Source organism: Catharus ustulatus, chromosome 2 (genome assembly GCF_009819885.2).
Source record: "Catharus ustulatus isolate bCatUst1 chromosome 2, bCatUst1.pri.v2, whole genome shotgun sequence".
Lineage (NCBI taxonomy): Eukaryota > Metazoa > Chordata > Aves > Passeriformes > Turdidae > Catharus > Catharus ustulatus.
This window is the reverse complement of record NC_046222.1, coordinates 31,138,203-31,207,556: the sequence shown is the minus strand read 5'-3', so window position 1 is coordinate 31,207,556 and position 69,354 is coordinate 31,138,203. Positions and strand designations below refer to the sequence as shown.

The 69,354-nt window shown below is 43.3% G+C and overlaps 3 protein-coding genes across 5 annotated transcripts; 2 read left to right on the top strand and 1 right to left on the bottom strand.

Moving 5' to 3' along the window:
- Positions 1–14,381: 14,381 nt before the first annotated feature.
- FOXM1 (forkhead box M1) lies at positions 14,382–24,952 on the bottom strand. Its single transcript, XM_033052467.1, has 9 exons — positions 24,886–24,952; positions 23,516–24,112; positions 20,749–20,897; positions 20,333–20,533; positions 19,793–19,921; positions 18,556–18,600; positions 17,568–17,634; positions 16,958–17,139; positions 14,382–15,806 (listed from the first exon to the last, which is right to left on the bottom strand). Exons 2-9 carry the CDS (start codon positions 24,063–24,065, stop codon positions 14,754–14,756), a joined length of 2,376 nt encoding a protein of 791 aa, XP_032908358.1. The 5' UTR covers positions 24,066–24,112; positions 24,886–24,952; the 3' UTR covers positions 14,382–14,753.
- Positions 24,953–26,977: 2,025 nt separating this feature from the next.
- RHNO1 (RAD9-HUS1-RAD1 interacting nuclear orphan 1) lies at positions 26,978–30,573 on the top strand. Its single transcript, XM_033084359.1, has 2 exons — positions 26,978–27,516; positions 29,660–30,573. Exons 1-2 carry the CDS (start codon positions 27,349–27,351, stop codon positions 30,293–30,295), a joined length of 804 nt encoding a protein of 267 aa, XP_032940250.1. The 5' UTR covers positions 26,978–27,348; the 3' UTR covers positions 30,296–30,573.
- A 120-nt stretch (positions 30,574–30,693) lies between these two features.
- On the top strand, positions 30,694–69,104 carry TULP3 (TUB like protein 3). Of its 3 annotated transcripts, none has more exons than XM_033052711.1 (11): positions 30,694–30,770; positions 44,853–44,904; positions 50,306–50,468; positions 52,357–52,533; positions 54,548–54,678; positions 56,407–56,604; positions 57,103–57,215; positions 57,598–57,712; positions 64,288–64,386; positions 66,201–66,372; positions 66,920–69,104. In XM_033052711.1, exons 1-11 carry the CDS (start codon positions 30,730–30,732, stop codon positions 67,051–67,053), a joined length of 1,395 nt encoding a protein of 464 aa, XP_032908602.1. In that variant the 5' UTR covers positions 30,694–30,729; the 3' UTR covers positions 67,054–69,104. The 3 variants fall into 3 exon arrangements, with proteins under 3 accessions (XP_032908602.1, XP_032908605.1, XP_032908604.1); XM_033052714.2 differs by lacking the exon at positions 30,694–30,770 and adding an exon at positions 30,956–31,143; XM_033052713.2 differs by lacking the exon at positions 30,694–30,770 and adding an exon at positions 42,076–42,163.
- The last annotated feature ends 250 nt before the right edge of the window (positions 69,105–69,354 follow it).

Sequence of the window (69,354 nt, the reverse complement as noted above, 5' to 3'; positions counted from 1 at the left end):
AAGATGTCCCTAAAGTCCCTAAAGATGAATACTTGAACAGTAAAAGCCAGCACAATTAGAGTTGCCTGGTAAAGCCTAATTTGGTATGCACATGTGTGGGCTTATTACTAAAACCACCTACAGAGTCTTGGCAAGGTGCTTTGAGTAGCTGTTTATGGACTTCTATAAAAGCTTTTTTTTTTTTTTTTTTTTTTTTTGGTCATGTAAAAGAACAAGAGGAAAGGAAAAAAGACAATCACCTATACACTTTTTGCCTGTACCCAGCTAACAGTAGAATCACAGTAGACCTCATCTTGCCCAAAATGAAGCCTAGATACAGTCCTTGGAAGGTAAGAATCTCTCTGATGGCTGTTTCTGCCTCCAGTGTTATTTCCTTTGGGGACAGGTTTTACTTTCAGAGTCTCCCATCAAGATGCTCTGGAAAACTTCCCTATCAGCAGTTGCCAGGTGTACTGTGATGTTTTCTGTTTTATTTGTTTGTAAAGGGCTTCTTTTGCACCTTAAAACAGTTGAGATCTGTCAAGTTTTTTATCAGTCAGCAATATAGCTTGCTGAAATTACAGTAATTTCACAATTACAAGCCGCACTAACTATAAGCCACATCTCCGGGTGTCAGCAACGTTTCGTTCTTTGTCCATAAATAAGCCGCACCTGATTATAAGCCACTCTGTCGTTCGCAGCAAGGACCCGCATGCAACAAAGTTGCCAAATAGTAACAGAATCGTGGCAGGGTGGGGTTTACTGGCTCAGCTCGGGCTGTGCAGGCTAGGCCCGCTCGAGGCTGCCAATGGGGCTGGGCGGCCCAGCTCAGCGGGGCCGCTTGGCGGGGCTGCTCAGGGCTGGTCACTGCTGTCACTGGGCTCACTCGCCCTGGCCCAGCACTGCCCCGCGGTGGCAGGCAGGGACAGAGCCCGCCAGCACCCACGGTGGTGGCGGTAGGAGGGGAAGGAGCCTGCCTGCTCCTGCAGCAGCAGGCAGGGGCGGGAGCCCCCCGCTTCCCCCCCGGGCCACGGGGATGGCAGCACGGAGCCCCCCACCTCCTTTCCCCCCCCCACTGCCAGCACGGAGCCCACCTGCACCCGCTGCGCAACAGAGTAACCAATTTGTAACAATTGCACAATGCCGGTTTTACTGGCAGGTGCTCGCCTCGGCACCCTGGCTGGCACTTCCAGGTTTGGAAATGTCAGAAAATTATTCACATATTAGCCGCTCCTGAGTGTAAGCCGCATTTCCGGCATGGGAGCAAAATTTTAGTCAAAATGGTGTGGCTTATAATTGTGAAATTACTGTAACTTAACCAGTGGGGGAGTCAGCCACTCTAAAGGGTGTTGCAGCCCACCTCCTGTTCTCTTGTTCAGGCAGACTTTTATTTAGAAATGCAGTAATTCAAGCATCAGCGTTCACAGAGTAAATCTTTAAAGTCATGCTGCTGTTGTAGATGGCTTTTCAGACACAATTACCTCAGTCCTGCTTGATGAATTGGCATCTTTTCCCCATTGTATTTTCTACTTGCTGCTACGTGCAAGGCACTGGGCCCATCCCTTGTAAAAGAGTCAATCCCAAGACCAGAAATAAGTATTTTGCATCTCTAATGCTTTTCTGTGGTACCTGATCATTTTGCCCCAGTCTTACACCTGAGGATTGTTGAATCTGTGGTCCTTATCCAGCCTTTGACTCTTTCTTTATGCTCTCAAACAACCTCAAGTTGTACCAGTGGAGGTTTGAAATTAATATTAGGAAAAATTTGTTCATTGAAAGGTTTCTCAAGCATTGGAAAAAGGTTTTCTGGGGAAGAAGCTGAGTCACCATCTTTGGAGGTATTTGTGACACTTAGGGACATGGTTTCGTTGTAGGCTTGTTTGCGTCAGGTGGGCTTGATGATTTTCCAACCTAGATGATTCTATGATTCTTTGTCTTCTGAACCCTGTCTCCATTTGACTCTTTGTGACATCTTCATCTTACTAAAATCTTTCTTTGTGTCACCCACTCCCTATGGCCAGCAGAAGTCCCTTGGACACAAGAGACTTCATGTTGCCAGGCTCAGCTGCTGAAAGTTGCAAAGAAGAAATCTCCATACACCCCAGCAAGTCTATAGTGGGGCACACTCTGTACTGAATAAATCTCTTAGCAGATTTTAATTGCCAGCTGACTCTGCTAAGGATGTGAAATAAATTTTTTAGAAGAATGTTTATAACAATCAAAAACTGGAAAATTTTCACTCAGCTCATAAAAAGGGAAATATCAAAGCCAAGAAGGACCCCTGACAAAAGCCCTTACAAAGCAGGAAGGCACTAGGTTTCTGCAAGAAAAGGTTTGCTACAAAAGGTTTTAAATCTGAGAAAAATACTCTTGTGCTCTCATTTGTAGAAGAAATTGGGCTGCTTGAACTGCATTCCCTGTGTTCCCTGCCCTTTCTTTCACCAATAGAATAACTCTACCCAAGGCTGATATTCAGTACGGCTATTTTCTCTCAGACAATTCAGGATTTTATCACGGAATCACCAGCACAGTAGTACTTGTAGTGCAGAAGCACCTTTGTGTACACAACGCCTATACAGTGGCAGAGGGATGTGTTATCATCCCAGGGATTTGATGAATAACAATTCTGCCGTAACAATGTAGTTTTATTTTTAATTTTAAATACTGGACTTATTGGACTACTTTGGTTTCCTAGCCTTTAGGCTGCTGTTGTGGGTTGGCGAGGTTTAGAAATTTTTCCCATTATTATGTTAAGCTAGCCAAGATGGCTCTCCTATTAGCTGTTAAGAGCTGGAGACAAAGGACTAGCTGAAGCAACCTGATGGCTCCATTAGGGAAAGGTGGAGTCCTGCTTTTGTTTTCGGCAAGTAAGAGGACACTGGGAGTAGGAGAACTCTTACAGCTCGCCGGCTGAACTCGAGGAGAGAGGTTCCTTTTCTCCTGTTGGGATCAGGCTTCTTGGATTTGGACTGCTAAAGCTTCCTGCTTCCTCTGAACAACTGGGAACTGGGACGCCCATGGTGAGCAGAGTTCCTTCCTCACCCTTTCTTCCACCTGGGGCGGTAAGGCCACCTGGCCCCCTCCCCTGCCCCTGCAGCAGCCGCGACTGAGAGACCGCCTGCCCTGCTCCATCGGAGAGCCATCGGTGACTGAAAAAGGGACTGGGACTGAATTCCGTTCTGTTCTGTCGCTGTTTTTTTTCTTTCATATAGCTGATGCTGTTTTTGTTTGTCTTATAAATATATCAGTAAAGAACTGTTATTCCCAACCTATACCTTTTTTGTGCCTGAGAGTTCCTGAATTTCCTTTTCCTGGTAATACTGTCCCTTTAAACCGGGACAGATCTTGGCGCCCGGAACGTGTGGCACGAGGTTAAGGAATAACAGTTCTTCAGTTGCCTGAGATTGTTTTTTTTTGTGTGCTAGCAACATGTGGTCCAGTTTAATCTGGTTTGGGCTGCACGTGTTCATACATGTATATCTCCCATTTGCAAACCCTTACATAAACATGGGCCCTGTAACTAAGGCTACTGTGACTGTTATCAAACTTGCTTTATGGGTTGATAAGGTGAGAAATTCATGGATTTTTAACTTCCTTTGGACGGCGGGTACATGGATTCAGGAATACCACACACTAAATGCATGTTTTTGGGATTACTTTAATAATGGCACCTACTGTGAGGGAATAACACCAGGGGAAATTTTCTCCCAACCCCTCACCCAAATTTTTGGGTCTACCCCACCAGTTTTTGAAGGGTTCAGATTTCCTCTGAATGCTAATGATATCATACAGTGGCTGGTGTTGCTGATAGTCTTGTCCTATTTAACATTAAGAGATAACGGGGGATTGAGCTGGATAACAACTCTGATACCTACTCCAGGAAATAGGGATGGTGCTACAGACATTGACCCTGCCCCAGAGACTAGGGATGCGGCCACAGAGACTGACCCTGCCCCAGAGACTAGGGATGCTGCCACAGAGCCTGACCCTGCCCCACAGCCCACCTCAGAAAGAAACCACCCGGAGTGGTTGGGGCTTCTAGTGAAGCAGATGAGTGAGATGGGCCAGATGATGAAGGAGTACCTCTCCCCAGCTGGTGAGAAGCCCTGCCATAAAGGGGGAGAATCCAGTGATGCTGTAGTGGAACCCATAGGTGTTACATTTGTCCAGGGTCCAGCTGAATTGCAAGGGCACTCACAGCCAGCAGCAGTCGCCCCTGTAGAAACTAGGAAGTCTAAAATGAAAGCAAGGCACCTAGACAAAGAGGACCAGAGAGGAGGGCCCTCACAACCAGCAGGGGAGCCAGAGGTTGAAATCATCACTGAGTCCCTGTCTTATGAAAATCTCTGCAATCTGTGGAAAGATATTGCACGACGGGGCCGGGAGGCTTTGACAACTTGGTTACTTCGGGTCTGGGACCTTATGGGTACAGGTGTGCACTTGGATGGTACAGAGGCAAGGAATTTGGGATCCTTGTCCCAGGACTCAGGTGTGGACCAAATATTCGTAAGGGAGCCAGGCCCACTTCCCCTCTGGGAGCGGCTTTTAATGAGTGTAAGAGAGAGGTTTGTCAACAAAGAAAGAATGCAGGAGTGCCATAATAGAATGCATTGGAAAACCATTGAGGAAGGGATCCAACAGCTGAGAGAGGTGGCGGTACTGGAGGTACTCTTTGGGAGGGATGGACAGCATGACAATGACCCTGACAAGGTCAGGTGCACAGGTCACATGCTGTGGATCCTGGCAAACCGAGGGCCATCTCAATATACCACCTCCATTGCAATGATTAATGCTGATGAGCACCGAGAAACAGTGAGCTCTGTTGCTAACAAGCTTAGGGATTTTCACAGTATGATGAATGGCGTAGTGCAGGCCCAGGTTTCTTCCGTGGTCCAGGAGATGAGGGGGATGAGGGAGGAGATGAAGGAGGTGAGGGGGATGAGAGGTGACATAAGTGAGATGAGGGAGGAGATCAGGAAGATCAAGGTAGCACCAGTGCGAGCCTCATACCCCAAGGTTACAGCCCCACGCCCCTCAGCTAGTGGAAGAGGGTACACCCCACGAGCTGACCTATGGTTTTTCCTGCGTGACCATGGGGAAGACATGGGAAAATGGGATGGGAAACCCACTTCTGTCTTGGCAGCACGGGTGTGTCAACTCAGGGAGGGAAATGCTAACCGAGGGAGCTACACTAAAGTGAAGGTAGCCTCAACCTCCCATGACCAAGGTGCTGGGCATTACAGAAGGGAGGATGATCTGTCAGACCCACTTGAAGGAACCTCCACTATGTATGTTCAGGAAAGGAATAATAGCCAGGGCTAGAGGGGCCCTGCCTCTAGCCAGGGAGAGGCACGGGATAACAGAGTCTATTGGATGGTGTGGGTCCAATGGCCTGGCACATCAGAACCACAAGAATACAGGGTATTAGTTGATACTGGTTCACAATGCACTCTAATACCATCAGAACATTTGGGGGAAGAGCGTGTTTCCATTGTTGGGGTGACGGGGGGATCACAGGAATTGTCTTTGCTGGAAGCTGAGGTGAGCCTGACAGGAGAGGGGTGGCAGAAACATCCGATTGTAACTGGCCCAGAGGCACCGCCCATTTCTAGGCATAGATTTTCTCAGGAGTGGCTATTACAAAGACCCAAAGGGATACAGATGGGCTTTTGGAATAGCTGCTGTAGTGGCAGAGGGCATTAAGCAGTTGAACACCTTGCCTGGACTGTCAGAAAGCCCATCTGCAGTGGGACTCCTGAAGGTGGAAGAGCAACAAGTGCCAATTGCCACCTCAACAGTGCACCGCCGGCAGTACCGGACGAATCGAGATGCTGTGATCCCCATCCACAAGATGATCCGTGAGCTGGAGAGCCAAGGGGTGGTCAGCAAAACTCACTCACCCTTCAACAGCCCCATCTGGCCCGTGCGCAAGTCTGATGGAGAATGGAGATTGACTGTGGACTATTGTGCGTTGAACGAAGTGACTCCACCACTGAGCGCTGCCGTGCCGGACATGCTGGAACTCCAGTACGAGCTGGAGTCCAAGGCAGCAAGGTGGTATGCCACCATTGACATTGCCAACGCATTTTTCTCCATTCCCCTGGCAGCAGAGTGCAGGCCTCAGTTTGCCTTTACATGGAGGGGCGTGCAGTACACCTGGAATCGTCTGCCCCAGGGGTGGAAACACAGCCCCACCATCTGTCATGGATTGATCCAGGCTGCACTGGAAAAGGGTGAGGCTCCAGAACACCTGCAATACATAGATGACATCATTGTGTGGGGGAACACGGCATTGGAGGTATTTGAGAAAGGAGAGAAGATCATACAGATTCTACTGAGAGCCGGCTTTGCCATTAAAAAGAGCAAAGTCAAAGGACCTGCCCGAGAGATCCAGTTCCTGGGAGTAAAGTGGCAAGATGGACGGCGCCAGATCCCCACTGAGGTCATCAATAAGATCACCGCAATGTCTCCACCAACCAGCAAGAAGGAAACACAAGCTTTCCTAGGTGCCATAGGATTTTGGAGAATGCACATTCCTGACTACAGCCAGATTGTGAGCCCTCTCTACCTGGTCACCCGTAAGAAGAACGATTTCCACTGGGGTGCTGAGCAGCAGCAAGCCTTCGCTCAGATCAAACAGGAGATCGCTCATGCAGTGGCCCTTGGCCCAGTCAGGACGGGACCAGAGGTGAAGATTGTGCTTTATTCTGCAGCCGGGAACCATGGCTTGTCCTGGAGCCTTTGGCAGAAGGTGCCTGGGGAGACTCGAGGCCAACCTCTGGGATTCTGGAGCCGGAGCTACACAGGGTCTGAAGCCAAGCACACTCCCACAGAGAAGGAGATCTTGGCTGCCTATGAAGGAGTCCAAGCTGCCTCAGAGGTGATTGGGACGGAAGCACAACTCCTCCTGGCACCCCGACTACCAGTGCTGGGGTGGATGTTCAAAGGAAAGGTTCCCTCTACCCACCACGCCACCGACGCCACATGGAGTAAGTGGATTGCCCTCATCACGCAACGCGCCCGCATCGGAAACCCAAATCGCCCTGGGATTTTGGAGATAATTACGAACTGGCCAGAAGGTGAAAATTTTGGTCTCGCCGATGATGAGGAGCAAGAACAAGTGAGCCGTGCTGAGGAAGCCCCACCGTATAACCAACTGCCAGCAGATGAAACATGCTACGCTCTTTTCACCGACGGCTCCTGCCGCATCGTGGGGATGAACCGGAAGTGGAAAGCAGCCGTATGGAGCCCCACTCGACAGGTTGCACAAGCTACTGAAGGAGAAGGTGGATCAAGTCAATTTGCTGAACTCAAAGCTGTTCAGCTGGCCCTGGACATTGCTGAAAGAGAGAAGTGGCCAAAGCTCTACCTTTATACTGACTCATGGATGGTAGCCAATGCTCTGTGGGGTTGGCTGGAAAGATGGAAAAAGGCAAACTGATAACGTAGGGGAAAACCAATCTGGGCTGCCGACGAGTGGAAAGACATTGCCACCAGGGTAGAGAAGCTACCTGTGAAAGTTCGTCATGTGGATGCCCATGTCCCCAAGAGTCGGGCTAATGAGGAGCACCGACACAACGAGCAGGTTGATCAGGCCTCAAAGATAGAGGTGTCACAAATAGACCTGGATTGGCAACACAAGGGAGAACTGTTCCTGGCTCGATGGGCCCATGACGCCTCAGGTCATCAGGGCAGAGATGCCACGTATAAGTGGGCACGAGACCGAGGGGTGGATCTAACCATGGACAGTATCTCTCAAGTCATCCATGACTGTGATACGTGCGCTGCCATCAAACAGGCCAAGCGAGTGAAGCCCCTCTGGTATGGTGGGCGTTGGTCCAAATATAAGTATGGGGAGGCCTGGCAGATTGACTACATCACACTGCCTCAGACCCGCCAAGGCAAGCGCTACGTGCTGACCATGGTGGAAGCCACCACCGGATGGTTGGAGACCTACCCTGTGCCTCATGCCACTGCTCGGAACACCATCCTGGGCCTTGAGAAACAGGTCCTTTGGAGACATGGCACCCCTGAGAGAATTGAGTCAGACAACGGGACTCATTTCAAGAACAGCCTCATAAACAGCTGGGCTAGGGAACACGGCATTGAGTGGGTGTACCATATCCCCTACCATGCACCAGCAGCTGGGAAGGTCGAACGGTGCAATGGTCTGCTTAAAACCACCTTGAAGGCACTTGGTGGGGGGACTTTCAAGAACTGGGAAAATAATCTACCAAAGGTCACATGGTTAGTGAATACCCGAGGTTCCACTAACCAAGCAGGCCCTGCCCAATCTGAGCTCTTGGGAACACCAGGTGGGGATAAGGTTCCAGTGGTACACATGAGAGGTATGCTAGGGAAAACTGTTTGGGTGAACTCTGCCTCCAGCAAAGACAATCCTGTCCGTGGGGTGGTTTTTGCTCAAGGACCAGGTTGTACCTGGTGGGTGATGCAAAAGGATGGAGAAACCCGATGCATACCCCAAGGAGACCTTGTTCTAGGGTGAACTACCTATGATACTGTGTCTGTAACTGCATGTATGTATGTAATTTAAAGGTTCTAATTTAATGTAGTATGTTAGCATGGAAAAAATTTGGGGTGGATAATGTTGTGGGTTGGCGAGGTTTAGAAATTTTTCCCATTATTATGTTAAGCTAGCCGGGATGGCTCTCCTATTAGCTGTTAAGAGCTGGAGACAAAGGACTAGCTGAAGCAACCTGATGGCTCCATTAGGGAAAGGTGGAGTCCTGCTTTTGTTTTCGGCAAGTAAGAGGACACTGGGGGTAGGAGAACTCTTACAGCTCGCCGGCTGAACTCGAGGAGAGAGGTTCCTTTTCTCCTGTTGGGATCAGGCTTCTTGGATTTGGACTGCTAAAGCTTCCTGCTTCCTCTGAACAACTGGGAACTGGGACGCCCACGGTGAGCAGAGTTCCTTCCTCACCCTTTCTTCCACCTGGGGCGGTAAGGCCACCTGGTCCCCTCCCCTGCCCCTGCAGCAGCCGCGACTGAGAGGCCGCCTGCCCTGCTCCATCGGAGAGCCATCGGCGACTGAAAAAGGGACTGGGACTGAATTCCGTTCTGTTCTGTCGCTGTTTTTTTTCTTTCATATAGCTGATGCTGTTTTTGTTTGTCTTATAAATATATCAGTAAAGAACTGTTATTCCCAACCTATACCTTTTTTGTGCCTGAGAGCTCCTGAATTTCCTTTTCCTGGTAATACTGTCCCTTTAAACCGGGACAGCTGCATTTGTATATGCACCAGCTGTTTGTTACATTCTTGATGGCTAGGCCTTGGCATGATTTAAATGGCAACTGAGATTATCTCATGGTCTCCTGACTTCAAGATTTTAATAAAAACAGCAAATAAATAAAACCTGAGAGTCAGCCATGGGAAACAGCAAAACAGCTCTTATCACTGTAGCATGCCAGTCCCATGGGTATGCAGAGCAAAGTGCAGACTGTCGGGAACTAATTAGCTGCAGCATGGAGCTCCTCAGATCAGATTATTCTGTCATTGACATCATTACTTGCAAATACTAGGAAAACCAGATTGATGCTGAAGGCGTCTTCAGTGATCCCACAAGTTCCAAGGGATGTGCTTTATGGTGTTAGCTCTGCTGCATTCCTGACCTTTCTTCCCCTCAGGGAGGGCTTGGCTTGGATACTAAATATATCAAATTGTCCAAAACTTGAAAGCTACCACAAGAGCAGGCAAAACTACTTCAAACAGAAGCTTTCCTAAAGTGAAGCCTGACATAGAAAATACATTTTGGTAACTCAAAATTAGATTAGACCAGCAGGCTCATATAAACACTCCTAAATCAAGTATTTAAGGGCTTTGCAATATACAAGCATTATCCACAATAGAAATATCAGCTGAAACACAATCCAAAATGGCTTTGTGCGTAGACAAACATGCAATCTCAGAATTCAGAAAAAAGGCAACTCAAAATATATAAGTAATCTAAACATGTTGCTTTGTGAGAAAAGTATAAAGTTGAGAGGGAATGGTCTGGCCTGTTGCATAATGATATTACCTAAAATTTTGTCTTTATTAAAATTTACAGAAAAATACATCAAATGTGAAAGAATACAAGAAAAGATACCAAGAAAAGATAGCATACATTAGTAGTGAATGGTAGTGAAAAACATTATTCTACAGAAAATATCAACAATATTTTCAATATTGATCAATTATTTCAACAATAAGAGATTCTTCTAAAGTCCAGTGAATATGAAGAGTTTTTTTTGTCCTGTTAGAAAATTGGTCCATCCATTAAAAGTCAGAGTTCTAATAAGCCAGTCTATTGTTTATAACCACAGATAAGTGCAGAAAACCTACCTTCTAGAATTCCACAGCTAAATAAACAGAGGCCATATTGGCAGCAACCTCCTATACATCCATGAGAAGGTAATAGAGACCAGCAGGAGGCATTGGAGCATAAATCCATGCCTGACTGTAGTCCAGTAATATTTTGTACCAGCTGCTTTCCTTGACTTTCTAAAATAACATTATTAGATTGTTCTGGTTTTAAATTTGGTGGGAAAAAAACAAAAAACAAAACAAACAAAAAAAACCCCAACAAAAAAAAAAACAACATAAAAAAATCCAGATGTGGAGGATAAATAATTCTGATTGTATATTTGTATGCAAACAGTTCATCAGTGTGCTCTATATAACGACTTCCCACAGATTTTGAGACGTGGAAGAGAATCTGCTTTGCATAATCTTTTGCCTGCAGTGCCTGTAAACTGTATCTGGTATTTATTATATTTATTTTTCCAAGAAATGTTGTAACTGAAACACAAGGACAAATGTGTCATTTGACCTGCATCAGCAGTTCAGATTCATGGTCTTGACATTCTAAAACTCTTTCAAAGCAAGAAGCCAATCTGAGATGAATTGTGAAGCAGGACATTTTCTTCTTAATCACAGGCAGCTAATACTTTGTTATGCCCTGAATATCTTTTTATCCAGTTGTAGTTCACCTTTTCTGGAAAAAGGGGAGGGGCAAGGGAAGCTATCTATTTCTAAGAACCAGCTCACATTTTTCAAGCCTGTCATTTCTCGCTAAGCCTATAGTGCATTTTAAAAAGAAAATCAGATATTTTAATAAAAAAGGAATTTTCACCTTTTTTAAGAGTTAGACTACCCTCTGGGAGAAATGAAGGCCTGACATCCTCATAAAAAGATTTCTGCAATGTAAAATAGGGTCTCTTTTCTTCCACATGGGGAAGTGATCAAGTTCTTCCTCTACCAGCAAAGTTGCAGAAGTTAAAAGGTGGCAATCATCCTTGCTTACCTCATCTTAGGGGGTATCCAGTCCTTTTCAGCTAACAAAACACAGTGGGAGGAACCCCACTCAACCAATGAAAGCGAATGATCTTTTCCTTTGCATCTGACAAATCCAGGTATCGAGCAGAGTTTTCAGAGGAGCAGAGCATCCACAGCACTTGCTGCCTCCCTGTAGATTTGCATGTCCCAGATCCCTTAAAATTTTTATCTTAAATTAAAGTTTGCTTTTACAGGCTAGAAGGTGTTAAACAGCTTTGGCTATTATCAGAACTCAAGGACAGTCCTGGGATGCTCATTACTCACAGAAGCCCTGGGAGTGCTATGCAAAGGATGTGAAGAACTCTGCCTTCCTGCTCTTGGGCTCATGAGAAGACATGAAGTAGGGCTCTGCTCTTACTGCAGGAGAGAGGCATCCACTGTCTGACAAGATCACAGCTCTACACTATAGCCCTAATACTGAGCCTGCGGAAGGACAGGTGGTAACTGCCTTTCCTTAAGGTAAGAATCCCAGCAGAATAACAGGCAAACATAAATGGAGAGAAATAGTCATATTTTGTGATTAAGTCCTTACCAGCTGGTGAACTAGTTTAGCCAAAACACTGGGACATCTCTTCTGGAAGCAAGAGGTAGAATTGCTTAATGGAATTTTTTCTGTTGTTCCCACCTTTTTTGGTATAATTGCCCTTGAGCAGTGCTTTCACTGGAATAGGTAACAAGAAGGGGAACAAAACTTTGGCACGACTACATTCAAAGTAAAATGTGAGGTGGCCATCAAAGCACCTCAGCTGACAGGGATAGCAGAGGAGCACCTGCCTGGACTTGACACCAAGGACAAGAAAATTTCAGTATTTGCTGGAGACATGATCTTAGACAGGTGGTTCCCAGGTACCAGTAGGGTGCACACATCCTCTCAGGAGCAAGAAGTGAGAGTAAAGGGAGAGAGGATGCTTGAAAATGCCAAGTAGTGGTAGCAGCTGTGTTAGAAGTACTAGCAGAAAGTGTGCAAAACCAGGCACTTTCTGCAGCCTTGTAACCCCAAAAAAACCCAAATAACCATTAAACCAAAGTTCAGCAACATTTTATAAAGGCAAATAACCTCTAAAAAATACACAGGAAAACTGCAGTTCTGAAAACCACACGCATCTAAAACTGGTTTTCTGTTTATAGGGGAAGGTAGAAATAGTTTCAAGCAAACATTTGTTTTGCATTTAGAAGATGCTGGCAGTCTTGTCATGTTCATATGCTTCTGACTTGTATAGTCAGGATTTACCCATAAGCAGCAGGAAAAGGCTATATGAAGCAGTGGGTTGAGTAACTACAGTAATTTTACGATTAGAAGCCGCATTATTTTGACTAAAATTTTGGTCCGAACCCAAAGAGCGGCTTATAATCAGATGCGGCTTATATATGTGCAAAGAATGAAAAGTTGCTGTTTTAGTTTGGAGGACAGGTGTCTGCTGAGAAAGGCAGGAACTTCTCTTTGAAATAGAGAATGTAAACCCCCTCCCTCCAAATTATTAGAATTTTGAAATCAAGGGGCTTTCAGGCAAAGATACAGGAATTAGGAATAACAGTTCTTTTCTAGGGAAATTAAAATAGAAATACAGTATTACAAAGAAACAAACTCCAAACCCTGACAAAGTCAGAGTACAACCTGACACCCTGTCAGGCAGGGTGTTGGTAGCAGTCCCATTAAATGGTGGTTGCAGTCCTCTTGCAGTTACAGATGTGGTTTAGTTGAAGCAGTGGTCTTGTAAAAGGTGCAGTTTCCCTCCGGAGGTCCAGTGGTGATGTGGAGAAATCCAGTTTTCCTCTGGAGTCCAGTGGAGAAAGGGGCTACCTCAGTGTCCCAAAACCTCTGCTTTTATCTTGGTAAGAAATGTTGGGCTCTTCCCCTTGGCTGGAGCAACTTCCAATGGGATGCAGTAATTTTATCAGTCACACAGTGGGACTCAATGGGCCATTAGCAGAAAATGACTCGCTGGAGGACAGATGGGTTGTGAAAAGATAAAGAACAATGCCCCGCCTGGTTTCAATGGATGGCCCATTGGCAGAATATCTGCCGCGGAGATAAGGATCACCGCCCCCACCCTCAACAGATGGTGATAGAATAGATACCTTTTATCACACTCTGTATTGTAACGTGCAGCTTATAAGCAGGTGCAGCTTATAATAATGAAATTGCTGTAAATCTAATGTGGTTTGGCCAACAAGGCCTGAAAAATGTCCTAATGGTCACTCACTCGGTGATCACAAAGCACGCACACTAGGTCAGGAGAAGGGGCTGCTCGCGCTATGGGCCAGCCCCCACAGGCTGCTAGGGGTGGTACAGGTAACACTCAGCTGTGTTCCCACAGAAGCTTTATTGAGTATTTCAGTACAGGAGCCACCAGCTGTCTGCAAGCAGAAGGATCAGATCTTTGCCATGGCAATTTCTTCTATGACGTAAGTTCTAGAGAATTGGGAAGAGTTGTTCTATTGCACCAAGAGATACATACCTTGTATTTCCAGAGGTCAATTTTCAGTGGAAATATCAACATTCCCTTTATAGGTTCTTTTTTTCATTTTCAGCTGCTGTCCGTAAAGAGGGCAGCTTTAACCATTCAATAGAGGTCCATCTTACTGCAACAGTGTCTCTACCTAGTCCTCCAGGTACATAATAGACCTCTGGAATCAGAAGAGCTATATGGCTTGATCCAAGCTCTTCTCCAGCCTTCTTTCCTGCGAAAAGCAAGCCAAACCAAGATTTCATGCTGCAATCCAGATAACCTGTTTCAATTTGACTTGGGTCACATATACACCATTTTCAGATCTTTGCCCCAGCAATCTTTAGAACAACCTAGACCAATGCGTTTTTGAAGTAAAAAAAAATAAAATTGGGCTTTCAGCTAGGGTAGAAGAATACAAGAGATGTGAACATACAGACAACACACTCTAGGTAAAACCCTTACCAGGCCAAATATTCTCAAAACCCTACAATAATAAAATTATTATTATAATTAAGGGCTAATTTAAGGAATGTACAGTATTTACAGCCATTAAAACTAGGCAGAAGATACTAAGTAATAGGGGAACAAAGTAAAAGGAGATTAGGACACAGCTAGGAGGTGGTTCCCAGGCTCTTTCCTATTGTACTGAGGAGTGTGTTCATTTCCTCTGATACCTTGAATAGCAAATGCTATTCAGGGCCTACCTAGATAATCTCATGATAAAAATCCCTGGAGAGAGGCTATCTCTAGCACAGGGCTAGAGAAGTTCTATTGTCTTGTTCCACTCAAAGTCTACAGCATCTTGTAAAGGAAGCCCATAGCAGCTGATGGGCTTGTCTCCCATCTTAGCAGGAGTCAATAATGATCTGTGTTCCCATGGATATGGGAATTAGTCAAAAGCAGTTGTCTTAGATTACAGGAATGAATCTTAGAAGAGTGGAGTGCTTTCTGTAACATCAGAACAAGTCAAATTCAGTCCCCAGGCCAGTTCATTTCAGTTCAGGTATGAGCTGAGACCAACTAATGTCTGTTCCTAAATTTTCATCCTCAAGACCAGGAAAGCTGATATCTAGAAGGATTTTGCTGAGACTGTCATTCATGGTATCCAGGATAAGGCCCTCCATGAGTGACCGGTTTTCAGTAAAGCCAGAGGCTGTCAGTTCAACAGAGGATTGCCTGGAAGCATCACGAATAAATGCTGGCGAGCTTGTGAGGGGCACGGGAACCATGTCACTGGATTCTGTATTGAGCAGTTCACGAGGAGAATCAAAGAGAGGATTTTTAAGCGGTGTGCTGTTAAAACCCAGCAAGTCCTGGTTGTCCCGGAGGGGTGTGAATGGCAACTGAAGTGTTTTCACTGGACTGAAGTCCAGCTCATGACTTCCCTTGGCTAAGGAAGCAGACTTCCAGGGGTCAAGGACCTCTAGTGAAGGGGTAGTAGTGGCTGAGACTTTGCTGGGAGTGGAAGAAACGGGCAATTTGCTGAAGATGTCCTTGACTGGTGTTTTAAAGGCCCCCTCTTCTCCCCGTGAGCAGCTGAGCTGTGATATGTTCTCAAGGGGCTGGTTTTCCTGGGGGAAGGGATGGTCTGCCCCTAACCGGAAAGAGTCAAAGCTGCTGCTTTCTGGCAAAACAAGGACAGGCTCTTCTGAACAAGGCAGAGCTAGGCGTTGTTTCCTTCTGGATCTGCCCACTTCCCGCCTTTCCCTCCTCTTTATAACTAAAGAGTCGGAAACTGCCTTAGATGGGGACTTCAGTGTGGCGAACTGCTTCCTTTCCTTTGGGGATGAGTCTGGGAGGAACAAGCTTGGCTCTTCTTTGACTGTTACAGTTGAGGCAAATGGGGACAGCCAGTGATCCAGCTGAGATCTTTCTTCCTCCTTTATACAGGCACCCTCAGAGAAAGAAGACAATTCCTCACCAGGCTGGGAGCTGTTCTCCTGTACGGAATGGGTTGGGGGAAATAAACCTTCATCACATTGACCCTCCTCCTTGACAGCAGGTGTCGGTAAACAGGATGACTCTTCTGCAGACAGTGACATCTACAATGAAACACAAGTGACATGCAGATCTAAGCCACCCAAAAATCCAAATAACAGTGGAAGGAAAAGAAAGACTGGCATTTAAGGTCAGCAGAAAGGGTAAGAGAAAGATATTCAGGAAGCAGTAATTATAACAGACTGAGATTGATCTCTGTGAAATTGATAGAAAGAAGCCTAAGGATCACATGGGAAGGATTCTAGCTAAGTGACTGAAAGTCATACCCTTCAGAGCACTCCTGATCTGAGGAACTCCTGGGAGTACAGGCAGAAGGACAGCTGAATATTGCTGGGAAAAATATAACTCCTTTGATTTTTTTCTTACATTATCTAAATGGGAGTAACAAAATGAATGAGGACAGCTTTCCCAGAAACCAAGGAAAAGGAAGAGAAAAAAAATGAGGTTATCAAAAGAGAAAGAGCACAGGAGAAAGATAAATCATAGCTGGAGAGAACATAAAGCGTCAGGCATACAAAGGAAAATAGGATTATGGTTAGACAGGATGGAAGAAGCTAAAGCTTCACAATGCCTAAGCATACAAGAGCAGTCAGTGAGATGCCAAGTAAAAGATCGGTTTAATAGGTGTTTTGCTTGAGCCCAGGATAAGTGTGAACTTCACAGAATTAGCAAACAGCAGATATGGAAATCCTCTGGGAAAAGACTACATAAAACACATTCTCTTCCAGAAGTTTCTTATCTTTGTCTATAGAGCTATCAAAAATATTAATGTTTTAAGATCAGAACAAAGCCATTCCAAACCCATTCGTCTTTCTTCACATCCCAGCAGTAAAGAAAAATTGTCTTGACCAAGCCATACAGCCCCTTCCTCTAGTGAATTACAGAAACATCCTTAGAGCAAATAAACTGGCAGGTAGTAGTCAGTCTAGGGACAGTAAGGGATTATAACTGGTTAGTTCCTTGACAGCAGCTTGCAGTTTTAGAGCACCTAGTAAAGATGCGCAAAGGAGCCATATGAAGAAAAGATTCATTGAAGGCAAGAGATACGAAAAAAAAGTAAACAAAAAATCCAAACAAACACATCCCTCCCAAAAAAAAATCCCCACATCCTCCCCAGCCCACTCCTTGCCCCCCTTAAACAATAAATAAAAAAAAAGTAACCCCAAAAAAACTCCTCAGAAAACAAGAAACCAACCTTTGTAGCAATGTGCATATGCTTATTGCTCTGCAAAGTCTCCGAGCTGTTAAGGGATGCTCCCTGTGCCATGGACAGAGGAATCTTCACAGAAGGCTGCAAGACAAGAGGCTGACTCAAAGGAAACTGGATTGGAACCAGGTAGGAGTTGACACGAGGAAGCAAAGGCTTCATCTTTCGGCCTGGAAGGGAAAAGAAGGGACTCACTTTTGCCTGTTCTCCACTGTGCTACCTCTTGAAACCCAGGCACCTTACAGAAAGTCCTCCTAGACACCCCAAAAGAAACATTTGATCAGATTACTTGCCGCCTTCTGCTAAGGATCAAGCTAACTAGACAGAAGGCTCATGAACAAGAAAATAATCTTTCATGCAGATCCTACTCCTCAAGTTGGGGCTCTCACTTCATTTGAATGCCCAATACCCACCCATCTCACCATCACATCCTCTCCGACACAGCAATACTGCTTTCCATTTCAAACCTGGCAATAAGGAGCATAAAAGCTGGCAAACTGGGATAACACACTGCACTTGTATTCCTAAAGAGATCTGGGAGAGTGCCCCAGATTTATTGGATTGATTCTCTTTGGTCTAGACTGATGTAGACACTTACGTGAATTCTGGGGTTCAGTTTTGCTTGCCATGTTCTTCAGAGGATCTGGAAGACGACTCTTCTGTTGCTGCAGTCATTGTGAAATAAGTAAGAGGAGAAGAAGAGAGATTAAAAGAAAAGAATCCACATTTATTCTGCTGCCTCAATGAGAACTGTGAAACCAAAGGTCTGTGCTTACTAATGCAGACAGAGCACCTGTTAGTACCCAGCACTCAGGCTGGCTCTAGGTCTGTGCCACTTGCTGGTTTGCAGCCATGCCATTGCATACCAGCTGCCCACCAAAAGCTGTGTAGGAAAAGAGACAACTTGACAGAGCTGCTCCATCTGCAGACTCTACAGCAGAAGTGAGCTGGTTTCAGCACCGTCAGTGCCTGAGGAACAATGAATAGGATGGCTTTATTGAGTATTGGATATCTATACAAACCACAGACCAGATAGGTGTTCAAATGGAATAATAGAGGCAATGGGATCAGAATTCTGAGCAGATGGAAAGATGGCCAAGGTTGTAGCTGTGACAGAAAAGTGTTTGACCGGATGCTTGCAAATCCATCAAAGTTAAAACTGCTGAATGCAAGAGCAACAGCAAACAGGTTCATTCTTCCAAGAGTCACAATGCAGAAGGTTCAAAAATGAAAAAGGAGTACAGAAATCCTTTCTGTCTGGATGTGAGCCCCAGAACATATTGGAACTGTTGCCATGGAGATTACATCTATTTGGGTTTGTTCTCTGAAGTCCATTGCAGCCTACTTCAGCAGTAGACTTCCAAGTTGCTCAAAGCTATCCAGCTTCAGCAGCTAGAGAGCGACTGTACCATCTGAAGGCAGTCAACCTTTGGGTAGACCCCGTCCCCCACAAGAGGTGCACGTGGAGCTGTATGAGTAGATGCAGCAGTGACCCAGTATCCCTCCCCAAGCCTGTTGTCCTTTCCTTCAGTGACTAGCAAGAAGAGAATAGAAGATCGAGCCCCAAGCCAGATGTCAATTCTTACTGATTCAGAGTACTCAGGCGATGTTGGTGACCCCGAGTCCAGCGGCTGGTGGTAGAAGGCATTGGGCAGGAAAAAAATGAAGATAAAGTTATCAGCCAAAGAGGGAGACAGATGGGATATTTTAAAATTCTACAATCTGAACAAACAAAAGTTACAGTAATTTCACGATTATAAGCCGCACCATTTTGACTAAAATTTTGATCCCACCAAAGAAATGCAGCTTACACTCAGGAGCAGCTAATATGTGAAAAAATTTCTGAAATTTCCAACCTAGGAAGTGCATCCGAGGTGCCGAGCCGAGAACCTGCCAGTAAAACCTGGGATTGCTCGATTGTTACAAATTGGTTACTCTGTTGCGTGGCAAGTCGAGGCGGGCTCCGTGCAGGCAGCGCAGGGTGGGGAGGCGGAGGGCTCCCTCCGGCCCCGTGACCTGGGAGGGAGGTGGGGGGGCTCCATGCCCACCTCCCACCGGTGCCACGGGAGTGGGCGGGGGGCTCCGTGCCCGCCTGCCGCCATATGGCGGCGCTGGGCTGGGGTGAGCGAGCCCAGCGGCAGCGACGGCTGGCCCCAAGTGGCCCCGCTGAGTGGCAGCACCAAGCTGGGCCACCTGGCCCCATTGGCAGCCCAGAGCGGGCTGAGCCCACACGGCCCAAGCCAAGCCAGTAAACCCCACAATTCTTTGTTACTTGGCAACTTCATTGCACGTGGGTCCTCACTGCCAACGACAGAGCGGCTTATAATCAGGTGTAGCTTCTAATCGTGAAATTACTGTAAATCTACCCACCCACTGCAGAAAACACACCTATACCAGACTCCCAAGCTCTATTTTCCTTGACAAAATCTTCCAAAAATACCTAGTCGAGCTAGGACAATTCCATTCTATGACTGACTTATCAAACAGCATAGGAACACCTGGTTGGCCTCAGTGGAAAGCTACTCATTAGGAATTTGAATCAGGCCTATGGAAAGAAGTTGAACAACCTGACTACTATATTTGGCACAACACATGAAGAATAAACACATCCCACATAAGCTTCAGGTCAGAAGCAAGGCCACAGCACCTTTTCTTTCAAATGCAGAGCTATTCTATTTGTCAAGTGAAGTGACTGAATCCAGCTTCTACAAAAAGGCTGATGTCAAAGCAGCTTGACCTTACAGTTAAAATAAGGTGCATCAGGCTAGTGTGGCATTTGGAAACTAGACATCCTGTCCTACTTTTCTGCACAAGGCAACTCACCTTAAATACCTGGTCCAATGTTAGGCAACGGTTTGCATCAGGGTGAATAGTCCAGAAGGAGATTTTACCATTGGCAGATGTCTCACGGACAAACATATCATGAAGGGACAAGTTATGCCGAATGGAGTTCTAGGGAGAAAGGAGCAAGGGGGAGGTTGAAAAGCAGTAGTTTTGTTATCAGCAAAGTAAGGCCTACCTCAAACATGGCTGTCCTAGCAGAGGGATTGCATTCCAAAGTGTAGACAACACCAAACTTTCATATTCACAGCATACCCAGCCAACCCTGTCATCAGTCTCTTATTCTGTGTATGCTTGAGATCCCTATTCTCACTCCAGTGATCAAACATCCCATTATCTTGTTTAACTAGATGAGGCAAGAGATACAAGAAGTGGTACAGTGAACATTTGGAGTGAGAGTGTATTTGGGGTGGAATGTTTAAATGAGCTTCCATCTTGCTTTGCAGGCTGGGGAACAACTTTTCATTTTGATCCAGAAGGCATGTAACATCACCCACAGCAACTTGAGGGCCTGCTTGTTACCTTCCAGCCTGGCTTAGCTACATGTTTAAAATAAGGGAAATGATCCTCAATCCAGGTATAGATGTCCTTCAGGGTCATGCGCTTCTTCTCTGTGCTGTTGATGGCAAACTGGATCATGGCCATGTAGGAGTAAGGAGGTCGTTCTGACACTGAATCCTGCCATGAGGAGGACACAGCAGCAGCAGCACCTTCCTCTTCAGTCTGAAAGACAGAAGGGGTGATACATGAATGTTTATGAAGCTGACAAGAAGGCATGGAACATCCCTGGATCCTCTGGGTTCTGCTATTCATATCAGTAAATGTCAAACTCAAGTTACCTAGAGATAGTGATGCCTAATTATTCCAAGTCTTCTGATCCATGTAGATTACTTCCACATCAAAAGTTTCAACACACACTCTTCTATTCTCCTACTTACCTTGACTCTTTCCCGCAGAGGCACCTGATTCTCTTTCTCTGTGTCTTCCTTCACAGAAGAGGGATTTAGCCCATCAGATCTCATCTTCCCCAGCCACTGGATGTTGGTGAGGCTGTTGTCCAACACAGAGTTCATTGTCTCGCCACTGCCTGTTGGGATAACAAGCCCACATAATAATCACAGAATCATTTAGGTTAAAGCAGTCCTCCAAGACCATCGAGTCAAACCTGTGACCAAACACCACCTTATCAATGACACCATGGCACTGACTGCAGCATCCAGTCATTTCTTGAACACTTCTAGGGATGGTGATTCCAAACCTCCCTTAGCAGTCTGTTCCAATGCTTGACAACCTTTTTCAGGAAAAAATTCTTCATGATGTCCAATCTGAACTTTCTCTAGAACAGCTTGAGGCTCTGCCCTTTTGTCCTGTCATTTGTTGCGTAGGAGAAGGCAACTCTCCCACTGCTCTACAGCCTCCTTTCAGGCAGTTGTAGGGAGTGATAAGGTCCCCCTGAGCTTCCTTTTCTCCAGGCTCAACACTCCCAGCTCCCTCAGCTCTTCCTCATCAGACCTGTGCTCCAGACCCTTCAGCAACTCTGTTGTTCTTCTCTGGACTCACTCCAGCACCTCAATGTCTTTCCTGTCATGAGTGACCCAAAACTGAAAACAGAACTCAAGGTGTTGCCTCACCAGTGCTGAGTACAGGTGGACAATCTCTGCCCTGGTCCTGCTGGCCACACTATTGCTGATAAGGGCCAGGATGCCACTGGCCTTTCTTGGCCACCTGGGCACAACTAGCTCATGTTCAGCTGCTGTTGACCAGCATCCCCAGGTCCTTTTCCTCTGGGCAGCTTTCCAGCCATTCTACCCCCAGCCTGTGGTGCTGCCTGGGGTTGTTGCAATGCAACTGCAGAACCTGGTACCTGGTCTTATTGAATTCACGCAATTGGCCTTGACTCATGGATCCAGCTGGTCCAGATTCCTCTGTAGAGCCCTCCTGCCCTCCAGCAGATCCACACTACCACCCAACTTGATGTCATCTGTGAACTTACTGAGGATGACCTCAACCCCTTCATCCAGATCATTGATATATCTGTATCTATATATCTATAGATATCTATATATCCATAGATATCTATATCTATGATATACTGGCCCCAACTCTGAGCCCTGGGAAACCCCACCAATGACTGGTCTCCAGCTGCATGCAGCGCTGTTCAGCACCACTCTCTGGGCCCGACCATCCAGCCAGTTTTAACCCAGTGAAGAGTGAACCTGGCCAACCATGCATTGCCAACTTCACCAGAAAAATGTTGGGGGAGACAGTGTTAAAGGTTTTACTGAAGCCCAGGTAGGCTACAGACAGATTTCCCCTTGTCAAAACTCTGCTTTCTCACAAGTAACCCTGCTGCCACTTCATCTCAGCTGTCAAAAGGAAGGCAGCAGTCACACTTCTAAAAGATGGTACTGCAACACTAATATTGTGGAAGGAATTCACCTTGAATTCCTGATTTCATGTGTAGTTGCCCAATTTCTGAAAAGAGCTGCAGCCTTAAAAACACTCAGACCAGACTATTGCTGTCAACCAAAACATGACAATGTTGATCTAGTACAGTAAATTCACGAATACAATCCGCACTAAGTATAAGCCGCATCTCTGGGTGTTGGCAAATATTTCGTTTTTTGTCCATAAATAAGCCGCACCCGAGTATAAGCTGCTCTGTCGTTCGCAGTGAGGACCTGCGTGCAACAAAGTTGCCAAATAGTAACAGAACGGTGACAGGGTGGGGTTTACTGGCTCGGCTCGGGCTGTGCAGGCTCGGCCCGCTCGGGGTTGCCGACGGGGCCAGGTAGCCCAGCCCGGAGCTGCCGCTTGGCGGGGCCACTGGGGGCCAGCCGCCGCTGCCACTGGGCTCGGTCACCACGGTCCGGTGCTGCCCTGCGGTGGCAGGCAGGGACGGAGCCCCCCGCCGCCTCCCCGAGCCGCGGCAGTGGCGGCCCGTGTCCCCCGCCGCCTCCCCGAGCCGCGGCAGTGGCGGCCCGGGTCTCCCCCCTTCCTCCCCGAGCCGCGGCGGCCCGGGTCCCCCGCCGCCTCCCCGGGCCGTGGCAATGGCGGCGCGGGTCCCCCGCCGCCTCCCAGAGCCGTGGCAATGGCGGCACGGGGCCCCCCCATCTCTCCCCCGGGCTGCGGCAGAGGAGGGAAGGAGAGAGCTCTCCCGCCTCTCTCCCCACCCCCCGTGCTGCCTGCAGGGAGCCAGGCTCCACCCATGGCGTAACAGAGTAACAGTTTGTAACAATCGCAAAATGCCGACTTTGCAGCTGCTCGACTCGGCACTCTGGCTGGCACTTCTGAGGTTGTAAATGTCAGAAAATTATTCACATATTAGCCGCTCCTGAGTATTAGCCGCATTTCCAGTTTAGGAGCAAAATCTTAGTCAAATTGGTGCGGCTTGTATTCGTGAAATTACTGTACTTCAAGAAATAGAAAGGCTTGGCATAAAATTTAAGTCAAGCTCAGATGTCTTCCATCACAAAATACGTCCACTATAATCCTTCAGATTTTATTACATATGCAAAGCTATGTAGATTATTAGAACCAAATCCATCATCAAATCCATTGATTTAGTAATTTTGTATTTTGTAATTGTAAAATATTAATAATTACTGCATACCAAGATGCAGGTGCTGCACTCCTTGGCCCACTTCACATCTCTTTGTCTGTCAGGACAAAAAAATCCAACAAAAAACCATAAAGGCTACATACTGTTGGTCTCCTGCTCCTGTCCAACCACAGGATCAGCTCCTGAATGCCAGAGGGCTGTACTGCCTGCAAGACCAGGTGTCTGTGCAACATTCTTCTCTCTTTCTTGACTATCTGCAGCCTTGATGGCTGCACTGGCTTTCTTCTCTGATGGGAGATGCTGTGATGGTGCTGGACCTGCTGAACGGGATGTGCCCCCACTGCTAATGAGAATGAACTTGTTGGGTCCATTGTTGCCACACTCTTTTCCTTTTGCTGTCAATGCCTCTATGATGCTCTGGATATCAGCATTTGTAGGGATGGCCACCACCTGTGTGTTGGGCATTGTAGGATGGTCAATTATCTTTATTCCCGCTGGGAATTTCTGCAGGCCACAGTCCCTTTTGTCTCTGGGTTGTCTGTTGTGTTGGTCTTCCTGCCTATGCTCCTGCTTAGGAGCCTTTTCATCCTGACCTCTGTTCTCATCTCTTGCTGCAGTACTGGATTCATCATTCTGTGGGAGGGTCAGTTTCCGTCTTTTGAGAATTAAGGGCCTGCGAGGGCTGGTCCTCATTATTGATCTATACTGTCACTCTCCATTGAAAGGGAGAGGAACAAATCCTGCAAAACAAAAGGTACAACATAAAGGGTGCAGCAAATCATCGCAAGACCTCCCACAGAATACACATTCTCAGCAGTTGCTACAAAGCAAGAAACACAAAAAGAAAATAAAATTGAAAGCATTTAATAAGGCTGACAAAGCTACTGAAAAATCATTCTGTACCTCCTTAACCCACACCTTGTGTAAGCAGGATGGGAAAGAGATTTGCAGAGTAGATAATTTGCATCATAAAGTACATAATAACGAGCTAAGTGTGTATGTGCTTTACAGAAAGACTTAACTATAATGTGACTTGACCAGCATCAGTCAGCAAGCTGGAGGGGAGGGAAGGTAGCATATAGAAATAGCAGTGCTGATTCTTATAGCCTATTGCTCTAAGCAGTAGATTACACAATCTGCATGAGAAGGGCATTTACAGGTGGTTTAACGTCTGGGAAGCAGAGATTATCCTGAACACTACAAAGGCACACAATAAATGCAGCAGAAGTAAGGTGCTATAAGGACACCAAGTAAATATGCTGCTAATTCCTTTTGAAAATTTGTCAAGAACCAGGTGAATTCATCATTGGGTAGCATACAATTTAGATGTCAAACTTTTGGACAACAGGTGGTTTAGACTATAAAGCTGTAAGCAGAGGAAATAAAATTCAGATATACTAACTGCTTCCAGGGTAAGATGCTGTGAGAATACTAGTAATAAAGCCATCAGAAATTCGGTGGAGCCTGTGCCTTTCTGCAAACTATACCAGAGCAATATACAAATTATACTTACTGTTTTTCATTAGAGATGGTAAGCAGAAAATAAACAAATACCAAAAAAGAGGCCTTTTCCATTGGTAGATTCGACGAGGTCAGCAAGCAAATGAAAAAACTCTCAGTAAGAACCCCCTGAATTGATAAAAAGCAGCGTCCAGCAGATAACAAGCTGAGCTGATGCTCTAAGTACAGGGAGCAGACAGCCCTGCGATCATTCCACGCGGGTTCTGGCAGCCGGCATGGCAAGCATGGCACTTGGCGCTCTGCTCCACCCCCTGAAGGGCAGATCCCGATAAGACAGCGCCACAAGCAGAACCCTGAGCCAGCCTCCCGCAGCCAGCCTTCCTTGCAGGAGCGCGTCACTTCCCACGGAGGCCCCGATCTGCTGCCCCCCGTACAGGGCCGGGGCACTGCCGTCTACGCGCAGTCCCGAGGGGCCAAGGAGGGCAGCGGCAAAGCGCTCCCAGCTCCTCCTTCACCCGCTCCAGCCCTGCACTGCCGCCCTCGCCAGAAGGTTCACCTGCTCCCGCGGGACCCTCCACCCTCGGCCGGGCCTAGGCGCTGCCCTCTCCCGGCCGCCCGGTGGCCTCAGCACAACCCTCCGAGGGGTGCCGACTTTGCTTGGGGCCCTGGAGGGCTGCGGTGGGCGCAGGTCGCGACTCACCAGCTGCCCGGCCGGGCAGGGCCGATGCAGGGCGGCGGCGGCAGCCCCGGAGCTCCCGGTTTGAATTTGGCGCCCGGCGCGGCGCTGGCCCAGTCACGTGCCGGCCTCCGCCAGTGAGCGGGGGCGGGGGCGGGGCCGGCCCGGCCGGGCCAGTGGGAGCGCAGGGGGCGGGGCCGCGGCGGGCCGGGCCAATCGGCGGCGGCCGCGGGAGATACGGATGTGCGGGCGGAGCAGAGCCCGGGCTAGAGCTTGGCCTGCTGCTGGGATTGTGTTGTTCCGCCCGTCTGTCTCTGTTTTGGGATAGCCGCTCCCGCCCTGACTGGGGCAGTGCCTGCAGCTTCCTTCAACCATGCTGCTCGCGGTTGGGAATCCTGCCGTGCACCCGGGCCGGCGGCATTGCGCTGACTCCTGGTGAAGGGCTACGGAGTTTTGCCGTTTAACGTGTGTGCTGCGGCTGCACCGGGCTAGGGGGGCCCGCAGGACTCCACTGACACTTAGGTAAGCAGTCAGGCTGTTTCAGTCTCAAGCATTTCTCATGGAATATTATCAAATTTCCTTGTCTGTGCTGATCTACGACAAGTCAGGTTGGAAGAACATGAGCCAGTTGTGCCCAGGTGGCCAAGAAGGCCAGTGATACCTGGCCTGTATCAGTATCAGTGCGTCCAGCAGGACCAGGGCAGGGATTGTCCCCCTGTACTCCTCACTGGTGAGGCCACACCTCGAGTGTTGTGTCCAGTTCTGAGACCCTCACTTCAGGAAGGACATGGAGTTGCTGGAGTGGGTCCAGAGAAGGGCAGCAGAGCTGGTCTGGAGCACAAGTCTTATGAGGAGTGGCTGAGGGAGTCGGGGATGTTCAGCCTGGAGAAAAGGATGCTCAGGGGAGACCTTACTGCTCTCTACAACTGCTTGAAATGAGGGTAGAACCAGGTGGGGCTTGGCCTTTTCTCTCAGGTACCTAGTCATGGAACAAGGGGATGTTGTCTTAAGCTGCACTAGGGGAGGTTTAGGTTGGGCATTAGGAAGAATTTCTTCACAGGAAGGGTGGTTAGACATTGGAATGGGCCACCCAGGGAGGTGGAGTAACTGTTCCTGAAAGTATTTAACAAAACATTGGATGTGCCATGGTCTAGCTGCTATGGTGGTGTTTGGCCATAGGTTGGATTTGATGACCTCAGAGGTCTTTCAACCTAATTGATTCTGTGAGCTGTTTTCCAACAGAAAAGTAAATACAATGTTACTTCAGTTCAAACTTATTAATTAGCTAAAACCATGCAAGATCTGTAGAATACAGGCGGGAGATGTCAACTCTGTTCTGTAAAAAATAACAAACTTTAAATCTCTTGAAATTAAAATATACAGGTAGTTAGCAACTACAAAGGGAAAGAGTTCTGATTATCTTGGCCCTATAATATCATCTTGGCATTACAAATCAGATTAAATTGAAGAAAAAGAAAATTATTTTTTTTATTTTTGTTTTTCCCTTTTGATAGCTGTCTTGATAAAGCTGGATCAGTAGGTGAACAGCTCCGATTCCAGCAGTGCATTTCTAAATCTACCTGAAAATTGCAAAAAGGTTCCCAGAGCTACTGTTGGGAAAAAGTCTGTCTTGAGATTTGCACACTGTGCTGCTGCATAAATGTTTTGCTTTTGTTAAAAACTACATCTGAGGTTTCCAAACAGGTCTGTCTTCAAATCCATTTATTTGCCTTCTACAGATTCGAGAGCACTTTAGCATCTCCTTGGGTGCTTCCCTCTTTCTTCAATTAGCTCCAACAAGCATCATGAGGTTTCTAAGTAGTTCTACCACACCTTTTGATGCCTCCGAAGAAGAAGTATACCCACAAGGCCAGGAAGGCAGAGCTGGTTTTTCTTGAGAGGCCGTGGGCAGGACCCACCCATTGTTATGAAAATCCACTGCATTCGGCTGAGAATCCCAGATGTGTGCCTACAAAACCTGTGGACCGGAATACTTCTGCTGCCTGGGTTGGTATAAATTGTCTTTACTCCCACATCGGAATTTTCAAGTTTCTCCTGTATGTCTTAACAGAAAATTATTTCTGGATATACAGACTTAGTAGCCCAGACCTGAATTCCCTCTGTGAGTCTAAAGCATAAATAAGTGCTTGAGTTGCTTCACGTTCTAAGAATAAGCACTAAGGTCTTGGTTACTTGAAGACATAAACTGTGTGCAGTCTGTACTGATTAATGACTATTTGTCTTCCAGAAGAATAATTCCCTGCAGGAAAAACACTGTTTTCCTTGGCAACCTAAAACTCTGCACGAAATAAACATTAGGGGAGATTTTTCCTATTGGCTTGCTGTTTGCAATAACTGCCGAACTCTAAATGTTACCTGTTAAAGTATTGTTTAAATCTGACACTGCTAAATTTAGAGAATGTAGGTTTTCACTTCAGAATTATTTGTTCTAACTTGCCCTCTTTTCCATTTGTTTTGAATAGTTTCTCTCCATACCAATCTTCTGATGGATTAATTTTCTTGGGAATGTTTGCTGTGTCCTAAAGTACTCCTTATATTTTGTAATGTAAAGATTTATTTTTTTTAAGCAAACAGCTGCAGCAAAGACAGATCGTTCCTATACAACAGTAGTCATCACCTAGGGGAGCTCTGTTTAAACATTACTGCTGCTTGACTCTGCTCTTCACAAAGCAAGCTCAGGAAGTGTGGTTTCAAACCTGCTCGAAACATTCCTTTGTTCCTGTTGACCTGCAGGTATTCTTGTGATGCCTTAACCTTGAAGTAGAACATCTTCAATTTTTTCCTCTTTAATTTTTTTTTCTTTTGGTATCTGCTTGAGGCAGTTAGCTCTACAATTTCTCAATCACTAAAAAAATAACTGCGGTGAATAAGCATTCATTTGGTTTGGAAGAGGTGGAAACATCCACTCTGGTAGCTCTTTGATTCCAAAAATACAATGATTCTAAAATTTGTTTGAAGCTATCAGCACTGAAACTGCTAGATATTTCTGTTTGGAAACTGTGGTAGGTTTGTAACTTCTGGAGGCATCGTCTGCAGAGTATCTGTGAACTCGTTTCAATGGAAACTGATTTTTAGCTCCTTTCTTTTTGGCATTATCTAAGTTCTTCATACCTTTTTCATTGCTAGGTTCCTACATAGGTAAAACCGACCCTACATGTTCTGTGAAGCCAGGAAGCCATATCCTTACAATCAGAGACTATGTTAAGTATGTGCGGGGATCACAGTTATTATGGAATCACTTTCCGTATCTTTTCCTCCACAAAGGCTTTGCATTCAAACAGTTCAGCTGTACATCAGACTATTGCCATCCTTAGTTAAACTGCACTCAGTGTTTTGAGGAACTATATAGTAACTTCAGAGTGCTGAAGAAGATCTGTGGCTGTAATGTAGAACTCAGTTTGGTGTGCTCTTGGGAAAAGCAAACTGGAATCTGAAACAGAGCCTGACTCTTTGGTTGATAACCAGGAACACAAAGAACACTGCAATAAAAGAATTTCCAGGGTTTGAGTATGAGTCCAGAATCATTCAAAGAAATACAGACTGTTGAGCTTGAACCATCTCTTCTATAGGAAGCTGATTGTAGAAGTGGATTTTGGGTGATCTGTTACTCCACAATACAGAAATTAAGTATGTTTTGAAACAAAGATGTTTTGGGGGAAGATTTTGAACACTGTATTGGCACAATCTAAGGGGACTGAGCTAAGTGGGCATTCTTCAATCATTTTGTGTTGCTCTCCCAGTTTAGCATCTACTTTGGGGAGGCTGAGGATCTATTTGAGTTATGTTAAGACACAGAAAGAAAAAACATCCATTCTGAACTAGTTAAAATCTGCATGGGTTACAGGAATAGACATCTCTTAGATTTCCTCTAAAGCCCAAATACTGAGTTCTTTTTGAGTTGTCAGAGAACAGCTCACTTGCACCCCAGTGACTTTCCAGAGAAGAGTGGCAGAATGTGATGTTGAAGTTCAGAGGTCTCTCATCATAGCAGCTTTATTAGTTACTCATGTGCTTCACTGCAGAAGAGATTACTCAACACGCTTAAAAAAGGTGGGGAAGTAGAATCAGGTAGGTGTTACTGGAGAAAAGGGTTGGGTTTTTTATTTTATTATTATGTCTTTTCCTTCAGGTGTGCCCACAGTTTGACACAACAAAGTCAGTGGTGTTGAAAGTATGCCAGAAGAAGCATCGTGGTCCTCACAAGCCCTATAATCAGAATGCCAACCACAGTTCATTTCACGCAGGAGGAGCTTGCGAAAGATTTCCTCCTTTAACTTTTGAGAATCCAGAAGGACATGCAGTCCCTCTGTTGGATGATCCAAATCGCTTGAGAAAGAATGCACAATGCTCTCACAACCAGCCTAAGAAAGGGTTAGCAGCAAACGCCAACTTTCAGGTGAAGAGTCCAGAGAACTGTGGACAGCCTGCTCCCCAGCCTGTGGAGCAAGAAGTCCTTTGTCCACCAGATGCAGAGGCTGCACAGGCTCCTTCCCCAAGGAACGTGAGATGCAGCAACACTCCACCACAAAGTAGTCATGCCTGGCATCCAGAGAATGAGTTGGCATTTGGTATGGATCCCTGTGAGAGAGGGGAGGCGGCAGCAGTACTGGTTACGGATACTCCCGAGCACGAGTATGGAGTAAAGGTCACCTGGAGACGGCGGCCTCACATAATGAAGTACCTGCGGGAGCAAGGGAAGCTGAGCGCTGCGGACATCCTGGTGAAGGCAGACATGGAGCTCTCGAGGGGACAGGCCCACTCCTGACCTGGCGGGAGCAGCCGCTCTGCTGCGTGCAAGAACACGCTCGAACAGACGATGGCAGCTCGGGGGCTGAAGAGGGGACGTGATTTCAGCCAGGCCCTCTACTGCGCCTGGCAGAGCCTCTGAGGAACGCCGGGGAGGGTCTTGGCGACTGGGGGATGTCTTTTGGAGTGGTCTTCCCGGGGGAGGTGGCTACGGGAAGGGCTTTGTGCCCCACGCGGTTCCCGCCGGGGGCTCCTCGGTCCCGGCGGAGGCGGCGGGCGGCTCCCGCGGAGAGGGACCGAGGGGGCCCTAGTGCTCCACTGCGCGTGCGCTGCAGCGCGGCCAATCAGCGGGCGGCGTGCTCGCGGCCCCGGCCAATGGCCGTGCGCCTCAGTGCCGCGCGCCGTTGCTAAGGGCAGCGGCGGGCGGGGGCCCGTAGCAACGGCGGGGCCGCGATGGACGGAGCGGGGGAGCCGGGCGGACCCGGCAGCCACAGGTGAGCGGGGCTTGGGACAGCGGCGTTTCCGGGATCGAACAGGCCTGGGCATGGGCTGCCTCGCGTGGCAGCTGCGCGGCCGCATCGGGGCCCGGGCGGGCGGAGCCCCACGGCAGCGGCCACGCGGGTTGGCGCTGCCCCGGTAACACCCGCGTCCCGCAGGCGGGCGATAGCAGTGCCGCTGTTTTATGTGCGGGTGTGTTTTATGTACCTCACTCTTCAACGCTGATGTGCATCGTCTGAATACTTGTGGATTAAACCAGTTTTGTGGTGCCTCGGTCCACTCTTGCTTTCTAGGCGCTACTGTGAAGCGTTTTCGCGGTGTTATTGAGCCCCTCTGCTTCTCCGAATGAAGCTCTCTGGCTATTTGCAGGTATCACTCGGTGTGCCTTTGCAGGAAAAAAAAGGAGGAATAACTGAAATCAACTCGACTGATGTAATAGGGGAAACGGCTGTGAACTATGGGGAAGCTGTTATGGAAAGACTTTATACTTGTGGCACTAAAGTAGCTCAAAATCGAAATTATTTGAAATTAAATGTGAGTATACCGGCAAGCAGAGAAAACGAGTTTTGGCAGAATTGGTGTCATTGCAAAAAACCCAGGAAAATCTATCTTTGTGCCTCCGTTTGGATAGGAAGAAATAAAGCAAGTAAAGAGAGAAACCTAAACTTTGGGTACTTAATTCATAATTAATTCAGTGTAGAAGAGAAACAGTATTTTTTTTTTTATTGCATACATTGTTGCAATTGGTAATTTAAGAAGGATGAAAAACCACAATAGAATTAGACAGGATCCTGTAATTGCCCACCAAAAATGCTATGGAACATTAGATTACTTCTTTATGCAGACTTTAAAGGACCCCGGTTGTCTAGCAGTTCTGGAAACATTTTTTAAGGAAATGATGTCCAAATACGTGTAAATTTCCCTGCACAGTAGACCTTTAAGTCTGACTGAGTTGATGCTACAGGAAATAATGCTGCTCTTCTTTAACAGTTCTATTAGCATAATTTCTTTCTACTAAGAATCCTGTCTTGTGTACTTTATGGATGCCCCACAGAAACAGGCTAAGGATAATGGCAGTTTTTGGGATGACTCCCAAGAACTATCCCACCCATCCCAGTTTATTAAAGAAACGTCAATTTCTTTAGCTTTTGTAGTCGCCATGGTTAAGGTTAGAAAACAAGAATATGTGAACCTAAAGAAAAGTAAATAGTTTTAAAATACATCTCTAAGGCTTATTATTTTCAGGGGTCTGACTTAAGTTGGAGTGTTCATCAGCGTTGTAATAAATTCGAGGAAGACAAATGTCTGTATTCTTAGGAAGGTTCTTTTTCTGAGACAAAAATAGTAACATTATGCAGAAGTCACTAATCTGGTTACTAGAACTCTTGTTTGGTAAAACAATTGTTGGTTGCTCAAACAGTGGATTTCATAGAAAAGGCAAATGTGATATATAATAACTGGCACTTCATGGCAGTGAAGATACTACAGGTAAAGTTTAACAAAGCTGTACCTGAGAACTGGTTGGCAACATTTTTTTTTTTGCCATTTTTTCACCCAGGGGTGGAAAGCCTTTACTATTAAGCAATGTGAAAAATACACATAAAGATATTGAAAATATTTAATTTCTGATGGACAGAGTCAAATATTACCAATCAAAAATTAATGCATAGTGTTTTCCAAGCATGCTGTGGGATGCATGATGATGGACAGGCAGCAGAGATCTTGGATTTAGGCCGTCTACAGGCTGTCACTTGCAAATACTGTGTTACGTTAGACTTTTCCACTGGAGCTGTCTGCAACTGAAATTGTTCAACTTCATTTTAACGTTTGGCTTTCAGGTAGACATGGCACAACTGTCTTAATGCTTTAGAAAATGGTAAGCTTGATATTGCTGTTTCATGATTTTGATAAGTGCTAGACTTTCTCTCTTATTTGGGAAAGTCCATTTGGAGATTTACCATTAAGTTAGTGTAGAAACATTAAGGTAAAAGTATTTCTAAATCATTGTAAGCTTTTAAAATATTGTGAATGAAATGTGTTTCCTATGGTATTATGTATTTTAGAATCTCAGAGAACAATGGACTTTGCCCTTTTGCACACTAATCACACAGTATACAGGAATACTTAAAGCTTTCTACATGCTGCATTCCAAATATGCTTCAGCTTCTGACTTGCAGATGTCATGTAAGAGGAATGTAATTTTCAAGGGGCAATAATCTTGACTGAGTCTACAGAGATTACAAAACTGGATGTCAGCTGCAGCGGTCCTGCCCTCATTTGGATGCTTCCTTGGGGTCCAGACATGTATTGATTAGAGGCTTTCAGTTTGTGACCTCAGGAGCTCTGGGATACTTCCTCAGTGTCTCTCAAAGTTAATGAAGAAAGTCAACCTGTTGCCAATTAGCTCAAGTTTCAAAATACTAAGACCCCACAGATTAAGAAAAGTTGAAAACTTCAAAAGTAGTACTGTTGTTCAGCCAAAAAGTCTTTCCACATTTCAAATACCTGAGTGTAGCTGAGATTGTCAGGAATCTTCGTGCCTGCTGGGCTTGAGTATTTTGTATAAATACACCATAATTATGATTTTGAGGAGAAAAAAGGCAAAATAGTTCACTAATTATTTTAGCTATACTTGTAAAGCAGAGAAGACAGACATTTAAAATTCCTTTTAAAAGCCTCTCAGCATCTCTGTGATTCTTGAGTGACCTTCTTAAATTAACAAGTAATGTTTGTTAAATTCCAGGACTTACAATTCTGCAAATCTTGTCTTTAGATGAACAAGAACTGGCTTCACTTTGTTCAGCTCTAAACATTATAATGAAGAAATCTGTCCAAAGAGAGATAAACCTGTAAATATTTTATAAGTGTGGTTGATACATACTCATACTCTGGAGTACAGATTCAACTGAAAACGAAACCTTTTGAAATTTGAGGCAGCTTCTGTTAATGTGAATGAAGGAGTCACCTCACTTCTTGTGATGTAGACAGCAGTGGCAAGAGAGAAGAGGCAACAATGTGTGACTAAAATTTCCAAATACAATTTGAGATTCTCTGAGTAACAGCAATTGCAAAGAGATATTCTGAAGCTGAACCTTGTTTGAATTATCTCTTCAGTTCCTAGTTAATTCTTTTTCCATGTCTTATCACCTAGAATTTAGGTTACTGGTGAGCTATTTTTTTACAGAGTGCCGTTACTTTTCTCTTCTGCTTTTTTTTTTTTTTTTTTAATCACTGTTGGTGTAGCATTTGTAGGAGGGACAAATGCGCTGACTTAACATAATTATGGCTTTGTATGTGTGAGAGCTTTCTGCAACCCGCCTTGCACTGGGATAGCTCTAGACTCTTGTTTTGTTGCTGAGGCACAGCTGAGTGATCTCAGAAATAAAATTGTTGTAATTGGGTCATGGGATGAATTCTCTTCTAAGTGGATTTGCTGATATGCCTGGAGATGTTGCCTTAGACTACTGCAAAAACATTTATGCCAATTCTTACTGCTCCTTAAAATACCCTCTGTGGGATGTTTGAACCTTTAACTACCTGTATCCTTTCTATAGAAGTTTGGGTGCTTCTACATTCCTTTCTGACTTTGCATTCTTATGTGATATCTGAAGCAAAAAAAGAACAAGAACTAAAATCTAGCAGTGGTATCTTGCCAAGTCACCTAGTTTGAGATCTGAAATTTTGTTGTTTCTGTCTCTTTAATGGCTTTCCCTTTCAATTTTTCTAAAATCAAAAAAAAAGAGATCTGGACTGGGAATAAAGGTCTACAACCAATTCTAGGGTGTCAGTTCAGAAAATTTCATGTTCCTTTCCCTATTTTTAGTTTGAAATACTATTAGACAAGTGCAATTCATCTTGTCAAGTGTGATGCTCTTGTTTTCAGGGAACTTAGAGTTTTGTTACCTGGTCTGGGTTAAGCATAGCATGCGCTATTTAACTGCTGCCTTTGTTGCTAAGAGAGAATAATGGCTGTTCTACATTTCAATGGCTTCCTGTTGTAATAAGGTACAACGTCAACAAAAGTGACAGGCAAGGTTTAATAATTCACAAACAGAAGATTGCAGGAGACAGAATTCCAGCCTCCTGGGGGTCTTGCTTTCCTCTTTCCTTGGGCAGGTGTTTCTGTAAGTGAAATGACCATGGTGATTTGAAGCATGTAGTTGAGAGGACATTAAATAGAAAGGTGATGTTCTGCTTGTGGAATAATTTTCTTTTCCTTAGCAGAAACCTAAGTTTCATTAGGTTCAACTGACTAAACCTGAAGCTAGTACTTTGCAATTGTAGTGGTGGTTAGGAGATGAGTCATGGAGTCACTGATTGTGAACTCTTGAAGGAATACACCTAACAAGAGATTCCTTGTCTCCCTTTTCTTGAAGGAATTAAAATAAAAACCCAGTTGAAACCCCCTGTTTGGCTATACACTTAAAATATAAATTTATATATAAGTGCATATTTTTATGATCGTATTCCTCTGTACCACTTTCCCAGTACTGATGATGGCTTTGATGGTTAATGGCTTGTCTGGATTTCTGGCTTCTCTTGGCCTTCCTTCCAGAATAATACAGTAATTTCATGACTATAAGGCGCACCCTTTTGACTAAAATTTTGGCCTGAACGCGGAAGTGCGCATTATAATCCAGTGCGCCTTATATATGGACAAAGTTTGGAAATTTGCAAACCCGGAAGTGTGAGCCGCGGGGGAAGCTGGCAGGGCTGTGGCTGCCGGGTGGAGGCGGGGCCGTGGGGCTGCGGCTGCTGGGTGCAGGGGTCCCACAGGTGGAGGTGGGGCCTCAGCCAGCAACCGCGCGGGGGGAGCCAGCGGCAGATCCTCACCGCAAAAAAAAGTGCGCCTTATAGTCCGGTGCCCCTTATAGTTGTGAAATTACTGTACTCCTTTTGCTTTAGATTTGCAGAAATTAATTTATTTGAGACTTCTGGCCGAGGAAAACAAGAATCTCCTTTCTGTTCTCTCAGTGCAGTACAGCAGAGCATGACACAGGCTTTTGTTTGCACTTTGCTTTTTAGTCCAAATAAAGTCATATTAGCTTCTGTCCAGAATGTGCTGATTCGTTTTCCTTCCTCTGTTTCATTATTCCAAGTAAGAGGAGCTAATCTTTGATACTTCATAAGTCACTTTTTCAATGGTATATAAAACGCTAAGCAATACAGTAGTCAAAATAGTTCTAAGCTCAATATGTAACCTTTTCATTATGCTTTTATTTCTATTGCATTTTCTTGCATCAGCCTGTATTTTTTAGTGTCCTCTAGTTTGTGCTCTCACATTTGGGATCTAAACTTGTGATCTCTAGAACCCAACCAGACAGAATCACAGAAGCTGGAAGGGGCTTGTTGAGATGATCTGGAGCAACCCTGCTGCTTAAGCAGAGTTGGCTGGATCAGATTGCACAGAATGATGTCCAGTTGGGTTTTGAATATCTCCAAAGATGGAGACTACAATCTTCTGAGCAATATGTTCCAGCATTTGACCATTTTCCCTAACAATTTTTTTCTTGATGTTGGGTACAATTTCATGTGTTTTAGTTTGCGTCCATCGTCTCTTGTCCTGTCAGTAGGCACTGCTGGCTTTATTTGCTTTACACCCTTCCATCATGTATTTGTACACATGGATAAGTTACCTTCTGAGTCTTCACTTCTCCAGGCCCAGTTCTCTCCCAGTTCTCTCAGCCTCACCTCATGTAAAAGACACTCTAGTCCCTTAAGCACCTTTGTGGCCCTTTGCTGGTTTTGCTCCAATGAGTCCATCTCTTTCTTCCTCCCAGAAGCCCAGAACTGGATGCAGCATCTTGTGTGTAGCTTCACCAGCAGAGGGGTGGTGTCACTCCCTCAAACCGGCAGTGCTTTCCCTAACACAACCCAGGATGCTGTTGGCCACCTTTGCCCTGAGACCATGACAAACTTATTGTCCACCAAAACAATATGAATCAGTTTCTGAAAAACTAATCTCAACAAACAGCACATGCTTAATTTTTTGTCATAATTTTTAATCATAATTCAGCTTTTCTCCTATGGACGTTTCATTTCTCCATATTCTGTGGTAACAGGTTCCTTTTAATCCACCTGAACATTAATTCCTCCCTACTGGGGGTGTGTTCCTGTTGATGTATAATAGTGCAGTGGGATATTCTCTGCACTACCATTTTGAAACTGAAGGCAGGTGTGATCTTTGAGTGGTCATTTTACTTTGCCTGCACAGTTTCATTTTACTTTACAAAATCACTGGAACAAGCACTATAAAGAAAATAGAAGCTCATGTCTCTTGTACCGATAAATCCTTTTTTCTCCATTGACTTGGCTGTGGTGAATCAGTACTAAACTGCATCATCGTTTACCTAGTCATGTTTGATATGTGAACAGTCACCCCGAAATGGATGCAAGTATGGAAAATGTGGTGCTGCAAGGATAGGTTAAATTCACTCCTTTTGTGGCTTTAGCCAACAGAAATAATTATTAGCCTGTTAATGTTTTACAGCAAATAATGTTTGTAGCGTATGCTTTTCAGATTAGTTTTTGCTTGAATTCCTTTTTTCAGCATAGTATTCCTGTTGCTATGAGTTGTTGGGGCAGTGGTTTTTCCACAAGAAGGTGAAACACATCCATATACATGCACACAAAGAATATACATAATATACGTAAATTCTTGAGAGCATCAGCCTTTTCAGGGTTGGTTGGGTTTTTTTTAATTTTGTTTTTGTGGTTTTTTTTATTGAGGGGGAGTGGGTGGCAAGGAAGGGCAGATGTTGGGTGTTTTTATTTGGGTATTTTTGACGTGCTCTGATCTGTGTGGCTTTAAACAAAAATACCTGATAATTTCACTTTAAAATTCCATTTTCAAGCCTGCAGGTAGGTAAAAGCAGAAGTTTTAAAGGACTAGCTTCCCGTTTTGTTTTCATTAGGGTATTTTTAAAGTTGTAAATTCATCCTTAAGTTGTAAATTGTTCAGATAGTTGGTACAAGTTATTGGCAGGAATATGTAGTGGAATCAGGTATATTTTGAAATGAAGTAGGACATGCAGATCTCACTGCTTGTCTCTAGTTGCTCCCTCAATCCACCCTGGTCTGACAGTTGAGTTTATTGTTCTTATTGGTTCATTTTATACTTATTTTCAAATATTCTGAAATAAATATTACTCAGTCTGTGTTATGTGGGACGTAATTTCTATACTAAAGCTAATAAAAGACAATCTTTTATTCACTCATTCAGAATTGCTTCCAAAACTAGGTGTTCACTCTTTCTATGTCATTGCTCTCACAATATGTTCAGTAGGTGAAAAACTTTCCAAATTAATTTTGTGAACCCTTTCTCAAAACAGTATTCTATTGGCATTAGAGTTTTTGGGATGCAGAGGGATCAAAGGTCCAACTGATTTCACTGATTTCTGTAAAAAAGGCAGACACACTAAAACTTGCCTGTTTTAAAATATCACCTGCTTAAAAATAATTTAATGAAATGTTGATGCAACGTCAGCCGTGTCACTTAGAAATAGGTGTGGGATTTTATGGCTGACTGGCAGCAGATCAGTTTACTTTGAAAGACTTACTGCCAATAAATTATGAAGGAAAGAATATCCTGTGTTTGCCGAAAAACCCCACTTTTCTGCCTTGGGGAAGGCAGAAAATCTGGTAACCTTCACTCCTGTGAATGGTATGCTACTCGTGTTCCCAAAAATGTGCGATTAAAGCTCTGTCAGGACTCCACCCTTTTGTGGATTGGAAGGTGCATTACAGATAAATTTTGTTCCTCAACCAGTTTCCCAGAGACAGTATTGCAATTTTTGTTTGGACTGTATTTTCTGAAAGAGAAGAACCCTTTTTCAACTGATGTTTTTTCTACAGCTTCTGTTTTCTTTCATAGCTGCAGTTCAGATGAGAATAATCCCCAGGAAAGTTTATTGGAGGGTTAAGAGCAGAAACACTTTCACACCAACTGACTCAACATTTCTTACTGAAGTTGCTTTTACTTCCACTTCTCCTGCTAAAAATAAAATCTAGTGGATGAAGATGTGGGCCACAAGCCACATTCTTCAAATCCCATGATTTTTAAGGTCTGGGAGTATTGCTCAGAGACATACCTGCAGTTACCATGTTAATAAACTGTCCTGAATGGAAAAAGGAATTGCATGAGCTTTGTAAAACTCCTGATGGAAGCAGCTCTCTGTAGAGTGAGAAATGGAATATAAGATATTGGGAAAGTGGGAAGATTTGTGGACCAAAATGGTGTTATTGTGCCTTGGAGCTCCTTTAAAAGAAGTAGAACAATGGAAACAATTGAAAATTTAAGGATCTTTATTATTGATATATAGGTTCATATTCCTTGGAGCTCCTTTAAAAGAAGTAGAACAATGGAAACAATTGAAAATTTAAGGATCTTTATTATTGATATATAGGTTCATATTCCCACTAATATCTAAAGACTGTGTTTATTAAAAGGATTTCTGTATCAGACTGAAAATATCAAGCTTGTTTGTAACAAGACATAGTAAACTCAAGATCCAGTTCACTTTAAAATTATCTGGAAGCTTCTGCTGGACACTTTGACTGAATGTCTCTGCCAAACTATGGACTACCTGAAACTTTAATACTTTCCCTAGAACTGTGCACAAATAAGTGATAATTCCTCCATTTTTCTCACCAAGAATGGAGTGCATATACAGTGCTGATATGTGCTATAAAGATATATAGAACAGTTCAAAGGCAAAACAAGGTGTCTTTCCTGCTCTTGGATCAGATTTTCCTTTTAGGCTGGAGTAGGGTCTGCTTCTGTCAGCTAGTCTGACCCTCCTCCTAAAAGAGGCAGCCAAGCCTACTTTTGCTTTATCAAACCTTTTACTACTTGAATTGCAGAACAGATTTAGCTAACTGGGAAACCTTTAAATCTGCAAGGCTTTGCTGTATTGTTTATTTAGGAGGAGAAACTGCGTATAGTATTTCTGTAGTGGAATATGCAGAATATACATTTTGTTGACTGCAAGGAAAACTATAATGGTGTTATCCTTTGTTTAACATATTTTAAATCTGTCTTTCCATTGAAGTTCTCAGTCACGTTGAACATTTTGTCTCTACAGGCTGCTCTTTCCTGTTGCTTTTCTTACTTTCTCTGCTTGCTGCTTCTCATTCACAACTGCAGCTAGTCAATTCCTTTCAAAACTAGTTCATGATCCATGATAAAGACAACTTTTTTTTCTTTTTTACCTCCTTTTATCTTCAAGAGTCAGTATATAAAGGGGATTTAATTGAAATAACTTGAAAGAAGAATGCTTAGCTCTCCCATCTGGGATAACCACACCTGAAATAGGACGTAAACTATAGTCTTAGTCCACAACAGCAACTTTTAACATAATAATATTCAAGCTTGATTAAAACCTGTTGTTTTCTGTTGAAAATCCACAGCTCCATGAGTTATCCTAATGGTTAATTAGTCAGTGTTAAATTAAAAATTTATTTGCAATCTGGATTAGTTTAGCTTTAGTTATTTATGTCTGGATTTTGTCTTCTCTCTCATCAATGTTATGTGTAACCTTAAATCCGTGGAATACACTGGAATGTATTGCATGAATAAACGGTAGGATTTTGCTAAGAGGCGCACTTTCCAGTCCTTGGTCAAATTGGTCAATTTGTTCAGCTTTCTGCTGAACTCTCTTCAATTCTTCAGTCCTTACTCCTGTGTGGACCTTCTATGGAATGAACATTTTCAGGCTGGTGGTTTGTTTTTATTTTCTACATTCTGCTTCAATATCAGGGCTTTTCATTGTTCTCAGAGTTGGATTGCGCTGTGAGTTTGTGATTGGCTGATTCAATGGTAATTACTGCAAAGTACTTAGAACATAAGTACAGTAATTTCATGACCATAAGGCACACTGGACTATAAGGTGCACCCCCCTGGAGTCGGCAAAATTCGCAACTTTGTAGATCATATAAGGCACACCGGACTATAAGGTGCACTTTTTTTTGCAGCGAGGCTCCGCCCCCAGTTCCCCCTGCGCAGTTTCTGGCAGAGGCCCCGCCTCAACTCTGCAGCCATTGGCCCCCGGGCCCGCCTCCACCCGGCAGGGGCAGTGCTGCAAGCCACCGGGCCCGCCTTCACCTGGAAGCCATGGGCCCCCGGGACTGCCTGGACCTGGGAGGGGCGGTACCACGGGCCCCTGGGCCCGCCTCCAGCTGGCTGCCATGGCACTGCCGGCTCCTCCCATGGCTCACAGCTCACACTTCCGGTTTGGCAAATTTCGCAACTTTGTACATCAGATAAGGCACACCGGACTATAAGGTGCACTTCCAGGTTCAAGGGAAAATTTTAGTCAAAAGGGTGCACCTTATAGTCGTGAAATTACTGTATTTCGGTTTTTGTTTTGTTGCTTTTTTTTCCCTCAAGTACAGCATACTCAGGAACACAGACAAGCTGCAGTGAAAACAAGAGTGTTACCTCTGCCTATCCACAGTTTGTAATGCCAAAATTTCAGTGTTATTGAAATATAGATGTGTGCCTTTTTTATGGAAAGGAAAACAAACCACACGGAAAGGAAACTTCAGTTGCATATATGATATCTGTTAAATAATTTGTGGGTTACATCCTCGTTATGGTTGTTTGCTATTCTGAAAACGAGTAGGAAAAAAAACAAATACATTTATAAGTTTGTTGCATATTCCCATTGCAACACTTTAATTTCTGATTATGAAATGAAAACCAGGCTGATTCTGATTTCAGTAGCAATTTGAGATTCTACCAGTTAAAAATAAATCTTCTTGCTCCATGTTAATCTGTGTCAAATCTGTGAACATCTTTGTGTCTTGCCATCTTCTTCTGTGTTTTATTAAATATTATTTAAGTTGCTTTCCCACTTTCATTTTTATTCTGTATCCTGCACTATCATTAGTTTTTCCAGTTCTGTTCTGTTCTGGGTAATCTTTCCTTTCTCTGTAGCATGTGTCTCTTACCTGTCACACAGCTTCAGTAGGATTGGAGGTGGATTCTGGTAAATGTAGCAGTGGTGTCTATGGGCAGGATCTTGTATAGGCTGCTGTGCTGCAGTGGCTGTGGGGGGGGGGACATTGGTACAGATTTCTTGAAAATTTTCAGTTCTTATTTATCAAGGGTAAATGGGCAACTGGTTTGGTGGTTGGGGTTTTTTTCCCCCTGTTTTAACTGTGGTGTTGTAGCTATGAAAATTCTGCTTATTTTTCCTCTTCCTGATGGATATTTATTTAATTCTTCTTATTGCACATAAACCCTTCAAACAGCAAAGCAAACCAAAGAGCACAGTGGTTTGGTGTGGGCATGTCCAAAGAGCACTGATCTGCGTTGTCAGTCCAGCTGAAGGAGGATTCCCGTCGGAAGCCCGAAGCTGGATCAGTACACCACTTACATTCCTTAGTGGTGAGCTGTGGGAGTGACTCTGGCACAGCGTTTTCCTGTTAAAGTTTGTAATAACACCAATGCTGCTGTGGTGGGGGGGGGAGGGTAGAAAAAGGTTTGAAGTGTGGAAATCTCTATTTTTGAATGGTTATGATGTTATGCTTTTATAATTACAAGTTCTGGAAGAAAGGTTGCAGGAGCAGTAAATTGGTGTGAAAGGGGTCTTGTAAATCTAATATTTGTAGTGCTGCATTGCTCATGATTTTAGTTTTTTATTTTAGTGCTTGCGTGAATCCTTGCACTTTAAAATGGAAAGCATTGGTGGTTACTTTCATTATGTTCTTCTCAGCAATTTTGGTCTGTTTAAAAGTAAATTCTAAGAGAGGACACTTAGTTTTTTTTTTTGCTTTATCAAGCTCTGTGACCTGTTAGAATCTTTATGTTCAAGCATCAGTTAAGTGGCCAGAACTGAGACACTGTGTAGCCTGTGTTATGCTCCTGTTACATAATGTAACTTTTTTTCAGTCTGTGTAGAAAATAATTTAATATACATAGTAAATAATTTTCACTGAAGATTTCCATAAGGCATGTATGTGAGTCCTACTCTTTCAGCTCTTTGTCATCTTCCAGTTAGAAGGGAAACCTTCTAAACTTATTTCCTACAGTGATAGTGTTTATTTCTTCTGATTTACTAAAGAAGAGACTCAAATTGTTCGGGGATATATTTTCTGCTAGGAAAAGCAACAAAACCACAGATAGCACCTTGTAGTATCTACACAGGACACCTTTGTGTTCATCAGATTATGTCTGTAAGCCTGCTGTTGATCACAGATATGTAGATTGCTTTCTAACAAACTTTCAACTGCAGTTAACAAATGTCATCAATTTCTTAAGTCAGTAGGTAAATGAGAAGGAAAGGACTATTACCTCTCCTTTTTTTTTTTTTGTTTCATTTTTGTTTTTATTATGAATATTTTAAGTGGAATTTTCAGTTGTTTTTCAGACTTTGCTAAAGATGGCCTTTTCCATCACCTATGATATAAATAATAAGCATACCACCTTTTATGCTTAAGTTTTGTGTGACAGCTGTTGTATATTGTGTTGCACTCAGCAGATGTGCTTCTGCTTGTTTCTTTCTTAAGTTGTGGCTGTTTTCAAGTGAAGATGACTGTACTACTGTAATTGTTGCTTTGGGGATACACAGAAGGTCTCCATTCCTATTCAAGAAAGACACTGATTTTTCCTGGCCCTCCACTCCCTTAGAATCCAAGACACTGTGTATTATGGGTCCATGTGAGGGGTAACATTAGTTTTTAGAAACAAGACGTTTTCAAGGTCTTAGACCTGTTGTCTGATACTTTAAATGCATTAGGGAAAAAAAAGTATAGAAATAAGGAAATTGTGGAGTAAAATAGCAATGGCAGTCTTAACTTGCTTTAAAATACTACTAGTTGGACAATTAGTATCAATTCTAAAGTATACAAGTTGTTATATGTGGTGTGTGTACAGAACTCTTTTTTGTGCATATTTCAACCTTGCAGAGCAGTGTTTGTCTTTACTGGGGTAGTTTATCTTTAAGGACCTCTGATCTGTCGTCTGCTTGCCTGAAGCTGAATCAAATGTGGGCTTCCTAGGGGCTAAGGGGCCTCTAAAGCTTCTCTTCTCTCCTTAGCTCTGTAATCCAATGCTGTAAACTAATTTCTATGGCATGTGTTTTGCAGAAACCCTAGCTCTGCTCTCTCTGTCTCTCTCCATCTCTGGTTTTCCTTGTTAGGTCATATTCAGCACTGCCTGCTAGCTCGTGACTTCATATCATTGGATACTTATGGATACCTAGACCAGACAGAGGATTTCCTGTTTAAAGAGAAATTGTGCTTTGCCCTACTTTTCTGCATGCTATTAATAAAATATATAATGTTTGTCTGTTTCCCACATTAAGTATCTTCTTCCTGATGCCTTCTTGCTTCCAGAGAGGTCTTTGTCAAAACTGGGTAGAAGAAAAGAGCACAACTGTGGTCTGCAGAATATGTGCTTAATAGTCAATTTGCATTTCCCCTTTGTGGGGTTAACTGCTCTAAATTGCATTTTATGGAACGATTTATTATCATACAAAAGGAAATGGGAAGTCTATATAGAACACAACTTGGAACAAAAAATTAAAGTTCTTATGAAAGTTATCAGTTAAATACTGAAATAGGGAAATCATTCTTTTTTTACCTTTAGGAATTAATGTCAGATGTTGCAAACACAGATTCTCTCAGGTATTAGCAGTTCTGGAATGTCTAGCGAAAATGATGTAGGTTTGACTCCAAGACAAAACTGAGTTAATTTGGAATTGGGTATCCTATGAAGGAGCAGGGACTTTACTGAATCAATCTGAACTGTACTAGGCCTTCAGGTGTAAACTGTCTCCTATCCCCACCTCAACAGAGGTTTGTAATCTGTCTACCAGTAATAAAGCCTTTGGCGATTTCAAAATCTTTTCAGAATGGTTTAGTAAGGGGATGAAACCAGAGTTCAGTCTTATTTATGAAAGAATATGATGTTTTATTTTTAATACCTTGTGTTTTTGTCTTCATGTGAGATGAAAGTAATGTCTAACAGTCATTTTTAAGTCTTCATTATGAAGTTGTTGTCTGAGAATATCCTATGTTCTTGTAATGCAAACTGTTTAATAGCAATAATTAATTTGTTTATTTTGCTTTTGCAGCATATTTGAGGATGAAAGCATGAAACTGCGACAGCTGAAACTGCAGAATCAGGTAAATGATAATGCTGAAGCTGGCAAAAATAAGTATGGAAATCAAACAACCCTTTAGAGACTTGTGAAATGGGGGGTGAAGTGCTAAAAATGGTTGGTCTAATGACCTTTGAAGATTGTCATGGTTTTCACTAGTTCAAGTCAACCTTGCCATGGCTTGCATACTTGTATATTGGTGTGTTTGATAAACTTATTTTTCATATGTTTTCTTATTTCATTGGGATTGAGTTGCTAGAGAGCAGGAATAAATCAAAAGATTGGAAGACTGCAGGGAATTATCCCAAAGGAAATTGTTTCAATGACCTATAGAATGATCTCTAACACTGCTGTTAAGAAGGATTTCCAGCCTCTTCTGACTTTTTCTTTTTTCCTACAATGAAAAGATTTAGTCAAGCATGGGTCAATTATTAGACTACAGATCTCAGTTTTTGAGGTGCTGTTTGCTGGATGCTTACATTACCATATTCTTCAAAGCAATGAAGTATCCATCCTTAATATTCTTTCTCTGTGGAATTTCAAATGCTTATAAATAGAAGATAGGGAACTCTTATGATTCTCTAGCTGGCCATTTCACATTTATCACAGATCACTGTCTTGCATTAAACTCATCTTTTTCAAATTAAAATATGGTTTTTAGGAAGGCGCTTTCTCAGCTGATGATCTTTAAGTCCAGACACAACAGTCTTCAGGGATCTCTTGCAGTGGGTAATAATCCTCCTTACCAGAACCTGGTCATTATTTGTAGTCTGAGTTTGCTAGGCTTTGAATTCAGGCACTAAATTTATCACCAACTTTATCTGGGTCTATATAGGCATTCATCTAAAACATTTCAGAGTCAAGAGATAAATTTTATCTTCAGTCATATTTGTGGAAGCTACGGTAGTTCTTTATCTGTAGACTATCTATTAGACTTTTCTAAAAAGAAACAAACCATTTATTTAAAAATATAATTAATTCAAATAATCTATAGAAGAGCGTTTAGTGTCAAATGCCATTTGGTAAGAAGTTCCAAAACTAAGGATTGTCTGACTGCTTGGTGATGCACCTCAGGGTCTGTTTTAGAACTGGTCTTGGTCATAAGCTGGTAATAATCACTGCTCCTAGTGCTGAGAACTGTGAACAGTGTTTGCTTAGTGTCATGGGGATGCATGGCTATTTCTCCCAAATAAAACTGCTGGGCTGCGCGGAATTCCCTCTGAGCAGCTGTCAGTAGCATGAATAGGTCGGTTTAAATAATTTGTTCCCTTTTGCAAATTTGTTTCCATCTTTCTTGAATTTGGTTGAGATTGCAATCATCTGCTGATAAAACAGCTAGAAAATGTAATTAAATATATTTTAACCCCCTGCCCTTTGCAAAAGAGAATTATTGAGAAGTGCTAACAGTCTCTAATTTAAGGTTTTAGAATTACAGTAATTTCACGATTACAAGCCGCACCGTTTTGACCAAAATTTTGCTCCTACACTGGAAATGCGGCTAATACTCAGGCCAATACGTGAATAATTTTCTGACATTTTCAACGTCGGGAGTGCAAACCGAGTCAGTGCAAACTGCGAAGTCAAGCACCTGCCAGTAAAACCCTGCATTTATGTGGTTGTTACAAATTGGTTACTCTGTTGCGCGGTGGGTGGAGCTGCTCTGTGCAGGCAGCACAGGGGGTGGGGAAGGTAGGGGCAGCTCCCTCCTGCTGGGCCCGCAGCTTAAGGGGAGGCAGGGGCTCTCTCCTGCTGGCCCCACGGCTCGGGGGACTCCCATCCCCACGTGCCGCCACTGCAGGAGCGGTGCGGCTCCATCCCCGCCTCCCACCGCTGCTGCGGGTGCCGGCGGGTTCTGTGCCCCTCCTGCCACCGCAGGGCAGCGCCGGGCCGGGACGAGCGATCCCAGAGGCAGTGGCGGCCGGCCCCGAGCGGCCCCGCCGAGCGGCAGCGCCGAGCTGGGCCACCCAGCCCTGTCGGCAGCCCCGAGCCCTCATGGCCCAAGCCGAGCCAGTAAACCCCGCCATGCCACGGTTCTGTTACTAATTGGCAACTTTGTTGCACGCGAGTCCTCACTGCAAATGACAGAGCGACTTATACTCAGGTACGCTTATTTATGGACAAAGAATGAAATGTTTGCCAACACCCAGCAATGCGGCTTATACTCAGTGCAGCTTGTATTCGTGAAATTACTGTAGGTTTGAATATTAAAATCTACTTTTACATGAATGGAAATCTGAAGAAACAAAAGTCAATAGAAGACCATTACCAAATATGATGGACTTGCTTCTGGTTGTAGCTGATGCCTTGATTGATTAATTTGTCATAAACAATTACAGGAATTGGAATTTTAAAAATGTGGAATTATTTAATCCAACAGGATCATATATAGAATCTCTGGTCATACAGAGCATCTGGAATAAGCCATAGCAGAGACGTGCCTGTCCATTCATCTTTATGATGGGTTTTGAAACCCTGTAATTGCAGTAAAATATTATTTATAGTAGGGCATGACATCAAGTTCCATCTGTAGGCCAGCTCTGGCTGCCAGGATGCTTTTTTTCTCTTGGACTACTGCCTTTTCCTAGAGGCAAGAGCATGTGGTTGGTCAGGCAGTGCTTCTTTCCTCATTAGTAGAAGATTTTTGAGTCTTCTGAGACGTCTGCAGCTCCAAGTGCAATGCTGCCATCTCCCTGTGCATGGTGAGCACGAAGCCTGGCATGTCTCTGAATGCACCTGGTGTGGTGCATTACTCTTGATGTGGAGCTTCACTGATGCCACCATCAATGCCATTGTCACTGCTCCCCCAGCGTGAGCTAAGGGGCAGCTGGAAGAGGAGAGGATGTTCCCTCACTAGGATCCATCCTGCATGGCCTGCTAGGTTAGGACTGTACCAACTAATAAATAGTACAGGATTGCACCTTCAAGGCTGGAGTGGTTAGAACTTCTTTGTGTTTCAGCTTCCTGCCATCACAGCTGGAGAAAGAGAATACTAAACTAATTGTCTTAATAGTACACTAGATATTCTCACGTGACTTCTTGAAAGCTCATTTGAACAGGAGTTAGTGGTTTGTGATCCTCTAGTTGTCCTATATTCTGATGTTACGGTTTTCTGAGGTGTTTCTGGAAGTATTTAATGCATGGAGCATTCTGGTGTCCTGTTCATGAACTATCTACATTTTATTTAGTAGTAATATATGAATTTTTACTGTAACACAGAGCTGGAGGAAAAGCCTAATTAGTAGACAAAATGAAACAAAATACCTGTTTCCTTTTTCTACTTCCTTAATGGAATACAGCTGGGAATACATGGTACTGAAGGGCAGGCTGCTCTGCCACCGTATGGAGAGAAATTGAACTACTGTTTGCGGTCCTGACAGTGGGCTTGTTTTTTCCAACACAGTATGTAAAGTAGTAAGGAGAAGCCTTTAAAAAAATAAAGTTACTATCAAGTTTTGTCACTTTGTCCTATGGTCCTTGTAAGAAAGGAAGATGAGTCACATCCACCAGCAACAAACTGTGTTTTAATATAAACTGATCCTATTGGATTGGTAAGTCCTGGAAACCCTTTGATGAAACAGTGTATAAGAATAATAATTAAATTTAGACTGGTGACCAGTGAAATGTTTAAAAAAGCTTATCTAATAGAATCATCCACTAAATAATTCTTGAAATTACTATATCCTCTGTTGAGCACAAATTCAATTTTGCATTCTAACAGTAGCTGTATATTTTCTTATTTCCCTACTGACTTAAAGTTGTTCTGTTTTGCTTATCAAATAGAGAAGCCTTGACAACAATTTTTCTCAAATCCGTATTCTGAGTATAATGTTTTGATTCTTGTTTCTCTTCTCTCCCTTGGAGAATTATGAACTATCATGACATTTTTTACTTTTACTCAGCTTTAATTTAGAAAAGGAAAAAACAACACAAAGTGATGTAAATTCTTCTGAAAGGTCTGACTAGCTTCCTAGAGAACACATCTGTAATTAGCAATTTCTAAGAATTTGACTTTGCTCATTATTTTTCTTTTCTTATTCTAGACCAATGTGATAATGTCTTTGGAATTCTGTATAATTTTTCCTCTCCAGGCTAATCCTTGCAAATAATTCTGCAGTAGCACACACTATCTATATTACAGTCCAATCTTTAAAGGGTAATTCAGAGTTTAAAGTAAAAAAAGTTATTTTGTTTCAAGGTGGTTTTGTTTTGTTTGTTTGTTTCGTGTATTTGAGGGTTTGTGTGTTTCATTTTTTTTGGGTTTTGGGCGGGTTTTTTTTTTGGGGGGGGCGGGTTTTTTTTTTTTTTTTAGATAAGTGAAAAAAAACAGGCAGAATAAAGAATCAGGGGCTGAGTTGTGTTGGAATTTCTCAGGGAGAGGTTGCCTGAGAAACTAATCTCACTTTAGAAAGAAAGACTAATAGGAGAGGAAAAAAACAACAGGAGAGGAAAGGGCTCCAAAAATGTCTGTGTTTCAAGTGGATTGAATTGTTGGTACTGATGAATTGTTTATCTGGTGGGTGCATTGAGAGTGAAAATAATTTGATGGGGAAATGGTTTCTGTCATCAAAAACAATTTTCAGGGGTGTTCAGGTACCTAAGAGACAGCCATGGATAAATTGCATCTACTGTAAGAAGTTGCACATTGTTTGCATAATGATGCAGAATATTAGAATATGAATTTTCCTTCTTCATGCATCGTCTTTGTTTTTAGGGACTAAGCATGTCTGTCTTTAAAATGGCACCATGTCCCTTTTTGCCTTGATTTAAGTTTAGAAGTTATTTCTCTTCTTGCTGAGTAGGAAATCTTAAGTATCAAATGTATATGTATCTTGGAGAAATGTTTTAATTTTTAGCAGCTGGACTTACCAGTCTTTTCTTTCAGTCCTGAATTATATGGGAAAATTTTGCAAGGTAGATCAAATTTCATTTTAGTGGATCATTCCTATTTTAATTACTGTTATTTATTTACTTGTCTCTCCACTTTAAGACTTATCTCTCAGCATTGGTTTCTGGGAACTATTTGCTGTAAGTTCTCCCTATAAGGTGATAGCTTTTGAGATAGAAACCTATTCCTTTGTGAGTCCTGACTGTTTCATACTGGATTATGGATGACTGCTGAATTTGTCTATTTGTGTTAAGGATTGCTGCAGTTGAGACTGGGTGACGGGATTTAACTGGTAGTCTCAAGACAGGTCAGAAAATAAGCAGGTGTCCATGTCAATCTCTCATGGAGAATCAAAGTCAGCATCTTATGCCAAAACCATGGTGATATCTGTGTGTCGGACTTTTGTAAGAGCTTGCAAGAATTTTTCAGTTTTATTTGAGATTCTGATCAGGGACATGTCATTGCCAGTGGCTGAGGCGTGGATTCTGCCTCTCTAGATGTGGTTACTCATCTCTCTTTCCTGCTTTTCTTTATTCCACAGCGAGCCCTTCTAGAGAAGAAGCAAAGGAAGAAACGTCTTGATCCATTGATGGTACAGCCAAATCCTGAGGCCAAGCTGCGCAGGTCAAAGCCCAAAGAGTGCGAGGAGCAGACTCCTTTAGTAGAAACTCCTACTCCTGTCCACAGTGATGTTGTTTTACATGGTAAATAATCAACGTGATTGCAATAGGGTCCCCCAAATTCCCAGTGCATGCATTATGTCACAAATGAGTGCTTACATTGCTGTGGTAGGGGTCAAGCAATAAGATTGATTACATACTTTGCTATATACAAAAGTTGAATTGTGGTACAGTATGGTTGAGTAATACTACACTGTGAAGGCAAACAAAAACTTCACCTTGATTTTTGTGGCAGCTGGAAATCTTCATGTGCCCTTGAGTAATCTCTCCCTTGGGTTAGGCTAGAACTGTAGAAATACAGTTTCTATAAAGGTGGGGACTTAAAAATCCAAAGTAAAAAAATCGTCTAAAGCTGTAAGATAAAGAAAATAATTCAGTAGTGACTGCTTGTATGGTGTTTCCTTATAGTGTCATGGTATACTCCACCTCAAGATTGCATGTGATTGAATGATAAAGTGGAGAAAGCAAACAAAAAGTGTGAACACTGTTAGGCTCTTGATAGTTTTTACCTCATCTGTTGTTTTCTGTGGGCTTCGTTGAGACAACTGAAACATGACAGGTTATAGTGGTCCACAAAGTCACAAGCACAAAGTGCTATCAGGCACAAAGACAATAACTTGGTGACCTCAAAACATTGCAGTAAAATAGTGACCATTATCTTAGGAGTGAAAAGAAATGAAGTCATGAGAGCCTTAAGACTCCCATGTCACAAGGAGATAAAAAGAGCAGCAATGAAATCCTTACATTCTAGAGGAAGTGTCAGGAAGTTGTTTATGGAGCCAGGATCCCATCAGCCCATCAAGAAAGTAATGGGAAACATTCTAAGGCTTTGAGATGTGTGCTATTGCAGGGTGTTGTAATATAAGCCTTGTATTGATAGCAAATTAATATGCACAGTAGAATTTTAAACATCCAAACAAGGAATGTTACCTGGTTTGAAGATCAGATAGTTGGAACTATGTTATCCCTTCTCTCTTGAATATTTTTCTTGTTCTCCCGATGCCTTTCAGCATCACAGGATGGGAAGGAAAGTGGTGATGTTTATGGTAGCATTTATGTATTTAAAATCAGGTGTAAGAAAGCTTCTGTTAAAAGACACAAGTCAAGAAGAGAATGAGAAAGAAGATAGGTATAAATTTTAAGGTAGGAATCTTCAGTAAGACTCAAATGAAAACTTAACTGCTCATTCACTACCTTTCATAGCTCTGAGGCTTCCTCAGTGCAAACAAATCCTGTTAAGAATAGTAACAGCAGTAAGCATGTCAGAAATACAATGCCTAGATAAAGCAGTAAAGTTTTAAGAAAGAAAACAGTGGGAAAACAAGAAATCCAAAGCTGAAACTACACTTACGTATTGTATGCTACATATTAGGTGTTATGCCAGACCCTGACATCAAGATGCCTCCACCAATTGGGAAGTGTGGTGCACAGCTGTGTTGTATGGTTTAAACATGGAAATTTCATTCTTACGAAAAGATAGAGGGTTTTTTTCTGTCTATGGCTGTAGATACTTTTATCAAATTGATTTATGTGTTCACTGTAGAGTACTCACTGGCACAGGAGCAAACAGCATGAAGGAAAAGAAAATAAGGAAGATGTCTGTAAATAAATTGAAAACTATCAATGTGCATGACAAATACAACTTGTTTTAATAGCTTAAGCCCTTGTAAAAAGGTAGATAAAATCACTGTATTTAAGTAGGGAGAAATTGATAACTGCTATGTTTATAGTAATAGGCAGTCTGTACAGGCCTGACTCCTCCCAAGTTTTCTGAAAAAAATTGAACAAGTATATTTCAGTACATTAAAGAGATGCTAGAGGAGGGGAAGATTAAAAGAGCCGCCATTCTAGGATGCATCTTTGACCATAAAAAAAATCAGACTTTGGATTTCTGTTTAATTTTGGCCTGCAGGCATTGATGGACCAGCTGCTTTCCTGAAATCAGAAGTGCAGGATTTGGGGACCAAGCTCCAAACTCTGTCTGTTGGATCTACCAAACAAGAAGACAGTGCAGATAAGGAAAATGATGGAGAGGCTGTGACAGACACAGCAAGCAAACCAGATCTGCAAGAAATATTACAGAAACGAGGTAAGAGTTAATAATGGGTAAATACCTTTTTTTGGGGCTCTTCTACTTTTATAACTTTATTTCAGTTGCATTAAAAATTTAGGAACCATGGAACAAATGTCTGTAGAATATCACTTCTAAAAGAGCTACTAGATTCTACAGCATGTGGAAGTGCAGTGCTGCAGTTCCTTTTCCTGATATTATTTGAGCCATACAAGTTGTATTTTAAGGGTTTGTCAATGTGTTGCATGATTTCTGGTCTTTCCAAGGAAATTGCTGACAAAATGCTGTACCACATTTTGCTAATGTTGGGGTGTTTTTATTCCAGATATGTTATGTCTTGAAAAGATGGTTAAATATTTCCACAACAGCAGGACCCTTCAGTAAATGCCATGATTTCACTCTTTAGGCGACTAACAGGAAAGGTGTTTTTTTTCTGAGTCAGAGGCTGTCACAGTCAGCGGTTTTAGAGTTATATATTCAATAATTATATCCCATTGAGTAATTTCCTAGTGGAGTGTCAAGATCTGTCTGCCAAGTATCTGAAGTTGCTGCCAGTACTACAGGAAACCCTTTTTGTTGCATGCAGCCCAAGTACTTTGCAGCAAAATAGTGCTTAGTATTTAATTTAGTGTACAGCTTGTTTTTATTTTACAGAGCTTGTCTCCCAGAATGTTTCCAGTACACTTCTTGTTTTGAGGTACTATCACATTCAGAAGTATTCTCATCCAGTTGTCAGATGGCACAGCTGCTTACCTCCAGATAGCAACATTACACAAGATTTAGAAAAGGAAAGAGGAGAGACTATCCAGTAACTTCAGGGGAAGTTAGTGGAGGTAGACTATAAACAGTGAATTTTGAAATTGGCTGGAGTACCAGGGTCAACGCCTTTCCTCTTCCCAAGTGTCCTTTGGGAAGTTTACTGACAGGTTGTTAAGACTGGATTTTTCTGTTTTATCTGAGACTTCCAGCAGTGCCCCTTCTCTGCAGTGCCATGAAAGAGCATTGTTATAATATGTGTTCTCAGAAAATAATTCAGTTAAGCAGGCTGTGTTCACTGTCTGTAATGCTTTAGATACATTTCATTTCTACAGCCAAGTTAAAGAAAAGAATCACAGAACAAAATGTTGGGTACACAGAATCAATTTGGTTAGAAAAGACCTTTGAGGTCATTGGGTCTAACCGATGACATAACACCACCTTATCACCTAGATGATGGCACTAAGTGCCACATCCAGTCTTTCCTTAAACACCTCCAGCAGTGAGTCCATCACCTCCCTGGGCAGCCCATTCCAACTCCCAGTCACCCTTTATGTGAAGAAATTCTTCTTATTGACCAATTGATGATGCAGTTCCAAATGGAAGGACACACCAAATAGTGATGTGTACAGAACCTCTTTATAAATGTCTTTATGCAGCTATTTTAGTTATATATCCACAGTCATCTCTACATGACTGTGCTTAGGTTAAGATTAAATAAGTCCTGAAACTTTTCTCAATCTGTGCTTCAGTTACAATCGAGTCATTATTAGTATTTATGGACCTGAGTTTTTGGAACTGATGTAAGAACAGGAGAGGCTCTTACTGAAAAATTGACATACAGTGTTTCAGTGTGCATAGGACTGAGGGAAAATGGTAACATATGTAAACTGTACAGAGCCCAATTTATGGGATAGGTATCAGCATATTGACCTGGTTTTACTTTTATTGTTGTTCTTAAGACATGAAGGACGTTTTGCATGAAAATATACAAAATTAATTCAGTGACAATATAAACAAAGCAGTATGTTATGTCATGGAATATCTAGTAAAATCCATATTAATAAAGGCCTGACAGTTGCCAAATCATCTGCACAGTGACTGCTGCAAAATATTGCTAGGAATTTGAATTACAAGAGATATAGCACATGAAGAAAATTAGCAGTTGAAACAGAAATTAAGGATCAGCAATTGGAAGAACAGAAATTAAGACCGTGAATAGGTATTCAAAAATTGTATATGAATTAGTGATGCCATGAATTGTGTATTCTGACAGGAATTTCAGGCAGTTTGAATTTTGATGAGGAGGACACAGAAGAGGAAGAAGCTACTAAGAGACCAGTATCTCATTCACCATGCCCTGAATCTGAGAGGCCTAGTTCTGCATCCAGTGAGAAGTCTTTTGCAGTAAGTGTCAGAAATCCATTTCTGATAAGCAGCAGGCACATGTCTGATTTTATTGCTAACCCCTGGAGCACTGGGTTAAAATACAGTAGCTTCAAGTACAGAAGCCAGCAATATTATTCCCTGAAAGCAGAAGAAGGTCAAGATTGCCAGGTTATCTGACTGAAGTGACACTGAGTTAAACATAAAGACTTAGCAATGATCAAAGGAACAATTGTGGTTGGAGGATCCCAGGGAGCCTAGTCAGTGAATATGGGAACACAGTGAGTCAGCACTATTACCCTTAAAGGGGACAGACTGGGCCATTGTCTCTGCAAAATTCACCAAAACTACTCCAAGAAGCTCTGAAATGCCATGCAAATATAGGAGGGACTTCTTCCTGAAGGTTTATAGCATTTATTGCGGGATGCAAAGGGAAGCAGAATTTTGGAATGGAACAGAGAATGCTGGGATTGGATAAAAACTTCATGGGATGTTTGCGGGAAGGAACTTCAGAGGGAAAAGAAGGGTATATCAAGATGGATCAGAGAGTAATAAGCATGGGAAGACTGGGATTAAAGGGGGTAAAAGGCATCGGATAAATGTAAACAACTGCAAAACAGTATGATTGCCCATGCCTTGTGCCTTGATTACTTCAGCATGTCCCACTCTCTTCTGAAACTCCACTTCTATTTCTTATGTGGATGTGTTCGTGTGTGTGAGATACACACATATGTTGACCAATTAGCTGCTGGACAAGCCAGTGAGTTGGAAGAGACCAGCATCAGGAAGACCATGAAGTTTGAGCATGGGTGCAGGACATCCTTCAAAGTCCATGCTGTGGGAGACCCAGCTGAGTGTATTTGTGAGCTGACTGTGTGTATGTTGTGCTGCACTAGTAGGGGAGTAGTGCAGGAGGTCTGGGTGTCAACTTCTTGGGAGACTAGGCTGTGGGTGCAAAGTGCTGGAGACAGAGGATGGTGGATGCTGGAGAGGGGGAAGGGGTGAGCTCTTCTAGTGAATTTCAAACCTATGTATGTGTGTCTGCACCATTCACTCAGGTTTCCTACTGGCTGTAGCTGAAAATGGGGATAAACCTTAAACTTCATCTTGAAGGCCCAGTCAAAGAGGAATCTCTTGGGTGCTACAATTCACAGGATTCAGCAATCTCTAAGAAAAAATTGCTTTAATGACCTGTGCCAGATTTCCATTAGAATTCCAATTCCTTTGATTGTTCTATGCATCCTGACTATAAACATTGTTCTAAGGCTCTTCCAACATTTAGTTGATATGGTTCCACAAGCAGCTTACTCCATTTCTGCTTCTGTTCTGAACCAACATAATCTCAGCACTCATTTCAGTCACAAAATCCCAGCCTGTCTTACTGCAGCATCCATCAGTCTTGCTTTATCATACTGTTTTATTTTCCACAGCATTTGAAGTTCTAAAAGCAAAGAGGTTCTTTGCTTAGAATATTTCTAGCATCTCATCCTATTTCCCTCTTTCTAGCAAATCACTCATGCCTGCTTAATGGGTACTTTTTCTCTTTTCCCCTTAGAAACCTAGTCTTTCCTCAGAGACCTTCAGCTACTTTCTTCTGAGGAAACACAGGTGGTATCTATTTTAACCTTCCTTTCCCCAGTACCTTCTGGACACATGATATCTTATGTTTCAACAAACCACTATTTTTTTGTGGAATACAAGAGTCTCTGGTCTGATATTAATTTGCTAATATGATGCTTCTTCCCATAGGAAACAGGTGCTTCCTGTAGTCCATCCCCTCAGGCAGATGCACAGCTGGGAGAAGTAGAGAACTTGGAGGATTTTGCACTGCGCCCTGCACCCCGTGGAATTAGTGTCAAGTGTCGAATCACTAGAGATAAAAAGGGAATGGACCGGGGGCTCTTCCCTACTTACTACATGCATCTGGAAAGGGATGACAACAAAAAGGTATTGGAAGCAGCACACATTATTTTGGCTACTGTGCTCCTAACAGAATATTTTTGGTGCAAGGGAGAGCTTTTGGTAAAAAAGCAGTAGCTGAAGAGAGTCATCATGCAGATGAGGACAGCTTATATTTGGCCGAGGTATTAAGGAGGGAATTAGCATTGTATCGGTGTTTAAAAGCCATAATACAGTGAAAGATTAAATGGAAAAAGTATAAAAATGTTAAATGTGAAAAAAAGAGCAGGAAGACTGAGTTGCTCCAGAAGAAAAGGAAGGAAGACTAGAAAGGACAGTTGCATTAAATCTAGATTGTTGAGTGAGCTGATGGAGGGATAGGATTTCAGGCTGGGCACTTTGGAAGAGAAGAAAATTGTGGGGACAGTAATATTAGCAGATATAAAAAAGGAAATACATGTGGGAAATGGAGAGATAAAAGTTTGGATAGCAATTTCTCTGCATTCTTATAAAGCACCAGTCTTGATCAAAGTTTCGTTTTTCCAGACATTCCTTCTTGCAGGGAGAAAAAGAAAGAAGAGCAAAACATCCAATTACCTCATATCAGTTGACCCAACTGATTTGTCTCGGAAAGGGGAAAGTTTCATTGGAAAACTCAGGTGAGAGCCACAGATGAAAACTACAAACAGTTGAGATAGGATTTTAATTTTAATTGAATTGTGGTTATGACTGGCAATCTACTATAAATTCAAAGAGAATGAACTTGAATTATTTTGCTCAATGTAACCTGTATTCACTTGGGTTGGCCTTCTTCAGCATTACCATTGTCTGAGGTAGCTCAGGAAAGAAATTGTCTAGATGCTTTCCCAGGATAGATTACAGGCTCACATGGGCATGTCATGGAAGTTCCTTGCTGAGCTGGCAGCAGGAAGAGTCAGATGGCAGGAGATGTGTGGTTTTGCTGTGCTGTACAAATACTTTCAAAAGATGACAAAACTTTCTACTGATGCCTCTCTGTGTTTTTCCATAACCTGACATTAGGTCAAACCTCATGGGTACCAAATTTACAGTTTATGACCATGGTGTTAACCCAGTCAAGGCACAAAGTCTAGTGGAAAAGGCTCATACAAGACAGGAGCTCGCAGCTATTTGTTATGTAAGTACTGCCTCTCCCTTTTTGCCCCTTTCTTTGTGCCTGGTTACCAAGGAAACATAGCTTGCAAAATGGTGCTGCTGCCAGCCTCCTCCACTTTGGAACCAAGTGACCAGTTGCAACCAGATACAAGAGGCAGAGGCCTCACAGATAAATTTTTGCAAGTTTAATGAAGAAAAAAATTAAAAAAAAAAATCTATGTCAGGAGTGGAAGAAACACCCAAATGAACATCCTTATGATCTTCTTATCTGACCTATTCAGTGTGTGGCCAGTCAGCACATACTTTACATGGACCAAGCCACAGTACTGCATGTGGCCCAGCTGGTATCTGATAGACCCTGAGAAGAAATTGGGAGTAACCTGTGAAGCAGAATTAGTTTTTGCAGAACCAAAGGCATTTTGAGGGATAGGAGGGAGGTGGTATTACTTCAGCAGCAGCCTGTTGGTGGTAAGGATGTGGTTCCAGGGTAAATTGTGTTTCACTAGCTCTGTTTTAGAGATGTTTTTCTGCTCTTGTGAATCACCTCAGTATAGGATTCAGATTAAGGAAACATTTGTGGATGCTACAGAATTACATGAGTTCTCATGTCACATTGTTTCATATTCCAGTCCTACAGTGTCCTGGTTTAAAGGGACAGCATTGCCAGGAAAAGGAAATTCAGGAACTCTCAGACAAAAAAGGTATAGGTTGGGAATAACAGTTCTTTACTGATATATTTACTGGACAAAAACAGCATCAGCTATATGAAAGAAAAAAAACAGTGACAGAACAGAATGAAACAGTCTCAGTCCCTTTTTCCAGTCACCAGTGCCCCTCCTCGTCCGCACAGTCGAGATGGAGCAGGGCAGGGCAGCCTCTCAGTCGCGGCTGCTGCAGGAGCAGGGGGGCGAGGCGGCAGCGCCGTCCCAGGTGAGAGAAGGATGAGAAAAACACTCAGCTCACCATGGGCGTCCCAGTTCCCAGTTGTTCAGAGGAAGCAGGAAGCTTTAGCAGTCAGAATCCAAGAAGCCTGATCTCACTACGGAGAGAGCAACCTCTCTCCTCGAGTTCGGCCAGCGAGCTGCGAGTGTCCTCCTACTCGCCGAAGGACAAAAGCAGCGCTCCGCTTTCAGCCATCAAGAAAATCAGGGCCTGCCCAGGCATCCTTTTGTCTTCAGCTCTTAACGGCTAAAAGGGGAGCCATCCTGGCTAGCTTAACATAATAACGGGAAAAATTTCTGAAACCTCCCCCAGCCCACAACATTATCCACCCCAAATTTTTTCCATGCTAACATACTACATCAAATCAGAACCTTTAAATTATATACATACATGCAGTTACAGACACAGTATCATAGATAGTTCACCCTAGAACAAGGTCTCCTTGGGGTATGCATCGGGTTTCTCCATCCTTTTGCATCACCCACCAGGTACAACCTGGTCCTTGAGCAAAAACCACCCCACGGACAGGATTGTCTTTGCTGGAGGCAGAGTTCACCCAAACAGTTTTCCCTAGCATACCTCTCATGTGTACCACTGGAACCTTATCCCCATCTGGTGTTCCCAAGAGCTCAGATTGGGCAGGGCCTGCTTGGTTAGTGGAACCTCGGGTATTCACTAACCATGTGACCTTTGGTAGATTATTTTCCCAGTTCTTGAAAGTCCCCCCACCAAGTGCCTTCAAGGTGGTTTTAAACAGACCATTGCACCGTTCGACCTTCCCAGCTGCTGGTGCATGGTAGGGGATGTGGTACACCCACTCAATGCCATGTTCCCTAGCCCAGCTGTTTATGAGGCTGTTCTTGAAATGAGTCCCGTTGTCTGACTCAATTCTCTCAGGGGTACCATGCCTCCAAAGGACCTGTTTCTCAAGGCCCAGGATGGTGTTCCGAGCAGTGGCATGAGGCACAGGGTAGGTCTCCAACCATCCGGTGGTGGCTTCCACCATGGTCAGCACGTAGCGCTTGCCTTGGCGGGTTTGAGGCAGTGTGATGTAGTCAATCTGCCAGGCCTCCCCGTACTTATATTTGGACCAACGCCCACCATACCAGAGAGGCTTGACGCGCTTGGCCTGTTTGATGGCAGCACACGTCTCACAGTCATGGATAACTTGAGAGATACTGTCCATGGTTAGATCCACCCCTCGGTCTCGTGCCCACTTATACGTGGCATCTCTGCCCTGATGACCTGAGGCGTCATGGGCCCATCGAGCCAGGAACAGTTCTCCCTTGTGTTGCCAATCCAAGTCTATTTTTGACACCTCTATCTTTGAGGCCTGATCAACCTGCTCGTTGTGTCGGTGCTCTTCATTAGCCCGACTCTTGGGGACATGGGCATCCACATGACGAACTTTCATAGGTAGCTTCTCTACCCTGGTGGCAATGTCTTTCCACTCGTCGGCAGCCCAGATTGGTTTTCTCCTACGTTGCCAGTTTGCCTTTTTCCACCTTTCCAGCCAACCCCACAGAGCATTGGCTACCATCCACGAGTCAGTATAAAGGTAGAGCTTTGGCCACTTCCCTCTTTCAGCAATGTCCAGGGCCAGCTGAACAGCTTTGAGTTCAGCAAATTGACTTGATCCACCTTCTCCTCCGTTAGCTTGTGCAACCTGCCGTGTGGGGCTTCATACGGCTGCTTTCCACTTCCGGTTCATCCCCACGATGCGGCAGGAGCCGTCGGTGAAAAGAGCATAGCATGTTTCATCTGCTGGCAGTTGGTTATACGGTGGGGCTTCCTCAGCGCGGCTCACTTGTTCTTGCTCCTCGTCATCGGCGAGACCAAAATTTTCACCTTCTGGCCAGTTCGTAATTATCTCCAAAATCCCAGGGAGATTTGGGTTTCCAATGCGGGCGTGTTGCGTGATGAGGGCAATCCACTTACTCCATGTGGCGTTCATGGTGTGGTGGGTAGAGGGAACCTTTCCTTTGAACATCCACCCCATCACTGGTAGTCAGGGTGCCAGGAGGAGTTGTGCTTCCGTCCCAATCACCTCTGAGGCAGCTTGGACTCCTTCATAGGCAGCCAAGATCTCCTTCTCTGTGGGAGTGTAGTTGGCTTCAGACCCTGTGTAGCTCCGGCTCCAGAATCCCAGAGGTTGGCCTCGAGTCTTCCCAGGCACCTTCTGCCAAAGGCTCCAGGACAGGCCATGGTTCCCGGCTGCAGAATAAAGCACATTTTTCACTTCTGGTCCCATCCTGACTGGGCCAAGAGCTACTGCATGAGCGATCTCCTGCTTGATCTGGGCAAAGGCTTGCTGTTGCTCAGCACCCCAGTGGAAATCGTTCTTCTTACGGGTGACCAGGTAGAGAGGGCTCACAATCTGGCTGTACTCAGGAATGTGCATTCTCCAAAAGCCTATGGCACCTAGGAAAGCTTGTGTTTCCTTCTTGCTGGTTGGTGGAGACATTGCGGTGATCATATTGATGACCTCAGTGGGGATCTGGCGCTGTCCATCTTGCCACTTTACTCCCAGGAACTGGATCTCTCGGGCAGGTCCTTTGACTTTGCTCTTTTTAATGGCAAAGCCAGCTCTCAGCAGAATCTGGATGATCTTTTCTCCTTTCTCAAATACCTCCACTGCTGTGTTCCCCCACACAGTGATGTCATCGATGTATTGCAGGTGTTCTCATTTTAGACTTGCTAGTTTCTACAGGGGCGACTGCTGCTGGCTGTGAGTGCTCTTGCAATTCAGCTGGACCCTGGGCAGATGTAACACCTATGGGTTCCATTACAGCATCACTGGATTCTCCCCCTTTATGGCAGGGCTTCTCACCAGGTGGGGAGAGGTACTCGTCCATCATCTGGCTCATCTTACTCATCTGCTTCACTAGAACCTCCACCCACTCCAGGTGGTTTCTTTCTGAGGTGGGCTGTGGGGCAGGGTCAGGCTCTGGGGCAGCATCCCTAGTCTCTGGGGCAGGGTCAGGCCCTGGGGCAGCATCCCTAGTCTCTGGGGCAGGGTCAGGCTCTGGGGCAGCATCCCTAGTCTCTGGGGCAGGGTCAATGTCTGCAGCACCATCCCTATTTCCTGGAGTAGGTATCAGAGTTGTTATCCAGCTCAATCCCCCCTTATCTCTTAATGTTAAATAGGACAAGACTATCAGCAACACCAGCCACTGTATGATATCGTTAGCATTCAGAGGAAATCTGAACCCTTCAAAAACTGGTGGGGTAGACCCAAAAATTTGGGTGAGGGGTTGGGAGAAAATTTCCCCTGGTGTTATTCCCTCACAGTAGGTGCCATTATTAAAGTAATCCCAAAAACATGCATTTAGTGTGTGGTATCCCTGAATCCATGTACCCGCCGTCCAAAGGAAGTTAAAAATCCATGAATTCCTCACCTTATCAACCCATAAAGCAAGTTCAATAACAGTCACAGTAGCCTTAGTTACAGGGCCCATGTTTATGTAAGGGTTTGCAAATGGGAGAGATACATGTATGAACACATGCAGCCCAAACCAGATTAAACTGGACCACACGTTGATGGACCACATGTTGCTAACACACAAAAAGACAATCCCAGGCAACTGAAGAACTGTTATTCCTTAACCTCATGCCCCATGTTCTGGGCACCAAGATCTGTCCTGGTTTAAAGGGACAGCATTGCCAGGGAAAGGAAATTCAGGAACTCTCAGACAAAAAAGGTATGGGTTTGGAATAACAGTTCTTTACTGATATATTTACTAGACAAACAAAAACAGCATCAGCTATATGAAAGAGAACAAAAAACCCAGTGACAGAACAGAACAAAACAGTCTCAGTCCCTTTTTCCAGTCACCGATGCCCCTCCTCGTCCGCACAGTCGAGATGGAGCAGGGCAGGGCAGCCTCTCAGTTGTAGCTGCTGCAGGAGCAGGGGGGCAAGGCGGCAGCGCCGTCCCAGGTGAGAGAAGGATGAGAAAAACACTCAGCTCACCGTGGGCGTCCCAGTTCCCAGTTGTTCAGAGGAAGCAGGAAGCTTTAGCAGTCGGAATCCAAGAAGCCTGATCTCACTACGGAGAGAGCAACCTCTCTTCTCGAGTTCGGCCAGCGAGCTGCGAGTGTCCTCCTACTCCCGAAGGACAAAAGCAGCGCTCCGCTTTCAGCCATCAAGAAAATCAGGGCCTGCCCAGGCATCCTTTTGTCTTCAGCTCTTAACGGCTAAAAGGGGAGCCATCCTGGCTAGCTTAACATAATAATGGGAAAAATTTCTGAAACCTCCCCCAGCCCACAACATACAGTTTGAGTAAAATTTGAGGTTATCTACAAAACAATTGCTGTCAAGTGGAAGGCTTTTTATTTTTCTCACAGGTATTTTTACTTTTCTCACAGAAGCTTAAAGACGCATTAGCCTACTTGACCACCATCTTCATTTTTTGTTTTTGCTCTTCATCTTAATGGCACTTAAGAAATGGGAAAAAAATTATAATTCCTGTATTAGCCTGTTTGCAGAAGGATCACTAGATATTTTCCTTATATATAGTATTCTTCAGTTTCCTACCTAGCTAGACACAGCAAGGTGTTAGAATAAGCACAGACAGTTAATATAGTCAGCTTTTCTGAATTCTCAACTTTTATCTACAGGGAGTTTCATAAAGTTTAAATATGAGTAAAATCAGTGCCCTCATTCTTATACGTGCCCCTAGATTTTTTGAAGTAATGGAGGCTACAGCTCCAAAGACCTTTGTTTGTGTCTGCAAAGTGGAATAATGTGTTAGGAGAAGCTGTATCATTTCTGTCAATCAATTCAGTACTTCTAAAAGATTCTGACTTTTAATTGGTCTTTGAGAATTTTAAAGGTTATCACTGACACTTTAAATGGACCCTTGGATTTTGGCTGATACTGTTAAATGAATGGTTTGAGAATACCAGGACTTTTTTCCTTTGCTTTTTGCCCTCAATTCACTTGGAGTACAGTAATTTCACGACTATGAGGTGCACCCTTTTGACTAAAATTTTGGTCCGAACCTGGAAGTGCGCCTTATAGTCCGGTACGCCTTATGGTCGTGAAATTACTGTAGTCTCCTTCAGTACTCTGGAAAAATCTGCTTAAGATTGAAGCTTGGATAGATGCTGAATACTTCCCTTCCTGGGTCTGTTCTTAAACATTGATAAAACAGTATGATTTGAGAGAAAATTGCAGGTATGTTCTTAAATACAAATAGCAGCACCTGAAGAAAAATGTCATTCAGTGTTCAGAAACATTTTAGACTAAGTGGTGATATACAGACAACACAGAGTCAGGTCAAAGATATTTTGGCTTTTGTCCTCCTTGAGGCTTGTTCACTAGCAAGATTTCAACACATTACTGCCTGAGGTGAAAAAAACTTTTGCCTGGAAATTGCACTTGTTTAATTTTGTTTTAAATGTTTCAGAAGGCTAAGAAATGCACTCCAAATTAGTTAATACCATGCCTATCTCCTAACACTGTTCTCTAAATGAGAAAGGGAAAGAAAGCAGTTCTCAGTGATTAAAAACAGTTGCAGTTAGATAACTGCTGCTACAGTTGCAGCCAGCAAAATTCTGAAAACTAGTACAAATGGTGATAGAGGTTCAGTCTTTCCTTCTCTGAGGCGAAGTATCTCATTTACTGAAAATAATGGCTTTCATTGCCTTTCAGGAAACGAATATCTTGGGATTTAAGGGTCCCAGAAAAATGTCTGTGATCATTCCAGGAATGAACATGAATCATAAGCGAATTCCAATCCGTCCACGAAATGTGAGTTATGATGTTTGTTCATGTTTCAGATTGAAGGAAGAGGTTAAAACTTTCCTGTAAAAGCCTGGGTGTTATTGACAATTAGGTTTTCAGAATCCAGGGATTCAGCAAGTCTCCTGGAGAGTAATTATGTTACCTAAATATGTGATTAATTTGTTCTTGCCTTCTACCTAATCTGTAACTTTCTGAACAGTATTTGTATCCTTACTGGTCCTTTGGTCAACCTAAATATGATTTCCTTATTTCTACGTTGTTGCTGTCGCACTTACAAGCGGCCCTCATGATGGGACCAGTTGTGCTGAGGGTTGGATGAACACAGGACACACTTGCTTCTCCCAGGAGCTCACATTCTTAGCCAGGATGTGGATTGCAACAGATAGGCAATAGACAGAGAAGGTACTGCTGGTGCAGTAGCAGGAGAATAAATACATTTTTGATCAGAATGCTGTTAGCCTTTTTGTAGGAGTAGCAGAAAAGGAGGATTCTTGAAGAAGGAGGGATGAAGAGGAAGACAGTTTTGTTGTGACTATTTAGTGAGGATTTCTCATAGATATGAGAAACATTATAGCAAAAGATTACAGAACAGTATCTGAAGGTATGTTAAGGTGTGTGATGAAAATTGTTAGGTTCCCTTAATGTGGGTTTTATGTTTGGTGACAGAAGATCAAACGGCAGAAAGAAAAGGTACCAACTGAAATGCATGGTCAATGTTTTAAGCCAGAAAATGGTATTTGCAGCCATGTTGTGAGTAGATATGAGTACAAGAATGTATTTCCTGGGGTCAGAGAAAAAAAAGTCCTCAAGAATGGAAATTGAGAGTCATGAGAGCCCAGAAAAGAGATTTACTTCTTGTGAATGGTCAGAAAAATTGTATCTGGAAGTGGTCTTTTATTGTCTTTCTATTGGTGTTGCCATCTCTCCCTTTAGTGCAGTAAAGGTTCCATGACTTTGCCTTTTTCTCCCCTAAATCTAAATGCACTTAGTTGGTGCCAGTTCTCAGGGGTTTGTTTTGCATCTTTAAAAAGTAAACAAAGATAAAATGTCATACTATGTATGATACTGAAGCACATACTGTAGCTATATTAGTCAGACCTCCACAGCAAGTTGCTTTCTGAGCATTTTTCCTAATAGTCCCTTAAGCTTGGACTCTTTCTTCAGAGTTCTAGCATATGTAGTTTGGATTTTACTTGTTGCAGAGCTTTTAAAATTAAATCATATGTCATGTTTCACTGCAACCTGAATCTCCTTGTAATTAATTGTTTGTCAAATTTAATGTGCTGTTTTACTTCATCTTTGTATCTTTCTGGTTTTATTTGTATCTGGTTTTCATACTGTGAATCACTCATTAGACCCAATAGGATGACGTTTCACCTTACATTCTACTGTAGCCTTTGGACTTTCTACTGAAGCACCTCAAGGTCTGGCGTTGTGCAATTAATTGTACATTATTTTCTTTTATTTCGAAGTTTAGAAATGGAAACTGGATGCAACAAGATCAGAGAAAGATTGAGACTCAGAAGGGATTCATGTCAGGATGGCAATTATCTGTGAACTCTGAATTGCTCCCTTTCCTGAACACGCACTTTTTTCCCTATCACTCTTTTTACTTGGAGTGAAAAGGAATGCTTGGACTGGGAATCTATGAAAGTATCTTCCTGGTACTTGCAGAAAGTATTCAGTAGGACTGAGTTTAAGTGAAGTCATTGTGTTTCGTTAAACAGGGAACAAAGTGACAGAGTACACGCACAAGAGAGGTGGTACCCAGAGGCAGAGCCATTCCAAATCTGATAAATAAATTTCTTTCTTCTTAACAGGAGCATGAGGGTCTGCTATCAAAATGGCAAAACAAAAATTTAGAAAACCTCATTGAGTTGCACAACAAGGCTCCTGTCTGGAATGATGATACTCAATCCTATGTTTTGAACTTCCATGGGAGGGTCACTCAGGCCTCAGTGAAGAACTTCCAGATTGTCCATGACAATGACCGTAAGAGTCTGGTGGAGAGTGTGTGGGACTTACTGAAACAGGGAGTACCTAATTTATTTTAGGAGGATTGGGAGGAATAGGACACCCTTCCTAGAGGAGGGAAACTGAATAAAGAAAGCTGGCTCAGGATTACTGGGGACTTCTGAGCTGTCAGGAAAATTATATAAGGCCTCCTTTTTTTGTGGGGTGGATGCAGACTCTGGTGTCCATAACTGCAGCAAAAGAGGGGGAAAATGAAAGCTTCCTGAAGTGAAAGAAAAGATTTAATGCAGCACCTTCAGGCCAGCAAAAGAATGGTTTGAGCTTTGGTCCTGAGAAGAAAAATAATCTCTAGAATAGCAGAGTCACTCTAGAGGACAGATCTCAAGGCAATTCTGGTGGGACAGGATGGATACACCAACCACATATATTTGGGACTGGAAGACGGGGGGGTGTTTTGGGGTTTTGTTTGGTTTTTTGTTTATTTTGGGGTTTTTTATTTGTTTATTTATTTTTTTCTTTTGCTTCACTGTGAAATTGCTCATCTCTGAATGTCTTTTCTCCCTAGCTGACTACATCGTAATGCAGTTTGGTCGTGTAGCAGAAGATGTGTTCACTCTGGACTATAATTACCCTCTTTGTGCTCTTCAGGCCTTTGCTATTGGACTCTCCAGCTTTGATAGTAAATTGGTCTGTGAATGAGGGACAACAGATATGAAACATAGAACTCACTCCCACCCCTATAGCTTGTAAGAGTTCCAGGTGTAGCAATGAAGAGCATATTGGAAGGGAAATGGAGGACAGACTTCTGCAGGCTTATTAGAAAACCAATTCCAGCCTTCAGAGCATTGTGGGAGTTGATAGCAGACCACCTTGGGAGCAGCCTCTGTACGGATTGTGGAAGAAGAAGAAGAAGAAATCTAGGTGATGTTTCTGTCATCGGTGTTGATTCTGCTTTTTGAATCCTTGTTTACAAATGCTGCATGAGAGTGGGCTAAGCCCACTTATTGGAAATCCTTGCAGCTAGGATTAGAAAAATAATGGCTAAATGTTCATTTACCTTGAAGCTTCCACAAAGCCTGGGAAGTGATGCTACTCAAGAGTTCCTAATCAGATGAATTCAGAAAAAAGAATAGCTGGAATAAGATATTGGCTCTAATACAATGCTTTTACTCTGTGGAATGATTGATACTCCATTTCCCTTTCAGTATTTTAATTAAGTCTCCCTATCCCTTGACAGTCTTTTTACCAAATGAAGAACAATCAAATCTCAAACACTCCCTTTTCAGTGGGTGATATTATATTCGTTGCTACTTCTGTTACTTCTAATCATGTGAAAAATGAGACTGCATAATGATGGAATCTGGCTGAATTTGGCAGAAGATAGTATTGTAACAATATACAGTACTGCTTCTGAAAAGCAGTGCTCTGATTGATTGAATCTAAGCTGTAAACTGATGATAAATATTTTTTAATTTCACCATTGTTCATGAAATTTGCTACATTTTTAGGTATAAGTTTGTGACCAATTTTATTTTTTTTAATGTGAGATTATCTCAAGGCATGACATATTAAAGTAGATTTTGTATAAATAATTTTAACCTGAAAATAAGGAGTTACCTCAAAAAGAGATTACAGGTATTTTCAAAGGCATCAGTAAGTTTAATGTAATTGTACCACAAAGCTTTGCAATGTGTCCTTCCAATGTTCCATTTTTAATACTGGATGTACAGTATGGAGACTGTGTGTCACAGCATGGAACACTTGATTCATGTGGCCTTAACTCACCAGAGTGGATTGCAGCATGGTGTGGCCTGGAGGCCTCAGTGCACACATCTTCTGTGTATGGAAACAGAACAACTGTCTTGCCTGCCTCTTGCCTACTACACATACTCATTATGGACAGGGAAGTCTGTCCTCCTGCTGAGACAAGAATTAGGTGTTCTCCAGCTTTGGATATTGTCCTTGTCAGCAGACTAACTCTGTTTCAAGCTGCAAAGAGCAGATACATTGCTTTTGGTCTCGGGGGTCTTTGCAGCGGTAGATATCACTTGTGCTTTCACATTAACAAAACTTTGTGAAGACGTTTTCTGATATTACCAGAAAGAATGATTGTAATCGCAAAGCAAACACTGTATTTAACTGTAAAATATTAATTGAGGCTGAGAAGTCCAGCTATTGTATCTTTCAGATAAGCATTTTTCAGTAGCTGCTGAGATATTTTCTTGAGATGATCTTATGAGAAAAGCAGTCCGTGAAGAGAACTTGAATGCTGATGGATCTGTTTTGTGCCTTCCTACTCATCAGGCTGAGGATGAGACCTGGCAGTGTTTTCCAGTTGTGCTCTCCTGAAGTCTTGGCTGATGGATCTGCATGCCTTCTGCCCATCCAGGAAAGGAAGTCAGTTTGTGTACCTGTCTGATTATTCTCCTGACTGAGAATGCGTGAAATAAATTGCCTTAGGTTATTTTGGGGTGATCTGAAGCTAGGATGCTAATTTCTGATTCAAGATGATTTTCTGTGTGCCCAAAAAGCATCCTTTTACTTAGCATCCTTTTACTTAATTAGCCCTGTCAGCAGTGACTCTTCAAGCTGTTTGTTGACATCAAATGATCCTGTCATGGCCTCTTAGTCAAATCATACAGACAGATGAACTGATTCAGTAGTCTTTATCAGATACTGTTTTACATTAATTGTATTTATAACTTTTTTATATCTAAATGAAAATAAACTAATTTATATATTGAAAAGTCTTTAATTCTAAATTTTTTTTTTAATTTTGCTGTCACTTGTGGGTGTACTTTGTTCCTTCGCTATGACATTACCTCAGTTTCTTCCTATCTTCTTGAATATCATCTGTCTTACTCTCTCTTTTCCTTTGTAATTCTCAGTTTTCTTTCTTTGTCGTGTTGGGTATTTTTCCCATGCACTTAGAAATCTGGGAATAAAGGTAAGGGCAGTCTCTCTAATACTTTTATCCACCCCTCCCCCCCCCCCCCCGCC

Excerpts from the sequence above, each read along its gene's own strand:
- FOXM1 (XM_033052467.1), bottom strand. The coding sequence starts at position 24,065 with ATGAGGACCAGCCCTCGCAGGCCCTTAATTCTCAAAAGACGGAAACTG. Across the intron at positions 17,635-18,555 it reads CGCCTGAGTACTCTGAATCA|CAACAGAAGAGTCGTCTTCC; the intron begins GTAAGAATTGAC and ends CAATGACTGCAG. Across the intron at positions 17,140-17,567 it reads AACTGAACCCCAGAATTCAC|GCCGAAAGATGAAGCCTTTG; the intron begins GTAAGTGTCTAC and ends TTTCCCTTCCAG.
- RHNO1 (XM_033084359.1), top strand. The coding sequence starts at position 27,349 with ATGCCTCCGAAGAAGAAGTATACCCACAAGGCCAGGAAGGCAGAGCTG. Across the intron at positions 27,517-29,659 it reads GGAATACTTCTGCTGCCTGG|GTGTGCCCACAGTTTGACAC; the intron begins GTTGGTATAAAT and ends CTTTTCCTTCAG.
- TULP3 (XM_033052711.1), top strand. The coding sequence starts at position 30,730 with ATGGACGGAGCGGGGGAGCCGGGCGGACCCGGCAGCCACAG. Across the intron at positions 57,713-64,287 it reads AGCTCGCAGCTATTTGTTAT|GAAACGAATATCTTGGGATT; the intron begins GTAAGTACTGCC and ends ATTGCCTTTCAG. Across the intron at positions 64,387-66,200 it reads TTCCAATCCGTCCACGAAAT|GAGCATGAGGGTCTGCTATC; the intron begins GTGAGTTATGAT and ends TCTTCTTAACAG.